General features: G+C 42.4%; 5 protein-coding genes across 6 annotated transcripts; 1 reads left to right on the forward strand and 4 right to left on the reverse strand.

Moving 5' to 3' along the window:
• Positions 1 to 5,607: 5,607 nt before the first annotated feature.
• On the reverse strand, positions 5,608 to 7,763 carry msrb1b (methionine sulfoxide reductase B1b). The gene is made up of 4 exons (XM_041858829.2): positions 7,561 to 7,763; positions 7,144 to 7,286; positions 6,855 to 6,972; positions 5,608 to 6,590 (listed from the first exon to the last, which is right to left on the reverse strand). The coding sequence occupies exons 1-4, from the start codon at positions 7,613 to 7,615 to the stop codon at positions 6,580 to 6,582; spliced, it is 327 nt and encodes a 108-aa protein (XP_041714763.1). The 5' UTR covers positions 7,616 to 7,763; the 3' UTR covers positions 5,608 to 6,579.
• A 194-nt stretch (positions 7,764 to 7,957) lies between these two features.
• neurl2 (neuralized E3 ubiquitin protein ligase 2) lies at positions 7,958 to 9,540 on the reverse strand. The gene is made up of 2 exons (XM_041858828.1): positions 8,456 to 9,540; positions 7,958 to 8,321 (listed from the first exon to the last, which is right to left on the reverse strand). Exons 1-2 carry the CDS (start codon positions 9,264 to 9,266, stop codon positions 8,206 to 8,208), a joined length of 927 nt encoding a protein of 308 aa, XP_041714762.1. The 5' UTR covers positions 9,267 to 9,540; the 3' UTR covers positions 7,958 to 8,205.
• Positions 9,541 to 11,476: 1,936 nt separating this feature from the next.
• Positions 11,477 to 34,038, forward strand: tex2l (testis expressed 2, like). The gene is made up of 12 exons (XM_041858830.1): positions 11,477 to 12,011; positions 23,049 to 24,549; positions 25,605 to 25,805; positions 26,110 to 26,437; positions 26,960 to 27,210; positions 27,310 to 27,459; positions 27,644 to 27,743; positions 29,321 to 29,462; positions 30,327 to 30,464; positions 31,677 to 31,892; positions 33,390 to 33,510; positions 33,724 to 34,038. The coding sequence occupies exons 2-12, from the start codon at positions 23,080 to 23,082 to the stop codon at positions 33,901 to 33,903; spliced, it is 3,297 nt and encodes a 1,098-aa protein (XP_041714764.1). The 5' UTR covers positions 11,477 to 12,011; positions 23,049 to 23,079; the 3' UTR covers positions 33,904 to 34,038.
• Positions 34,039 to 34,375: 337 nt separating this feature from the next.
• Positions 34,376 to 42,557, reverse strand: rnf151 (ring finger protein 151). 2 transcript variants are annotated; one of them, XM_041858831.1, is made up of 6 exons: positions 42,469 to 42,557; positions 42,184 to 42,301; positions 41,463 to 41,608; positions 41,119 to 41,215; positions 35,158 to 35,387; positions 34,376 to 34,888 (listed from the first exon to the last, which is right to left on the reverse strand). In XM_041858831.1, exons 2-6 carry the CDS (start codon positions 42,184 to 42,186, stop codon positions 34,648 to 34,650), a joined length of 717 nt encoding a protein of 238 aa, XP_041714765.1. In that variant the 5' UTR covers positions 42,187 to 42,301; positions 42,469 to 42,557; the 3' UTR covers positions 34,376 to 34,647. The 2 variants fall into 2 exon arrangements, with proteins under 2 accessions (XP_041714765.1, XP_045065627.1); XM_045209692.1 differs by lacking the exon at positions 42,469 to 42,557 and having other exon boundaries at positions 42,184 to 42,441.
• Positions 42,558 to 52,839: 10,282 nt separating this feature from the next.
• noxo1b (NADPH oxidase organizer 1b) lies at positions 52,840 to 58,797 on the reverse strand. The gene is made up of 8 exons (XM_041859407.1): positions 58,696 to 58,797; positions 58,482 to 58,562; positions 58,286 to 58,358; positions 57,849 to 58,032; positions 57,017 to 57,210; positions 56,697 to 56,798; positions 54,065 to 54,182; positions 52,840 to 53,580 (listed from the first exon to the last, which is right to left on the reverse strand). The coding sequence occupies exons 1-8, from the start codon at positions 58,768 to 58,770 to the stop codon at positions 52,842 to 52,844; spliced, it is 1,566 nt and encodes a 521-aa protein (XP_041715341.1). The 5' UTR covers positions 58,771 to 58,797; the 3' UTR covers positions 52,840 to 52,841.
• Between the last annotated feature and the right edge of the window lie 12,781 nt (positions 58,798 to 71,578).

The raw sequence follows: 71,578 nt of genomic DNA on the forward strand, positions 1-71,578 counted from the left end.
TTTCACAGCTCTATCGCCATTTCAGTTCGCTATTCAATTTCTTTAACTGTTCTCTCTGATTAGGCCCTAATTAATAAAACAAATACTTGCTATAATTTACCAGCACACATTTAATTCATATCCCTATCATTTTTTAACTACGGGGAAGGCGCGGGGACCTTGTAACATATTTTCATAGACCTTTCTAGAATACTTCTACTTAAGCTATCTAATTCAACCTTTCACATTTCTCAATCCACGTAGTAATCTAGGTATATATCCCCAATGCGAAAGCTTTACCCACTGTCCCTACCTGTGTTCGAACCAGGGACCCTCTACATACATCGCCAGTCACTCCACACATTCCGCGATGCTTTCAAAGTAAATACTTCCAGTTCATAGAGCAAGTGACGTCACCAAATGAAAACTGCACTAGCTTTCACCTCATTCAGCAACACAAAGTAATGCTCTCTCTCCCTTCACCCATTCCCTATTGAATAAGTGAGTCTTTCTATTTAACCCCAAAACACGCTACAAATCGTCCATTCAACATCACCAAACCAAACACTCCGTAGCATCCGGTCACCACCCACACCAGCCGTTGAATTCACTCATACACACAGACTTCACCTCATGCCACCGAAATGCCCAACAAAACATAATAGTTCAATGGAGCCCCCTATTGGCTCTCCACTGTTTATACATTACTTCCATACCCACATTAGTTATGGTCCGATTACCCATTAAACCTTATCACATGATCAAACAACGGCACAACCTTATACTCATATGGGGTCGGCAGGCAGCTTAGTGACCAATAGCGCCGCGCCAACAACCGAGAGGTCGCCGGTTCCAATCCCGAGCCGACCAGGCGAAAAATCTGCCGATGTGCCCCTGAGCAAGGCACCCAACCACAATTGCTCCTGCAAGTCGCTCTGGACAAGAGCATCTGCTAAATTACCAAAAATGCAAATGTAAATATTCTCTACTTTCTCACCCATGATGTACGTCTACGTTCGGGTGAGCAAGTTCATACGTATATATCGTTAGAAATGTATAGGTACCTCTCAAACAATCGCCCCGTGGTGTTCCCAGCCAACTACCAATCGACACAAATCACCCCCTTTTCTCTCCTGACTCTTCAAAAGCCACACTCTCGCTGTCTCCAGCCCCTCCCCTCGTGTGTCCAGTGGGAACAGGCTTTGTCTGCTTTTCGTTTTAGCGTTTCCAATATTCTGCCGTTATTTAAAGTACGTTAGTCTATTTATTTAAATCAAATTATTCCCACCTAATTAGTTAAAGTCGGTACATATTTATATTTCAACAATAAACCAAATTATTTCAGTCTAATTATTTAACCAATATTTTGCAGGGTCAAACATCAAACGTTAAATCAAATAATAAACCAAATTGCCTCAACATAATTATTTAAAACCAGTATTATGCTATGTTAAACATCAAACGTTAAATCAAATACTAAACCAAATTGCTTCAACATAATTATTTAAAACCAGTATTATGCTATGTCAAACATCAAACGTTACAGTTCAGTTATATCAGTTCAAACGTTTCAGTTTAGTCATACTAGTTATTCATTATTTTACCTTTATGTTCCCAATTGTTATTAACAGGTTATACGGTTTAAGCAACCACAAACTCAACAGTTATTCACAAATTATACAGTTTGGACAGCCACAGACGTCTTTAATTCCTAATTAGTTTTCTATCAAGGTATACAGGTTTATTAATTTTAATAACCCACATTCCCTCTTTTATTTCGTCTGCAAACACTCTATTACACTGGGATCATTCACACTCTCATGCATACGACACCCTATACTTTAAAGTGCTCCTCCGATCTGGGCGGTACCCCCAAGTACAGCTCCCTGCCAAAGCGCAACACTATAGTGTACTTTAAAGTGCTCCTACGATCATAGCCGTACTAGTTACGGACCTTGCCATAGCGCAACACTATCTAAAATTTCCCGAACCTAGCCGTACCCTCGAAGTTACGGACCTTGCCGGTGTAATTCTTCTAACCTAGCCGCACCCACGTAGTTACGAACCTTGCCGATAGCAATTACTTAAGTCAATTATTCCCTGTATCTTCGAACCTAGCCGTACCCTCGCAGTTACGGACCTTGCGGATAGATGTCAGTATTTTCTCCGAACCTAGCCGTACCCTCGTGGTTACGGACCTTGCCGGTAGAACAAATACTCTATGGTACCATGGTTTAACATCACATTCACCACAGGTTTGCATGTAACAATATGGTGCTTATCTACTCATAATAGTTTCATAATTTAGTTCACTTACATCAAACAGGTGTTTCACAAAATTAATTTGGATAAAGCCAATGTGCAGAACTTTAGTTACAGTGAAGGAAAAAAGTATTTAGTCAGCCACCAATTGTGCAAGTTCTCCCACTTAAAAAGATGAGAGAGGCCTGTAATTTTCATCATAGGTACACGTCAACTATGACAGACAAAATGAGAAAGAAAATTCCAGAAAATCACATTGTAGGATTTTTTATGAATTTATTTGCAAATTATGGTGGAAAATAAGTATTTGGTCACCTACAAACAAGCAAGATTTCTGGCTCTCACAGACCTGTAACTTCTTCTTTAAGAGGCTCCTCTGTCCTCCACTCGTTACCTGTATTAATGGCACCTGTTTGAACTTGTTATCAGTATAAAGGACACCTGTCCACAACCTCAAACAGTCACACTCCAAACTCCACTATGGCCAAGACCAAAGAGCTGTCAAAGGACACCAGAAACAAAATTGTAGACCTGCACCAGGCTGGGAAGACTGAATCTGCAATAGGTAAGCAGCTTGGTTTGAAGAAATCAACTGTGGGAGCAATTATTAGGAAATGGAAGACATACAAGACCACTGATAATCTCCCCTCGATCTGGGGCTCCACGCAAGATCTCACCCGTGGGGTCAAAATGATCACAAGAACGGTGAGCAAAAATCCCAGAACAACATGGGGGGACCTAGTGAATGACCTGCAGAGAGCTGGGACCAAAGTAACAAAGCCTACCATCAGTAACACACTACGCCGCCAGGGACTCAAATCCTGCTGTGCCAGACGTGTCCCCCTGCTTAAGCCAGTACATGTCCAGGCCCGTCTGAAGTTTGCTAGAGTGCATTTGGATGATCCAGAAGAGGATTGGGAGAATGTCATATGGTCAGATGAAACCAAAATAGAACTTTTTGGTAAAAACTCAACTTGTCGTGTTTGGAGGACAAAGAATGCTGAGTTGCATCCAAAGAACACCATACCTACTGTAAAGCATGGGGGGTGGAAACATCATGCTTTGGGACTGTTTTTCTGCAAAGGGACCAGGACGACTGATCCGTGTAAAGGAAAGAATGAATGGGGCCATGTATCGTGAGATTTTGAGTGAAAACCTCCTTCCATCAGCAAGGGCATTGAAGATGAAACGTGGCTGGGTCTTTCAGCATGACAATGATCCCAAACACACCGCCCGGGCAACGAAGGAGTGGCTTCGTAAGAAGCATTTTAAGGTCCTGGAGTGGCCTAGCCAGTCTCCAGATCTCAACCCCATAGAAAATCTTTGGAGGGGAGTTGAAAGTCCGTGTTGCCCAGCGACAGCCCCAAAACATCACTGCTCTAGAGGAGATCTGCATGGAGGAATGGGCCAAAATACCAGCAACAGTGTGTGAAAACCTTGTGAAGACTTACAGAAAACGTTTGACCTGTGTCATTGCCAACAAAGGGTATATAACAAAGTATTGAGAAACTTTTGTTATTGACCAAATACTTATTTTCCACCATAATTTGCAAATAAATTCATAAAAAATCCTACAATGTGATTTTCTGGAGAAAAAAAATCTCATTTTTTCTGTCATAGTTGACGTGTACCTATGATGAAAATTACAGGCCTCTCTCATCTTTTTAAGTGGGAGAACTTGCACAATTGGTGGCTGACTAAATACTTTTTTCCCCCACTGTATATAACAATAGGTGTCTGCTTACCTGTTTTTAGTAGTCCGGACTCTTTGTGAAACACACCGTTCAATGACAGAGATGTCCAATGGGCCGGACAATACCCAGCGAAGTCCCTTCTACCAGATCACAGTCGGTGGTCACCAATTGTTAAGTTGTGTCAATTCAAATCTGGTATTAGGAACAAAAGAGGTCAATACACGTCTTCTAAAATAGACTAGTATTTTAATTAATGCAAAACCTTCAATGGTAAATATGATGTTCGTATATACGGGTCCACTGAAATACCGCGCAGGGCACTCAGAGAACTGATCCATTGTTCTAAGTTCTTCTTCAAATACTCTGACAGAGATAGTTCCCGCTCCCTGCTGGCCAATCAGAGTAGAGACTGAGCGTGGTTTAGACTTACTCAGCCAATCGTTGGCGCACAGGCTGGTCCCAGCCCCTTGACGCTTTACCGTTGCACACTGTTGCCAGGCATAAGTTGTTATCATCCCAACCTGTAGAGTCAGCACCTTTTTGCAGTACACGTCCTTGAGCGTGGTTTAACAAAGAGGCAGTGTGTATGTGTCTGTGAGAAATACAAGTCTGTCTCACCCTACTCCCTAACATTCCTCACATGAATCACAGCTTGTTATGTGAAACAATTTATATCAGTACAGTACAAACCTTTTATGTTTAATCATTAATGCATTCTTTCTAAGCTAGGCATCACATCCAGTTACAAGAAAATAGATCCCCACACTGGAGGGAAACAGACTTTCCGCTGAGTTGGGCCTCTCTTCCTCTTCTTTTCTGACTGCAATGACAACTGCCAGGTCAGACAGTTTAACCCTAATGGAGTTGAGATCATATGTTGGTTTTCAAAGGGCGTAACTGAGCGATACGTAGGACAAAATGTATGCATTTATACTAATGTTTAGGTCTTCAGTGTGTTGATTATATGTTTAAAAATGTCTGAACTCTGTTATGTTTTAATGGGCTCTAGTACACTCTCTTAAACATTGAGTCATACTGTAAATGTTCACTACAAGGAGCAATCTTTTTAAAGAAAATAAGCATAACACTTGTGGTGAAATCCACAAAAACACACAGCAGCTCCCTCAAGCCACATACAGCAGAGTAGGAACTGCTTCAGACACATATGTGACGCGTGACAGGGCAGTGTGTCTATGTATGTGTGTCAGTCGTGCTGGTACAGTAAATGATACCCCTCTGAGTCTAGCTGGTCTGCAGGGCCACTCCTCTCCCCCACAGGGTCCGTTCGTGCCACTGCCAAGGCCCACAGAATGACTTCCAGCTGAGAGAGAGACCAACCCTTGCCCATTGGTACATCATCAAATAACTAAAAAAGCATAATGAAGACATTAAACACAGTACAGTGTACAATTTGCAGCTACATTTTTTCTTCAAACAATCTACACCTCAAGTTCCACCAACCTAAACCTGGCCAATTCAGGTGAGCGTTTTCCTTACTTTAAAAGACTCCTCTCCCACGACCAGTAATACAGAATCTGATTCGCCAAGCTGGGGGGTGCTTTGAGTGGCTCATTTACAGAGATAGCCCCACCTGCTGGACATAAATTGCAAACGTCTATAACCTCAATTCTGACTGATTCCTCAATTTCTGAGTAAATAACGAGAGACAATGTAATAGAGGCTATGGTTTTTAGTAAACTATAGTCATTTATTGTTGTATCAATATAATTATGACAGATAAACAGAGCATCTGCATTTTATCTGCTCAATGTTCTTAATACCGGAACAAGCATTGTTTATTTCATTTGCATTGCCAGTTAAGAACATGTATTAATTAAAGTAATGTTATAGGAATCACACAACAGAAGACTCATAGTCATAAATGACATACAAGATCATTTAAATAATAAGTAACCATGCCAGTCAATTCAAGTATGCCATCTTACATGGCTGAATGTGCAAATATACTGTAGCAATGTTAAAACACAAATGGTCCGTACAACCAAAATTCAGCTAATTGTTAAATATTTATCTAAATAATATAAGGAAGTGCTATTTCAATGAGAAGTGTACATGTACATCAAATGCATGGATGTGATAGCAAGCCTGCGTATGGCTTTGGGTAAATTGTGGTAAGATATCTTTTTCAAGAACATGACATCTTGCACCAACTGTGTCACATCCTTAAGGAATACATGGTAAGTATATTCAAATAAATAATCAAATAATTAAATAAATAAAAAACTAAAATTGCTTCACCTGCTTGAGCTGCTACAAAGCAATGGAATGCAGATTAGCATAGAAAACATATAATCTACCATAGGCCTATATCTTAACGTAACCTATATCTTAAAGGTAAACTAAATTTGCATGCTTATTATAAGAGGTTTTCAAGGAAGGCTTGTGTATCTGTAATGCACTGAAAAAACTACCACATCTCTGGAACAACTATCCTTGGGGAAAAATAATGTTTTTCTAGAATGTCCCTGTCTGAAGTCCCTGTATTCCAGGCTGGTCATAGAGTCATCAGTGTACAGGGTGTCCCTCCTGGGCCTTGTCCCTGTCCACGTCACATACTGACCAGTCCCTTCCACAGGGCTGTGATGTGAGGCTACAGCTACCTGCTTGGGGTCCTCAACTCGACCTACTGTTTGTCTGGAGCAAGGTGAGGAGAGTGAAGAGAGAGTGGAGAGAGAGAGAGAGTGAAGAGAGAGAGAGGAGCGAGAGAAGAGAGAAGAGAGAGAAGAGAGAGAAGAGTGCATTTTAGTACACACTCAAATAGAAAAGCAAATGCGAGTCAAATTATGGAAGTTATTTTATTTTTTACAAAGGCAAATCCTCATTCAACTGGGTTAATATTAACACAACTATACATAAACCGAACAGTTATGTTTTCTGCTCAGTCTTTTGGCACGTCACCTTTATTTGGGACAAACTTGAGCGAGTTGCTGAATATTCAGAAGCGCGAGATGCCTTCCTCTGGACCGTCGTTGACAAACTCATGGCCCAGTCCGTTACCACACTTCCCACAAAGCACCTGGACACCATTACCACAACATTACACCACTATTGAGGTAGGAAGAGACACTGTGATTTTGGGTTGAACTATCCCATTAAAAGGTCAACTCTGATATTTACAGCCATTTAAGATTGTGTTTAGAGGCACAATCTAGGATAGTCATGTAAGTCTCTAGGAGAGTCAGCCTACCTTGAAGGCTGTGAGTGACTCCATCATCTTGGTGACACTGTCCTCTTTGATGGTCTCAGTGAAGGCAGGCCACGGGGAGGAGTGGGGGAACTTAGACCTGCTGGAGAACAGCGGGTTGTTGCACTGAGAACACACATACATACCTGGAGGGAACCAGGTAGAGGGGTGTAGAGGGTTAAGTAATCATTAAGGAAAGATACACATTATGTATGTAACAAGATATTTAAATTGCATTATAACAAATGTAATGGCTATTTTAGATGTAGTGAGGTTTTTATACAAACATTGTATAACACAAGAGTAGTAGCCTAACCTGCAGATTAAATAACCGATTTGCCTGTAGTATTTAATCCTGAAACAAGAACAAGTTACAACACCAATCAAAGCAGAAATTTGCTTAGTCACAGAAATACTCACCTGGTTTGAAATGGTCTTTATAGACCTCGCCACCAAAAAATGAGCAAAAAGACATTCTGAATGTAAAGGGAAAACACTATTTGTGGAGATGAGCTTTGACAGCGACAGTTAAATAGACCGGCAGCACAGAATGGGTCGGGCTACAAGATAAGCTTCCGCACATGTGACCAAGTTGTATTATGCAAGCCCTGCCCATGGTTCAAATCTTGACCACTAGATGTCACTGTTGGACAAACAGTGAAACTCAACAAGTGAACCTTGGAGAAAGTACTGGCAAAGCAAGTGAGTTACAAGTAGCCTAAGTAAGTGACACATCTTGAATACTTTTTCGAGACACATGATCAGCGGACACAAATAGCTGTTCCGTAGATATAGGAGGAAAATAGATCATTAGATGTTGATGTCATCCATTTATTTACCAGTTTTCAAAAATAGCATCTCTGACTCTGACAAAAAAGAACAAGTCAATCAGTAATTGAAAACCTAACTGGTAAGAGACCAGGGATTCATTGTAAAGAAGATCACAAAAATGTAAACACATGAAGTACATTTGTCTTTTCTGAAATGCATAAACCACTTGGATCTTAAGTTCGGCTCTTGTGAGAAGCTTCTTCAGGAGGTGCTCAGTCCAAAGTGCTCCGTCTGTCACTCATACTTGCAGTAGTGTTTGAGTTTCTCTGGCAGTTCCAGCCAGTCCAGAGCCATCCTGTGGACTATGTTTTTCTGGATGCACTTTCTACACAGAGTCTGCAGGGAGGAGACTGAAGCAATGGATGAGAAAAGAAAGAGAGAAAGGCCTTGTTAAAACCAATTAATAGAAACTACAACGACCTCAGTCTGAAATAATTGTATGTTTATATTGTATATGTTTTGGTTTCATTCACTTGACACTTACATCCATATTCCACCTGGACAATGCGGACTTGCTTTGTAGCAGAGTACACATCAACCACAGCATACAAAGGCTGCAGCATTGGGATGCCCTTAGCTGATGCACCCATATCCTCCCCGTTAATGACAACATGCATGTCAGCCAGGCCCTGTCCTTTGGGCACGTACAGCACCCCTATCCGGCTACGTCTGGCAGTGGGGGGGAGGGCATTGGTCTTGTATAGGTCGTCCAGGATGTGGCTGAAACGTCCGGGTCGACTCCGACCAACCAGCTTGTCCATGGGGATTTTAACTTTCTCAATGTGCAGGTGGGAGTCTGTGAAGAACGTCTTGGGTTTGGGATTAATCGCTTCTTCTTCCACATCACCACCCCCCAGCCTAGGTAGCCTCCTACCTCCCTCTTCCCTACCGTCCCCTAACCTATGACCCCCGGCCAACCCTCCATGTCCTGCCCCCTCTCCCTCAGGTGCCACTGCCTCCTCCTCCACCACCCGGTTGTGGTTGCGTGTGATAGCAAACACCCAGCTGTCCCCCAGGTCCATGAGGTCCGGCAGGGAGTACTCAGGCACCGTTTCAAGGGCCAGAGGGTCTCTGGCGGTCAACCCGATCCGCAGGTGGCCACACCAGCCAAGCTCCTTCTCCTCGATCTCCACCAGGAAGATCTCCCCAGGACTCAGGGGCTCTCTGCTAAAGCACACCCCGTTGGCAAAGCTTTCCACTCGGGTAGCCTGGGTCCCCGTAGGGTCTAGCCGCACGTTGGTTCCATGGATATGGTGGAATTCCTGAAACTGGTCAGGAAAAGGTAAAGGTTCCATGTCTCAAAGTGACTTGGTGGACTGGATACAGTCACTTCAGTGGAAATTATATGCCTAAAGAGTAGGCCTGTCGCCTGTGGATCTGAATAAAGGTATGCTCCCCAAAACAAAACAAATACACCCCCAACCAAAACCATACAAAAGGTGTACAGTGGCCCTCTATCCAAAGATCTTACGGTGTCTTCCGTATTTTGAGTAGAGTCGGTAGTAAACGCATGGTCTTTGTGCAGACACACACTCTCATACACACAACTAGTCCTTAGCCTAGAGCCTATCTGTGGGCCACTCAGGGAAGTTTCTGGTGCCATGGAGAGGGCTATTTTTGAACAGCTGCATATGTCAACAGATGGCAAGGTATGCAAGGGGAGACACACACACACACACACACAAACACACACAAACACACACATGGATAGATGGGGAGTGGTTAGTTAGAGAACCCCCTGGGCCCAAGTGCTCATTCCATTTCACAATCTAATATTCACAGTATTATACAATAGTCTAATTATCATAATGCCTATATGCCAGATAAGACCACGGATCTACTGTATTATATTATTAGGTCTAAACAAAGTCTGAACAACATTGTCTGAATACAATTTGTAGATAAATCAGTCATTAGGCCAATATACAGCAGTATAGAGTTGTCTAATTACTATATGATAATACCCAATTATCATAGTACCATATGTTAATACATTCATATGTTGCTAGATTTACTATCTGATATCAGGTTTCTAAATATAGTCTGTGCAAATGTATTCTTATGTAAATCAGTCATTATAATGATATATTAATGTACCCCACAGAATAAATGTGTCTTTATTCATTTATATCAGGGACCTCTGAGGAAGCCATTGGACCATGGCTGCATCCCAAATGGCACCCTATTCCCTGCATAGTGCACTGCTTTTGAGCCCTGGCTGAACATAGTGCACTATGTAGGGAGAAGGGTTCCATTTAAGATGCAGACCATGTCAATATAGGACTTGAAAGAGATGAATCTGCTTGATATAGGTTATGTATTCAGTATGTTGGCTCTGCTCCCATTGTAAGAAAATAACATCAGTGACATCAGTGTCGTGTTAGAGGAGAGGGATGAATGGCGTGATGTCACAATATCCTTGAGAATAGCTACAACAAGAACTGTTCCTTTGGGCAGAGAAAGGTATCCTCTAATAGGGTGTTATCCTAGAGAGAGAGAGAGAGAGAGAGAGAGAGAGAGAGAGAGAGAGAGAGAGAGAGAGAGAGAGAGAGAGAGAGAGAGAGAGAGAGAGAGAGAGAGAGAGAGAGAGAGAGAGAGAGAGAGAGAGAGAGAGAGAGAGAGAGAGAGAGAGAGAGCAGAAGAGAAGAAGACAGAAAGCAGGAGAGTGAGAGGGGGAGAGAGAGAGAGAGAGAGAGAGAGAGAGAGAGAGAGAGAGAGAGAGAGAGAGAGAGAGAGAAGAGAGAGAGAGAGAGAGCAGAAGAGAAGAAGACAGAAAGCAGGAGAGTGAGAGGGAGAGGGAGAGAGAGAGAGAGAGAGAGAGCAGAAGAGAAGAAGACAGAAAGCAGGAGAGTGAGAGGGAGAGAGAGAGAGAGAGCAGAAGAGAAGAAGACAGAAAGCAGGAGAGTGAGAGAGAGAGAGAGAGAGAGAGAGAGAGAGAGAGAGAGAGAGAGAGCGAGAGAGAGAAAGGGTATTCCCCAGCTGCAGCAGTGAGTCTGAACACTATGCCCTGTTCCTTGTCATTTCCAGGGCTCTCTGTATAGGCCAAGATTGATGGAGTGCCCTATTCATTATTTGATCCCTTTCCCCTGCTTTTTTAAGTGTTCTCCTGCTCTTTTTATCTATAGGACAAGTTAATAAAGGTTTCTATTGAATGGGGTTGAGAGCATTCTCATAACATCCATGGCCTGTGAAAAATAGACTGACTCAAAATGTGATTGTATATTTCTTTATTGGCTTGCTGGTGTGAAGGAATATATTGGCCATTTCATATGTGGTTTCACAATTGTTTGAATTTATGTAATGACTTCAGAATAAAGCTAAACCTTGTAAAAAAAAAAAAAAAAAAGAGAGGTAGGCTATAGAAGCAACACCAACTGAGCATCTCTGTTTCATTCTAGGTGTGTGCGTGTGTGTCTGTGGGTGAGAGTGAGAGAGATGGAGAGTGAGAGAGTATGGAGAGAGTGTGGAGAGAGTGTGTTGGGGCTGGATTATTTAATCTGGATTAATGTGCACTGCGGCCATGGTTTTTATAATCAGATTGGTGAGAGGAGCTCTAGAGCTGCTGCTGATGATGCTGGGAGCGCGTGTCATATCTAGAACAGAGTCGGCAAGTGGTAGGTGTGCACGAGCGCAGCGCGTGGTGCAACTGGAGTCACACTATATTTTCTATTATAAGATCAGTGGGCAGCGCACCTTTCTCTTTTTAATAGACAGTCACTACACATCACTGAACACGAACAACCGATAATTATTCTTACTGGGGTTCGTCGAGAAGAATTAACATTTTTGATACAAGTGGGCGCAGCTAACCATGCTTGTGATGTGACAAGCACGCACTGTGCGCATCTCGCTGGACATTTCTCCAAGTCGCATCCGACAACCTTGAAAAAACGATTGAACTTGTTTGAATGATCGAATTGTAAATCGTATTGTCAAGTTAATCGTGGAGACTGGAGTTCGCTTCTCGATGTGTCTGTGAGACTTGAAGAATATACGAGAATAAGTGGTGTGGTTTGTGTCCATGCTGCAGCGATAACCAGGTAAACTGAGGTCAGTTTTGATACTTGATATTATTGCTTTTTAATTGAACATGTTTGGGAGGATCTAAATATTTCATTTCAAGTTCAAATGCTTTAAAGGGTAACTGTCAACCCCAATTTCAGCCTTTGCCCAACCCCTTCAAAATGTCAATTCCCCCCACACATAACTTCTCACCTGAATGCATTCAGTTGAGAAGTTGTGGGTGGGGGAATTGCTAAGAAATATTCATTTTGGGGGTGGGTAAACGTAGTTGTACCTGATCCCAACACCGTCTCACTAAAACATACTTACCAGAAGTCCACTGACACGCTCTGATAATAACAGTATGTGCATCGCGAGAAAAAACGCCTCTGGACAATAAGCTCACAGTGTTGAGACGCCGAGTTCCTGACATCTGTTGCCGCTTGCCGTGTAAATTCGAATCCTTGATGGGGCTTAAAATACATCTTTGAAAAGTGGACTCACATTTGTTGTGGTATTGTGTTGGGAAGAAAAGTGTAATCGTCACCTTGAAAATGAAGATTAGGCGCTCAATTCAATCCAACCGGCATTGCAGTATTTACGCAGTACCTCTTTTTCCAACGGTCAAATTAACTCACAGATTGGTCTTGGGTACTGTATAAAACCTACAACTACTACCAGTGCGACCCCTCTCACAGGTATGCTTTCACTTTTCAGAATTAGAAGTGTGTGGGCATGGGGTGAATATTGTAAGTAAAGGATAAAAAATATATACAGGTATGCATGTATCTGCCCCATGTGGGATCAGAACTCACAATCATTGAACTATGAGCCAACTAGCCAACTGTGCCACCAATCAGTCATAATGGTTGGGGAAAAAGACAAGGAGTTGACATGACCACGATTGTCCTCTATTTCTTGTTAAGATGGATGTAGCTACAAATATAAAGGTATAATCCTCATAGCCTACATGTTATTATTTTCTTCGTAAAAGCACAAAGATGGTAAGTGAAAAGGTAAGCAAAAACATTGAATTTGGTCATGTCCGGAAATGTGCCATCTAGCAACATATGAATGTGCCCTAGTCAAGAACGCATCATGCAAAATATATTGGCACACTCCATTTACCAAAACCATTGCCAAATAAAGCGTGCTTACCTGCTTTTATAGCAAGCCTTGACGTCGTACCAGCCAGCACATCTAGAAGGGAGTGTATTTCATACCGAACCATGACAGACTGACCAGGTGAATCCAGGTGAAAGCTATGATCCCTTATTGATCTCACTTGTTAAATCCACTTCAATCAGTGTAGATGAAGAGGAGGATTTTAAAGCTGTGGGACAATTGAGACATGGTTTGTGTATGTGGGCCATTCATAGGGTGAATGGGCAAGACAAAAGTTTTAAGTGCCTTTGAACGGAGTATGGTAGTAGGTGCCAGGCGCACAGGTTTGAGTGTGTCAAGAACTGCCACTCTGCTGGGTTTTTCACACTCAACCATTTCCTGTGTGTATCACGAATAGTCCACCACCCAAAGGACATCCAGCCAACTTAACAGAACTGTGGAAAGTATTGGAGTCAACATGGGCCAGCATCCAAGTAGAGGCTGTTCTGAGGGCAAAAGGTTGTGCAACTCAATATTAGGAAGGTGTTCCTAATGTTTTGTACACTAAGTGTATGAGACTTTTGCAACGAACTGTCAAAATGAAGACCAGACTTGATGTGTTTCACTATAATTAAGCCTAAAACATCTGGTTTTCAATGAAAAAAAGTTACTCTTTAAGGAAGTATAAGAACATAAACATAAACTTATGGCTTGAAATGTTCGATTTAATTTGATGTCATAACAGCATGTCAGCAACTTTATGTCTTTTGTCTCTAGACAGGGCATAATGTATAACCATAGCTGATCACCATTTATTTATGTCATACATGTATCAATGAGCTCACTATTCATTATCCTGTACCACTTCCATCTTATTTGGAAGATATCCATAGGCTTACTGCTGTCACTCATCTCTCTCAGTGATGTTTGCATAAAGCAAACAGAGGGTCGTCATGAATAAACAAGTTTCCAGATTTCCAAACATATCCGTTCTTATTTTTGTCCATAATCCTCCTAGTATGATTTGTCTGACTTTACAGTGAAAGCCTGCATTATGGTTAATCTGGTTCTCTGGCACTGTCCCCCTGTCTGATCAGACTCAGAGAGATGTATTGACACTGCATGGCCTAAGAGGAGAGCAGCAGTAGGAACAGACCTGCCTGCTTGTCTGTCTGTTTGTCTGTCTGTCTCGGTCTGTGCAAGAATTCTCTCATGGCGATGGAGAATATTGACTTGCCGTAGGAGGAGTAGAATAACAGTCATCCTCCATAACTCCTATATCAAATCAAATCAAATGTTATTTGCCACATGCGCCGAATACAACAGGTGTAGACCTTACAGTGAAATGCTTACTTACAAGCCCGTTACCAACAATGCAGTTTTATATAGACAGAATGAAATCTCATATTATCAGGGCAAATACTTGCTGCTTCTTATTAAGTTTTTCTCTATAGCCTGTATTGTATAGTGCAGTACACATGAGATTTGGAATCCATTTTATGTAGAATGGTCAACCCCACAATAGAAAATCCACGTACCACTGCACCTGGTAAACTAGTTCATAATTATCTTGTTTGTTCTATACTACCAGTGTGCACCAGCATAACGTTGCTCTTTGCATGCACCACTGACTGGATGTAGTCCTTCTTGCTCTTTACATCACATGCTGAGTTGGCACATCAAATGTCCATCATTGTGTGTCATGCAGTTGACAGGATCAGAAGCATTATATTAGCCAAGCCATGGTTGAGCCTTTGTAGGTTAATGCTGCCTGATAGATAACGCATAGGCAATTCATAACCATGGACGCTTCCCAAATGGCACCCTATTCCCTATATATATGGCAGTCCTACAGTGCTTCACAAAGTATTAACACCCCTTGACTTTTTCGATATTTTGTTGTGTTAGAGCCTGAATTTAAAATGGATTACGTAGAGATTTTTTTTGTCACTGGCCTGCACGCAATACCCCATAATGTCAAAGTGGAATTATATTTAGACATTTTTACAAATTAATTACAAATCAAAAGCTGAAATGTCTTGAGTCAATAAGTATTCAAAATCAAATCAATTTAATTTATCACATACAAATGTATCGAACACATACAACTGGTGTAGACTTTACAGTGAAATGCTTGCTTACAAACCTTTTCCAACAATGCATAGTTTATAAAATAATAATAAATACAAAAATAGTAACTAACACGAGAACTAAAATAAAATACAGAAGAATGGAGCTACAGTACATACAGGGAGTACCAGTTCCAGATCACTGTGCAGAGGTATGAGGTATTTGAGGTAGATATGTACATGAAGGCAGGGTAAAGGGACTAGGCATCAGGATATATAATAATAAGACTTAAATAAAGAACAGAGTAGCAGCAGCAAATGATGAGTGTAAAAGTGTGTATGTATGAGTGTTTGTGTTGTGTCGGTATGCGTGTGTGTGTTTTGTGTGTGTGTGCGTATGTAGTATTTGTGAACGTGTGAGTGAGTGTGTATATGGTGTGTATATATAGTCTAGTGAGTGTGCATAGGGTTAGTGCAAGATAGAGTCAGTGCAGATCGTTTGGGTACCATTAATTAGTTAAATAGTCTTATGGCTTGGGGGTAGAAGCTGTCTCAGAGCCTGGTGGTCCGAGATCCGATGCGCCGGTACCGTTTGCAGGATGGTAGCAGAGTAAACAGTCTGTGGCTTGGATGGCTGGAGTCCTTGGAAATTTTTCAGGACCTTCCTCTGACACTGGCTGATATAGAGGTCCTGGATGGTAGGGAGCTCGGCCCCAGTGATGTACTGGGCTACCCGCACCATCCTTTGTAGCGCTTTGCAGTCAAGGGCGGTGCAATTGCCATACCAAGCGGTGATGCAGCCAGTCAAGATGCTCTTGATGGTGCAGCTGTAGAACTTGAGGGACCATGCCAAATCTTTTCAGCCTCCTGAGGGGGAAGAGGCGTTGCCATGCCCTCTTTACGACTGTGCGGGTATGTATGGACCATGTTAAGCTCCTCAACAGCTCTGTCGATGTGGATGGGTGCGTGCTCTCCCCTCTTTCTCCTATAGTACACGATCAGCTCCTCGGTCTTACTGACGTTGAGGGAGAGTTTGTTGTCCTGGCACCACACTGCTAAGTCTCTGACCTCCTCCCTGTAGGCTGACCCATCGCCGTCTGTGATCAGGCATACCACCGTCATGTTGTCAGCAAAGTTGACGATGGTGTTGGAGTCGTGCGTGGCCAAGCAGTTGTGGGTGAACAGGGAGTACAGGAGAGGACTAAGTACACACCCCTGAGGGGCCCCCATGTTGAGGGTCAGCGTGGCAGAGGTGTTGTTGCCTACCCTCATCACCTGGGGGCGGCCCGTCAGGAAGTCCAGGATCCAGTTGCAGAAGGAGGGGTTCAGTCCCAGGGTCCCTAGCGTGGTGATGACCATGAAGGGGACTATGGTGTTGAACGCTGAGCTGTGGTATATAAACAGCATTCTCACATAGTTATTTCCCCTCTTGTCTAGGTGGGAGAGGGCAGTGTGAAGTGCAATTGAGATTGCGTCATCTGTAGATCTGTTGGGGCGGTATACGAATTAGTGTGGGTCTAGGGTGTCTGGGATGATGGTGTTGATGTGTGTCATGACCAGCCTTTCGAAGCACTTCATAATCCCTTTGTTATGGCAAGCCTAAATAAGTTCAGGAGTAAAAATGTGCTTAACAAGTCACATAATAAGTTGCATGGACTCACTCTGTGTGCAATAATAGTGTTTAACATGATTTTGAATGACTACCTCATCTCTGTACGCCACACATCAAATTATTTGTATGGTCCCTCAGTTGAGCAGTGAATTTCAAACACAAATTCAACCACAAAGACCAGGGAGGTTTTCCAATGCCTCACAAAGAAGGGCACCTATTGGTAGATGGGTAAACAATAAAATACATAGAATATCCCTTTGAGCATGGTGACGTTGTTAATTACACTTTGGAGGGTGTATCGATATACACCCAGTCACTACAAAGATACAGGCGTCCTTCCTAACTCAGTTGCCGGAGAGGAAGGAAACCGCTCAGGGATTTCACCATGAGGCCAATGGTGACTTTAAAACAGTTACAGATAGGAGAAAACTGAGGATGGATCAAGAACATTGTAGTTACTCCACACTACTAACCTAATTGACAGAGTGAAAAGAAGGAAGCCTGTACAGAATAAAAAATATTCCAAAACATGAATCCTGTTTGCAATAAGGCAATAAAACTGTAAAAGTAAAACTGCAAAAGATGTGGCAAAGAAATGAACTTTTTGTCCTGAATATAAAACGTTATGTTTGGGGCAAATCCAACACAACACATCACTGAGTACCACTCTTTATATTTTGAAGCATAGTGGTGGCTGCATCATGTTATGGGTATGCTTGTCATCGGCAATAGTTTTTTTGTATAAAAAGAAACGGAATAGAGCTAAGCACAAGGAAAATCCTAGAGGAAAAGCTGGTTCAGTCTGCTTTCCACCAGACACTGGGAGACAAATTCACCTTTCAGCAGGACAATAACTTAAAACATTCGGAAAGTATTCAGACCCCTCAACTTTTTCCAAATGTTGTTACTTTACAGCCTTATTCTAAAATGGATAAATAAATAAAATTATCATCAATCTACATACAGTACCCCATAATGACAAAGCGAAAACAGGTTTGTAGAAAGTTTTACATAAGTATTGAGACCCTTTGCTATGAGATTCGAAATTGAGCTCAGGTGCATCCTGTTTCCATTGATCATCCTTGAGATGTTTCTGCAACTTGATTGGAAATTATTTGGAAAGGCACACACCTGTCTATATAAGGTTCCTCAAATGACAGTGCACGTCAAAAAAAATTATAATCATAATAATAATTTTTGCACTCACTAACTGTAAGTCGCTCTGGATAAGAGCATCTGCTAAATGACTAAAATGTAAAATGTAATGTCAGAGCAAAAACCAAGCCACGAGTTTGAAGGAATCGTCCGTAGAGCTCTGAGACAGGATTGTGTCGAGGCACAGATCTGGGGAAGGGTACCAACACATTTCTGTAGCATTGAAGGTCCCCAAGAACACAGTGGCCTCCATCATTCTTAAATGGAAGAAGTTTAGAACCACCAAGACTCTTCCTAGAGCTGGCCGCCCGACCAAACTGAGAAATCGGGGGAGAAGGGCCTTGGTCAGGGAGGTGACCAAGAACCCGATGGTCATGCTGACAGAGCTCCAGAGTTCCTCTGTGGAGTTGGGAGAACCTTTCAGAATGACAACCATCTCTGCAGCACTCCACCAATCAGGCCTTTATGGTAGAGTGGGAAGCCACTTCTCAGTAGAAGGCACATGACAGCCCGCTTGGAGTTTGCCAAAAGGCACCTAAAGTCTCTCAGACCATGAGAAACAAGATTCTCTGGTCTGATGAAACCAAGATTGAACTCTTTGGCATGAATGCCAAGTATCACGTCTGGAGGAAACCTGGCACCATCCCTACGGTGAAGCATGGTGGTGGCAGAATCATGCTGTGGGCATGTTTTTCTGTGGCAGAGAGTGGGAGACTAGTCAGGATCGAGGGAAAGATGAACGGAGCAAAGTACAGAGAGATCCTTGATGATAACCTGCTCCAGAGCCCTCAGGACCTCATTCTGGGGCAAAGGTTCACCTTCCAACAGGACAACGACCCTAAGCAGGAGTGGGACAAGTCTCTGAATGTCCTTGAGTGGCCCAGCCAGAGCCCGGACTTGAACCCGATCGAACATCTCTGGAGAGACCTGAAAATACTTGTGCAGCGACGCTCCCCATCCAACCTGACAGAGCTTGAGAGGATCTGCAGAGAACAATGGGAGAAACTCCCCAAATACAGGTGTGCCAAGCATGTAGCGTCATACCCAAGAAGACTCGAAGCAGTAATCGCTGCAAAAGGTGCTTTAACAAAGTACTAAGTGTCTGAATACTTATGTAAATGTGATATTTCGCTAAACTTTATAAAAACCTGTTTTTGCTTTGTCATTATGGGGTATTGTGTGGAGATTGATGATTTCATCAATTTTAGAATAAGGCTGTAACGTAACAAAATGTGGAAAAAGTCAAGGGGTCTGAATACTTTCCAAATGCACTGTATACTCTGGAATTACTTCCCAAGACGACAATTAATGTTCCTGAGTAGCCTAGTTACAGTTTTGTCTTAAAATCGGCTTGAAAATCTATGGCAAGACTTGAAAATGGCTGTCTAGCAATGATCAACAACCAACGTGACAGAGCTTGAATTTTTTTTAAACGAATAATGTGCAAATATTGTTCAATCTAGGTGTGTGCAAATCTCTTTAGAGACTTACCCAAAAAGACTCACAGCTGTAATCGCTGCCAAAGGTGATTCTATCATGTATTGACTCATGTGGTTGAATAATTTTCTAATCAAGATATATTAGTGTTTTATTTTAATTTTATTACAAATGTTTGAATTTTTCTTCCACTTTGACATTAGAGTATTTTGTGTAGATTGTTGACAAAAAAATGACATTGATAATTTTTTATCCCACTTTGTAACACAACAAAATGTGGAAAAGGGGCGAAGGGGTGTGAATACTTTCTGAAGGCACTGTATGGGCCCTGGTCAAAACTAGTGCACTCTAAAGGAAATAGGGTTCCATGTGACAGTACAGCGCTGCCACTGGTTTAGGCCATGGATTACTACAGATTGAGGAAAGGGCTTTATTCTCAGAATATGTGGTAACACTTTATTTGGATAGTCCATCTGTAGATGCTCTACAGACTATCAGTAACATTTCAACTAACTATCTACTAACCCTAGCCCTAGCCCTAACCCTAGCCCTAGCCCTAGCCCTAGCCCTAGCCCTAGCCCTAGCCCTAGCCCTAACCCTACACTTAACCCTTATCCTAACCCTAAACTTAACCCTTAACGTAATCCTAGCCCTAACCCTAAACTTAACCCTTACCCTAACCCTTATTCTAAACCTAACCCTAACTGTAACCTTAGCAAGCAGTTGCTTATCAACAGATAGTTTGTTGATAGTATGACCGTCTGCAGAGCGTGTGTGTGTGTGTTTGTGTGTGTGCACTCATGCACCTGTGTATATTTCTACTATTCATGTAAATGCACTGGGCACCCATTTACCCTGCAGCATTTGCCTTCTATCCCCCTATCCCCAGGCTGGGAGGCATGTCTGATGCTGTCTATGACTCTGTGACTCTAATAGCTGATAGCTCTCCAGTCCATTTTGGCTGAAGGGATTACAGAGAATCTGCCGCAAGCTGCTGTAGAATTTGTGCCATAGCTACATAATGCAGTTACATAACCAACCACAGATGGTGGAGTTTAACTCACAGAGCAATTGACCCAGTCAGCATCTGAAATTGTATCCTATTCCCTATATATACACATTACATGACCAAAAGTATGTGGACACCTGCTCGTCGAACATCTCATTCCAAAATCATGGCCATTAATATGGAGTTGGTCCCCCCTTTGCTGCTATAACAGCCGCCACTCTTCTGGAAAGGCTTTCCACTAGATGTTGGAACATTGCCGCGGGGACTTGCTTCCATTCAGCCACAAGAGCATTAGTGAGGTCGGGCACTGATGTTTGGCGATTAGGCCTTGCTCCCAGTCGTCATTCCAATTCATCCCAAAAGTGTTCAATGGGGTTGAGGTTAGGTCTCTGTGCAGGCCAGTTAAGTTCTTCCACACCGATCTCGATAAACAATTTCTGTATGGACCTCGCTTTGTGCACGGGCCTTCCCCAAACTGTTGCCACAAAGTTGGAAGCACAGAATCCTCTAGAATGTCATTGTAGACTTTAGCGTTAAGATGTATCTTCACTGGAACTAAGGGGCCTAGCCCTAACCATGAAAAACAGCCCCAAACCATTATTCCTCCTCCACCAAACCTTACAGTTGAGACTATGAATTCGGGCAGGTAGCGTTCTCCTGGCATCCGCAAACCCAGATTCGTCAAACCCTGTCCGCCAGCCTAAAGCCACTTCTCAGTAAAAGGCACATGACAGCCCACTTGTATTTTGCCAAAAGGCACCTAAAGGACTCTCAGACCATGTGAAACAAGATTCTCTGGTCTGATGAAACCAAGATTGAACTATTTGGCCTGAATGCCAAGCGTCACGTCTGGAGGAAACCTGGCACCATCCCTACGGTGAAGCATGGTGGTAGCAGCATCATGCTGTGGGGATGTTTTTCAGTGGCAGGGACTAGGAGACTAGTCAGGATTGAGGGAATGGTGAACGGAGCAAAGTACAGAGAGATCCTTGATGAAAACCTGCTCCAGAGCGCTCAGGACCTCAGACTGGGGCTAAAGTTCACCTTCCATCAGGACAACGACCCTAAGCACACAGCCAAGACAATGCAGGAGTGGCTTCGAGACAAGTCTCTGAATGTCCTTGAGTGGCCCAACCAGAGCACGTACTTGAACTCGATTGAACATCTCTAGAGAGATCTGAAAATAGCTGTGCAGCGACGCTCCCCATCCAACTTGACACATCTTGAGAAGATCTGCAGAGAAGAATGGGAGAAACTCCCCAAATACAGGTGTGCCAAGCTTGTAGCGTCATACCCAAAAAGAATCAAGGCTGTAATAGCTGCCAAAGGTGCTTCAACAAAGTATTGAGTAAAGGGTCTGAATACTTACTTAAATGTGATATTTCCGGTGGGGGGGGTTATATAAATTTGCAAAGATTCTAAAATCCTGTTTTTGCTTTGTCATTATGGGGTATTGTGTGTAGATTGATGAGGGAAAAAACTTTACAAAATGTGGAAAAAGTCAAGGGGTCTGAATACTTTCCGAATGCACTTTAGTGTATCTCATAAGGTCCTTATCATCATCTTCCTCCTGTCCACTGATCTACAAATGCTATTTTCTTGGACTGACTTGGACTACTAGCTGCCTCTAATGGATATATATAATGTTATAGCCAGGCCTACTGCCAATCCTGCCATTCAGCTCTTTAGTACCATGGTGTAGAATAGATGTTAACATACAGGCTGTCAAAATGGCTGCCCGGAGGAGGTGATTGAAAGCATCGCTGACTACCGTTACCATTCATCTTAGTATTACGTAAGCTGTTCTTTAAGCTGCTGAAGCAGCCATCAGATCATGTTGGCGGGCTGCTCTGGGTTCTGACGGCAGGGCTAAGAGTAAGACCAACTGATGTCTCTTAGAAGGATAAGTATGAGAGACACATTCAGTACATATTTTTTTCTCTGAGGGTGAAATCTGAAGTGCCTTGATTGAGGTTTAGAGTGAGCTTCGGAGAATCTAAAATTCCCTTGGTTGCATGGCAACAATGCAGAAGAGTGTGTATAATATACCGCCAATCATATGCTTGGTCAGAGCTGAAGTGCATAGAAGCTTACTGTATGATGTGATAGGTCAATACCTCTACAAGCAGTGTTTACATAAAGCTTATATGAAAAACTTGTATTTTCCCTGTAAGTTCATATACATGAAATTATTATTATATTAGTATAGCCTTGTGAATGAGTGTAATCTAACATTTTAATCAGTACTTCTTCCACCCCAAATCTGCATGGTATTTGGAGCAACAGGCCCCCAAAGTACAGTATTGGATTTAAGCCCAGTGCTCTGCCCTACTTTAAAGTACATTTAGGGAGGAAACTCTCTTATCTATTTCTGTATAGGCCCTACTTTCCAAGCACACACACACACACAAATGTGAAGCGACAGCAGGGGGAGACGGAGAGGTTGTTATCGGGGGCCTAATTCAGATGCAGGCAGACGTCAACACAGACATTTTAAATTAAGTCATTTCCCCTTGCTTGTCAAGCTACATTCATACCTCTTTGCATAAATACTGAAAGGAATGCTAATGATGAAAATGAGGCATAAACATATGAAAGGAAGCTCTCTCTCTTTCTCTTCTCCCTTTCTCCTGGGACTTAATCATGAACAGTAGCTGACTGGGTTATTCTTTCTTTTGTTGACTCCTAGGTGCCTCGGGTCTACAATGTAAAGATAAGAAATGGCAGAGATAGGAGAAAATATGGCAAGAGGAAGAGAAGGAGGAGGTGGTGGAGTGGGAGGTCTAAGGCCACCCCATGACCCCCAGAGCCCGGCCCGCTTTCCCTCTCCTGCTCCCCCAGTCGGGGCCCATCATGGCGAGCTCAGGAGGGGCATCGTGATCCAGCTAACAGGCACAGAGGGTGAGTGGGACAGTCTGGATGACAACGAGCTCATCTTCCCCCTGGAACACAACTATGACGACCAGACCCCCTACATCTCCCTCTCCAACGAGAGACAGAACTCCATGGAAGAGGAGAACCAACACTGCCTGCACTCCCCAGCCTTCCACGTACCCCTCTCCCCCTCCTCCCCTGGGTCCCTGGGGGACTGCTCCAACTCAGCCCCCAGCTTCCTCTCCCCCAGCCCAGCCACCCCCACCCACCGGCCCCTGGCTAGCCTGGTCAAGTCCCTGTCCACAGAGCTGGAGCTCCCTCATGGCTCATCCCTCAGACCCAGGCCCTTCCTCAGCCTAGTCAAGTCCATCTCTACTGAGATCTCCCGCTCAGAGCCAGAGGTGTCCCAGTCCAAGTCTGACTCCCGCCTCAACCTGCACCTGCAGTGGAAGAACCTGACTCAGCCTAAGGGAAGGAGTGACGGAGACTCCCGTACCGCCCCACCCTCGCCCATCGCTCTATCCCCGTCCGAGGGCACCAAGGCGGGCTTCTTCAAGATGGAGCTGGAGGACACAAAGCGGAAGTTCTCAGAGGCCATGCAGGAGCCAATGTTCAGTAAACCTATCAGTATGTTCAGTAAGATCATGGGGGATGAGAAGGAGAATGCAGCAGCAGGCAGCCCCAAGCACCAGAGAGCTACAGGGACTCACTCAGCTGGCTCCCCCAGCTCCAGAGGGGTCTATGTGGGGAGGATGGACAGCATGGAGGTGGGCGTCACAGAGTCTCCGCTGCGGAGTGCCAAGAGAGCGGACGGTGACTCTCCGCCGGTGTTTGACTGGCCGTGCGTCAGACACCCAAAGAAGGGTCTGCCCACTAGAACATGTTCTGTCCACGATCACCACGGTAACAAACTCAACGACAATTCCGAGGAACTGGAGATCTGCACCTACGATGACGTCATGCAGGTCGTGGCCGTCGAGCGTCATCATCACAGGCATCCGCAGAGATTGCCTGGTTCTCTGATCTCCTCAGGACCCCATCGTGTGGTCAGTCAGCCCACCTCTCCACCACCTCCACCACGCATGGGTTTGTTCTGTGTGGCTGTGTTGTCCTATGTCTACTTCATCCTCCCCCTGAGCCCCTACATGTCAGGCCTGGCTCTGGGCATGGCCTTTGGCTTCCTGCTGGGGCTGCTGCTCATCAGGCTGGGCTCAACCAAACACAACGCTCAGCCACATCCACACAGAGATATTCAGGCCCTGACTGAGGTTGTTCAGCAGGCTGATGCCCTCGGCACCGAACCAGACGTCCTCAAGGTAAGTTCATGTTCAATAGTGAAAACTCTTTCCGAAAAAATGTAAGGTACAATACAGTTGCAAATGAAACACGTCACAACATAAGAACCTGAAGGTGAATTCCTTTTTGTATAGTTCATTTCTCTCAGCACAAAAGACCAGCTAGGTCTGAATGGGGACTTATAACACTGGAGTCAGAAAATGGCCTTGGTCTTTACAGATCTCGACACCCACACAACAATTGGCTGAATAGAAAACCATATTTGAAATTGCACACCTCCATACTGTGGCATGGACTTCCTAGAACTTTTCTTCCTAAAACAAGTCAGCACCTCCATTCCCCCTCTCGCCCTCTCTGAGCCTGAATACTTTCTAATGTGGTGCCTGTGCGATAGCTAAAAGTGCCTGGAATGCAATTAACGTTGCCCAATAAAAGGTTCCTACAAACTAAAAAAGATACAGAGCCTCATTAGTGTTGTCTCCCTTGGCTGAGAACAGCATAGCAGAGCACAGCAGAGCAGAACCTTGCCAGGTGCAGGGTATAGCTCCCGAGGCAATTAGCTGAGCAAGTGAGGCTGGGGCTGTGTAATTGGTCAGGTTCAGTGGCAGGCAAAACAGTCTTATCAGTGGTAAAGTGTAGTGCCACAGGGGGAAACAGAGGTTATGTTAGTGAGGAGGGATAATTCCCTTGTTGGTTAATTGTTGGGTTTGTTTTTAAGGTGGATGTCAGACTGAGCCTTGGGGTGAAGAGTTAGTCGTGGGCATCAGTGTGAGAGAGCTTTGAGACTTTCACTCTCTAACACTAATACCATTTAAATGACCTATGCTCCCCAAAGTGTCAAGTCTAACATTTATATTTTGCTTTGTAGCTTTCTCTATGTGTCATGGTGAATGTTCATTATTTGACTAACTGCATTGACGTGTTTTGAAGGACAAGCTATTATCAACAGATGAAGTAGCTCGTTACACAACAGCTTGTCTTAGTCATTGAAGCATGCTCAGTGTATTCCCATGTGTCATTCAAGTATTCTCTTACGGTCTCACTATATAACTCAGTGTATTCCCATTTGTTTCAGGGCTGGCTGAACGAGATGTTTGAGTACGACCCAGAGACCTACCACCCGTCCCTGACCCACTCTGTGTTCGCCACCCTGGAGGGACACTGCCTCCGCCTGGACTACCCCAGGAACAACATCAGCCGCAGGACCACCTACGATGAAAGGCCTCCCGAGGCTGTGGTTGTCAGCTCACGCTGCTTCCAGCTACAACACAGCAAGGTCTGCTTGGTCTGTCAACTTACACTCGCTGTTCAAAGCTTAAAGGTCATTTGGGGAAATATGATGCAAGGTTTTATATTGTATTCATTGACTTCATAAAACCTTGAGATGTTTTTTACATTTATTTTATATGTGTGCTGCATACAATAATCGCATCAGTAGTGGTCATCTGTAGCTCAGTTGGTATAGCATGGCGCTTGCAACGGTTTTTGAGATGGTCTGAAAGCATGAATAATGATAATAACCGGATGTATTAATGTTGTGTTATATAACGGGTTTCTAATAAGTCTTGTTGTAATACCAGGTGTTCCTGCTGCCCTCTGCGCTAGCCCGTAAGAGGCTGTGGAACCTGAAGTACCCTATCTGCATTGAACTGACAGAGGGAGAGGGAGTCATGGATGAGGAGAGGGGTACAGAGGAGACCCCAAGAGAGGAGCAGGGGGGAGACCCCCAACTCCAAACACGACCCACCTCCACCTCCAAACCAGCAGCCAACCTCACTACAACCCTATACCTCTTCGGACGGACAGGAAGAGAGAAGGAGGAGTGGTTTCATCACTTCCTGTCCACGTCCATGGTAATGGAGAAGGAGAAGGAGAGGCAAAGGCCTGGCAGATGTGTGTCCAGATCAGGTAGGACAAGCTGTTTTTGTTTGTTTTTGTTGTTTTGTATGGTTGTCTTTTTTTCATCATTTAATTGACTTCGCGCTAGTCTTTTGTGTTTTTTGCATAATGACAAATCTTAACACAGTACATATATTGGCCATGAAATATAATGCATTAGCAATACATGTGGAAAGGGAAGGATAAATCAAGTAAATGTTACTCTGGTGGATTATATGCTCCAGTTCCATGTATTCCAGGATGGTTCATTTCAAGATTACAGATGCGTGAACATGCAGGAGAATATAGTACTGTCGTGATGCTCTGAAAGCACTTAACCACACATGTTTCTGCCCCTGCTCTGGTCTGTCCTGGTAGTAAACTGAACAGTGTTGCCCTCCATCATAGACAGTCCACTAAGGCCCCTGAAGCAAAATCTATCGCTGAGAATATTACACATTTCCTTACAGATGCACTCTCATGTAACTCTTAAAAGAAATGATCACCACAACGTAAAATCTGTGAACCAACAACTGTCATCTCTGTATCTAGATGTGCCGGTGGTGCGAGGGGTGAGCCCCTCAAGACGGTCCCAGGACAGCAGAGGTTCCAGCAGGATGGGGAGCACTGAAGAGGACCTCCCATTACCCCCTTCTGCCCCCTCCATCCAACCATCCAGGGTGGGCTCTCCGCTGCTGGACTACCCCACCTACATGGCTCGTTTCCTGCCCTCAGAGCAGCCCAGCCCCCTGCCCAGCCCACCCCTCAACAGCACAGAGACAAGCCCCACCAACAAAGTGAGGGTGAGTTCCCCTGACCACCTTAATGAAACATCTAGAAACAGATAGATGATATAATTAAATAGTGTGTTAATCTGTAGTGGTGTATCTATTTCCCTATAGTGCACCTGTGATTTCCCAGAGTTCCCGGTGGAGGGCCAGACTGACTGGGTCAATGCACTGATTGGTCGAATCTTCTGGGACTTCCTGCGTGAGAAATACTGGGCGGACATTGTCTCCAGAAAGATCCAGAAAAAGCTGAGCAAAATCAGAGTGAGTATGTGAGCTCTCACAGTGTAAATTCCCCTCTTCAGGAGTAAGGGGAGCTTGTACAATGTTTCTATTTGGTCATTTGCTAGTAGTATATAGCCAACATAACCACAAAACCCACTGGAAACAAGCAAAACAGAGGAGCGAAATGCCATTTCTTTGTTTGTTTGTGTGTGTGTCTGTGCAGCTGCCTTACTTCATGAATGAGCTGACTCTGACTGAACTGGACATGGGCTCCTGTCTGCCCAAAATCACCAGTGCATCCAGACCTGTGGTCAACAGCAGAGGCGAGTGTCAACTACAAAGCTCACTCTTCCTTTTTACTCTCCCTGATGTTTATGCGATGATGACTAGGGCCTGGTGTTTAGGAATAACTCCTGACCCTAATGATGACACAGTGAATCGGCCCACTCTGCATACAGTACATTAACCTCTACTCAGAGCATCAATTAGTGAAAGACAATGACAGCGTGTCATCCTCGGTCTAATCTAGATTCTGGAAGGGTACTTAGGAGCAAATTAAATGAAGGTCCGCAAATTACAGCAAATTACAACAGATTATAATTCCCAAAAAGAATGATGGTGACAAATGTGGACTGTGCGGGGGGAGCTCTGTATAAATCTGTAAATGGGATGATGTGTGATTAGAGAGGCATGGATGTGACGCGGGTCGTGGTGCCTGGCGCAAATTGTGGTGTGGGCAGAGAGACAGGAGGAAAGGGCACACAGACTAACCCTCTCTGGAGGTACTAAGCTAACACATGGAATTGTTTTAAGATTATCATTTAGCTATTTGATTTGGAATAAAAAATTAATATATGATAAAATATTTTATTTGGCCTTTACTACTATAGCCAATAGAAACACATTGAATTAATAAATGGCAAAAAAGATAGTCAAAAACAATTAGCATAAGGAGTAAGGTTTTGAAGTATCTGTCCTATATCTAGCAGATATAAGAAAGCTCAGGAAATAATGTATTTTTTTGGGAAACATATTTAACACCTTATTTTTAGGGGCACAAAACTACCTCCATACTTCCATATGTTTGTATGGGTTACCTTCAGACGAGTCCCGTGACACTTGTGGGGTTCGTAGAGCAAAACAGAGAAAGCCATCGTATTCGTGAGAGTCTGCCCTTTCCATAGAGTGGTCATAACGTTCGGACGCGACAGACATTTCCGTGAGAAGACCGATTTTCGGGATGTCTCATGGTCTGACAAACACCGCTGTAGCTCGGCCACCTTCCACCGCAGATGGGGCAGGCCGACATAGGCGGATGCGGTGGATTGAGACGTGATATCTCTAGCTTAATCTGACGGATTTTGATGGGGATTTTTTTATTATGTTACTTAGATTGACGCACGGGTGTGTCAATAGACTCTTAAGGACAAGCCAGCAAATCCTGCCCAAGCACTATAAGTGCACCCGTGTGTATGGGTTCACAGATACACACACAGACACACATAGACACACATAGACACACACAGACCACCACCAAACCAATATGCTGTATTGCGTGTCCCCAGCAGGAGGGAACAGCTCCCTGGCTCCCTGAGATTACAACAGATTACTGTAATAATATCGACTCATCTGATGCTCAGTACTCTTATCATAATCAGATGACATGAGCAATGGACCGTCTCCTCCCTCTCAATCACCTGATCATTCTCTTCATCTCTGTTCTGGTGTGTGTGTGTGTGTGTGTGTGTGCATGCGTGAGTGTGTGTGCATGCGTGAGCGTGTGTGTATGTGTGAGTGTGTGTGTGTGCGTGCATGAGTGTGTGTGTGTGTGTGTGTGTGCATGAGTGTGTGTGTGTGCGTGCATGTGTACATGTGTATGTGGTGTGTTTGTGTTCTCCAGGCTTGTGGCTGGAGCTGGAGGTGGTGTACACCGGAGCCCTGCAGATGACCCTGGAGACTAAGATCAACCTGTCCAAACTGGGCAAGGAGGGCAAGGAGGGAAGCCTGGACACAGACAGCCTCACTGATACTGGCAGCCTAGGGTCAGTCACATTACAGTTACTACTGCACTATCATCTAAAATAAAATATATTATTTACTGTACAACATGCATTTTACGTTGTACAACTAACATTATTATTTGTAAATTGAACTGCAAAATTACTAGCCTGGGTACCAGTCTGTTTGTGCTATCATTCCACTCCTTGTCATGTTTGGAATATGACACAGAGTACAAGAAGTTGAATGTTAGCACAAAACGGGTCTGGATTTCAGGCTACAATATAACCACTGCCTTGCAGCATCTATGCTGACATCCTGGTAATGATGATCTGCTATGCTCTGTCTGCCCCCACTGTGAGCTAAATAATGAACTGATAATGAAGACACCAACCTACAATATCCCTCCTGATCTGTCAAACTCCTCTAATAGTGAACCTCTGAACAAAGCCTGCACACGACAGAGCTCTCTGTACATGATGTTGATTAGTTGGTCTGTTTCCAGATTAAAATGGATTCTTACAGTAGATCCTTGTTCCATCATAAAAAGATAATCATATTTGAGCTTGTCTTTACAGTATGGTTGACTCTGCTGAATATGGTTTGATTTAGGTGTCACATAAACTGTCTATTAGGGTTGTGGACCAAGCTAGGGTTGTGGCTGAGAATAGGATTGAACTAAAATGTGGATTAAGGTTAGTCTCAGTGAGAGCTGAAATCATTTTTCACATTTCTGTAATTTAGCAGACACGCTTATCCAGAGCGACTTACAGTAGTGAGTGCATACATTTTCACACTAGTCCCACATGGGAATTGAACCCACAACCCTGACATTACAAATACCATGCTATACCAACTGAGCTACACGAGACACTCAGGAAACCTGTGTTGTTGTGTTTTGTGTCCAGGTCCAGACCCATCCTCAGTGTTTTGGCTGACAGTGATGAAGAGTCCTCCAGCGCCGGCTCTTCGGACGAGGAGGAAGTACTGCTCTCAGAGCACCAAGGCATTGTGGGAGAAAAGGGGACTCCACCCGGTGCTGAAGGGTAATTGATGTCCCTTTCTCTTACACAACAAATATAATCGGCCATGTAGAATGATACGGCCAGGAGTTTTTCCTGACTGTGACCTGACAGTGACCTTGTGCTGTATTTGACTCTAAGGGCTTGATTCAATCCGTAGCGCTCACTTTCCGTGTTGTAGCTCGATTTAGATTTAAAGGCAATGTTCCCACGTTAGTGGAGACTGCATTCACGGTAAACGCTGCATATGTCGGCTCAATCGGAAATTATCTTTACATTTCAAGCGTGCTATAACGGTGAACTTCGAGCCCTAATACCATTTTCTATAGTCACAACCAGAGTTGTGGACTCGAGTCACATGACTTGGACTCAAATCTGACTCCAGTCACAAATTTGATGACTTGAGTCTCGACTTGATAGAAAATAAAATAATTTGACTTGACCTCAATTTCCTGGGTTATGTCGGAGTTCCGCGTGTCTGCGTTCCACGCTTTGGAGTCAGAACGTTGAATAAGAGAAATTGATTGTTCCATGTATGCATGGTGTTGAAATATAATTAACAATCATTAATCTTGATTAAGAGGAATGTAATATTGTAACAATGTATGTGGAAATCGTCTTTTACATTGTAGAACCAGTTTATCGGTTGTATTGCCAATTGGGTAATTGTATGGTCCTGGGGGCCAAGTGCTTATATTATGTAGGCCTACCTGTTTGAGCTCCTGTTAGACAGATTTGGTTTCTCAAGGGGAGGCTGTGCAGTCTTACCCTCTACCTGTGCCCGTTCAGAAATGGACAGGTTAAGCCTGATACAAAGGCTATTTCTTTTGGGCTACTGCCCGTGTATATTTGGTAAATGTACTTGTATATTTTGTATGTTATGGCGCTATCACCATTGGATCACCAAGACCTGTAAATAAATCTACACTCTGAGCACATAAACTTGCCTTGCCTTCTGCTGATTTCATGCCCTTATGACTGCTACAAATAATGAAAAGGCTGTCTGGTAGCCTCAATATTTTTTTGGGGAGCTGCTAAGGCTGGATTCAATCCGGATCGTCGAAGTATCGCAGAAGTATGTTAAGTGTTAATCACACTATAAAGTGGATCTTCAATGCTATGGATTGAACAGAGCCCTTAGTTTTAGATCATAGCAGTGCTGTTTTCATTTGTGACCAGTGTGACATTTACCTCTGAAAGCATAAGGCCTCTCTCCTCCTCTTCTCCCCTCTGCAGGATTGCTGCTGGTGGCGGTAGGACAGGCAGGCGGATTTTGAGATTTGTCGACAAAATTGCTAAGTCTAAGTACTTCCAGAAGGCAACAGAGAATGAGTACATCAAAAAGAAGATTGAGGAGATGTCCAACACGCCCTTGCTCCTGGCAGTGGAGGTTCAGGAGCTTTCTGGAACACTGGCTGTCAACATCCCTCCTCCTCCTACTGATAGAATATGGTACGGCCCACACTTATGATCCCTCCTCCCCTTACTGATAGAATATGGTACGGCCCACACTTATGATCCCTCCTCCCCTTACTGATAGAATATGGTACGGCCCACACTTATGATCCCTCCTCCCCTTACTGATATAATATGGTACGGCCAACACTCAATATCCCTCCTCCCCCTACTGATAGAATATGGTACGGCCCACACTCAATATCCCTCCTCCCCCTACTGATAGAATATGGTATGGCCCACACTCAATATCCCTCCTCCCCCTACTGATAGAATATGGTACGGCCCACACTCAATATGCCTCCTCCCCCTACTGATAGAATATGGTATTGCCCACACTTATGATCCCTCCTCCACCTACTGATAGAATATGGTATGGACCACACTCAACATCCTCTCCTCCCCGTACTGATAGAATATGGTACGGACCACACTCAATATCCCTCCCCCCTACTGATAGAATATGGTATGGCCCACTCTCACTTAGAGTTACTCAATGACAGAGATCATGAACTCAATTTCTTTCTTGAGCAGAAGGTTGGGGGGCCGGAACATAATTACAGATAATTTATAGACTGCAAATTGACCGGAAGAAGCCCAAACAGATATAATATTTGACTATAACATAATAATTTCAAACCTTGCTTACCTTTGTATACGATCACGTGTCTCTTTATTATGCGTGTGAATACTTGGGAACAGATTTCCAAAATTGTAATCACTTGGAGCTGACTTGCTGCTGTTTTTACAGCTCCCCGCATGTGCCATCAAACTCCTGCAGCCCGTCTAGTTTTCAACCTTCCCATGTTCTCTCATGTCACTCCACTCCTCCGCACACTCCACTGGCTTCCATTCGAAGCTCTCATCCACTACAAGACCATGGTGCTTACCTAAAAAAATTAAATAATTGCTAGCTCTGACTCACAGCTCTGACTCTACTGATAGCTACGTTATTGAGGAAAAGTGTACTTTCTATGCCTGTGATATGTGGTTGTCCCATCTAGCTATCTTAAGATTAATGCACTGTAAGTCACTCTGGATAAGAGCGTCTGCTAAATTACTAAAATGTTTTTTTTAAATGTTTTATGTCCAACAATGATATATATATTATTTATTATTATTTTTAATAATAATAATTTTGCTCAGAAAACTTAGGGGGGTTGGAGGGGGGGGCAAATAAAACCAACCGTGGGGCCAAATTCGGCCCCCGACCCGCCAGTTGGGTTACCCTGCTCTATGGCCTTGTCATGAAACAACCCCTAGCCCCTAGTCCAAATTCACTCCGATTTACTTTATCTCTTCATTTATGTACTTGCGTCTTAAGCATGAAAGAGCATTACTTTTCTTTTTGTGCCAAGTTGAGCAAAGGGCCAGCCAAATGATAGCAACCGATGATAAGACCACAGGTTAGGTCAACATGGTAGTTGCCTTCAGTTACTGTCTCTCTGTATTTATTGATGATCCTGTATTTGTGCATGTTTGGGTGTATTCCAGGTACAGTTTCTGTGTGCCTCCCAAGCTGGACCTGCGTGTCAGACCCAAGCTGGGGGAGAGGGAGGTCACCTTCTGTCACGTGACCGAGTGGATCGAGAAGAAGCTGCAGGATGAGTTTGAGGTTAGACTTCTCTTTCCTCTCCTCCTCCTCCTCTTTTCCTCTCTCTCCCTCTCTTTCCTTGTCTACCCTTGTATCTCTCACCTCTCTCCTTCCCTTGTCTTTTCTCATCCATCTCTTCCTATTTTACTCTCCCTTGCCTCCCCTTCCCTCAAAATCCCAAGTAAGACAACCTATCCCCAATAAAACAATTAACCTAACTTCTCTCCATTCCAGAAAGTATTTGTGCTGCCCAACATGGACGATATCTACCTGCCTCTGATGCATTCTGGGATGGACAGTCCTCCAGCTGGGCTACTGGAGGAGGGTCCGGCCCAGTCATCACACTCACAACACTCCTCCATGGAGTCCATCGGGAGGATTTCCCAGGACAATACTGCTGCAGACTTGGACTAGTGCCTCCCTGTGGCCCAATGACACTAAGACACCCCTGAAATTCTCAAAGCACTACAAGTACATCGAACAAAAATATAAACGCAACATGTAAAGTGTTGGTCCCATGTTTCATGAGCCAATGGCTGTGCCCCTGCCCAGTCATGTGAAATCCATAGATTAGGGCCTAATGAATTTATTTAAATTTACTGATTTCCTTATATGAACTGTAACTCAGCAAAATCTTAGAAATTGTTGCATGTTGTGTTTATATTTTTGTTCAGTATAGATGTGCCACCAAATGTAGTGGGATACTGTATATTACAGAACTTCAACCGACTTTAAGTGATACCTTTGGTCAATGTTTACATGTGAGAAACAGTAACGAGCTTGTTGCTTTGATTTTTTACAGTTCAATGTCCTTTTGAGCAGACAGTCCATATTTAATACTTGAAAGATGAAAACGATCATTGAATAAAACCAAGACATGAAGAAGTGTTTTTATGTCATGTTTTTAATCATTCAAGATTTGGATTTGCCAAAATACAATAATCAACCTAATAGAAACATTATGAAAATAAAACAATCCATAAGAATACATCTGCAGTCTGTACAAAATACACCAAAATGAAATTAAAAGTTTCATTAAAATCCAAACCTCTTTACTTTTCACATTTCCGCATAAACAGTCTTTCATATAAAAACCATTATGTAATATAAAACGTAATTAATCATTTGTCAAATAAAAAATAAAACCCTGTTTCCATTTTAGGAGCTGCTGCTACTGATGCTTGTGTTACTCTCCCCTGTAGTCTCCCCCTCCCCCTCTCCTTCCCCCTCTCCCTGTCCCTCCTCCCCCTCTCCCATGACCTCTAGGCTTTCACAGATGAGTGCCACCTGCCTCCTGACTTGTGTCATTGTGGTCTGCATTCTCCTCATCTTCCTTCTGAGGGCGCTAGCGATGGCTCTGTGGTTCTGCCTCTGGGACTCCACCTGCTGCTTCAGCTGCCTGGGGTAACCATAATCATCATCAAACAGGATTCATCCATTTACACCAAGATAATTTGTATATTGTAAAGGGGACATTCTAGCCTGGAAACCAAACGGAATATCATTCCTTTCCTTTTCAGTGATATTCAGTTTGAATTGACAGGAAAACTCACCTCATCTACTACAAAAGAAGGAAAGTGAGGAAAGCTTCTAAATGTAAGATACAAACGCCATGTTCATTCTGTCTCACCTCATCCACCCACTCCCAGTGTTTTAACACCCACCCACCTGAAGCAGTTGTGTTGGGGCTGGGTGGCCTGTGTGAGCAGAGTACCACAGCCCATAGTGCAGAGCTGGCTCCAATGCTGGCAGTGCTGTGAGTGGACCTCCAGGGCTGACCGGTGCACCAAGGAACCACAGCCCTGGTGGGGGCATGGGACCCTCTGGAACTGACAGGAGGAACTATGGAGGAACTCCTCAGACAGAGGGAAGGTGGCCGAGCAGCCATCGTTGTTACACTACATGGGAGAGTGAGAAGGGGAAAGCAGAGAGGAGAGAGGAGAGGAAGTGGAAGACTGGGAAAGTGGAAGTCAAAGATTGTGGTCAGTTGTTTAAATTATTTAGGGAGAGTTCGAAATGTACTGGGGGGGCTGGTCTAGCTCAAGGTGTCATAAAAAAAAAAATCCCCAACGTAAAACATATTTTCACATGACCCTCCCCTTGTACTATAAAAAAATGTGCACATGTTTACGACTGTAGTCACCCTGTGTTTATAAACGTAGATATCGACTTTACCATTTCAGCATGCTTTTGTGGCACAGTCGATGCCACGCAGGGCTACGGGCCAGAAGGTTGAGGGTTCGCTGACCAGAGCGGTCGAGCTCAGTCTCTCTGCCTGTTTCATTTTCTGTGCCAATGCACCATACAGACAAGAAACAAAGCATACCGACTTCGGGCGCTTCAATAACAATAACGCAATATTTGCGTTTTCAACACCACAGCAAATAGACTATGTCAATCTGGACAAACAGAAAAGACATCCCTCCCTACCTTGTAGGCCTACCCAATATCAGAGGCTTGGTTTAACAATCTCTGAATGTCATTAAACGTTTTGGTGTTTTGTATCAGATGTCTCTTTCCATTCATCAAATGGCATCGCAGTGCTAGCTGTGCCACTAGAGATCCTGGTTTGAGTCCAGGCTCTGTCGCAGCCGGCCGCAACCGGGAGACCCATGGGCGGCGCACAATTGGTCCAGCGTCATCCAAGGTAGGGGAGGGTTTGGCCGGCAGGGATGTTGGTTCGTTTCCCACGGGGGGCCAGTATGAAAAAAAAAAAAAAAAAAAGTATGCTAGATAAGAGCGTCTGCTAAATGACTAAAATGTAAATGTAAAATGATTGATTGATTTTATTTGTCAGTAAAAAAAAAACACATACAGTGCCCTCCGTAAATATTGGGACAGTAAAGTATATTTTGATCTTTTGGCTCTATACTTAATAAGTTTGGATTTGAAATCAAACAATGCCTGTGAGGTTAACGTGCAGACTGTCATCTTTAATTTGAGGGTATTTACATCCATATTGGGTGAACCATTTAGAAATTACAGCACTTTTTGTACACAGCCCCTCATTTTAGGGGACCAAAAGTATTGGGACAAATTCACTTCTATTTTTATTAAAGTAGTAAAAAGTTAAGTATTTGGCCCCATATTCATAGCACGCAATGACTACATCGAGCTTGTGACTACAAATGTATTGGATGTTTGTTTTTGTTGTGTTTCAGATTATTTTTAGAATGATTGGTAGATAATGTATTGTGTCATGTTGGAGTCACTTTTATTGTAAATAAGAATAGAATATGTTTCTGAACTCTTCTACATGAATGTGGATGCTACCACGATTACGGATAATCCTGAATGAATCATGAATAATGATGAGTGAGAAAGTTACAGATGCTAACCTCCCATGTTATTGTAATGGTGAGAGGGGTGTGGTATTTGTGCATTGGTAACTTTCTCACTCATGAGTATTCACGATTTGCTCCCCTAAAATGGGGGGAACATGTAAAAAAAAATATAGCCTCAAATTAAAGCTGACAGTCTGCACTTTAACCTCATAGTCATTGTTTGATTTCAAATCCAAACTTTTGGAGTATAATAAAAAATGCTTCACTGTCTCAATAATTAAAGAGGGCACTGTATGTACACACAGTACAAAGATTTTTGCACAATAAAGTCGGGGTCTTATTTCCATTCTGGTCCCTATTTATTACATACAGTACCAGTCAAAAGTTTGGACACACCTACTCATTCCAGGGTTCTTCTTTATTTTTACTATTTTCTACATTGTAGAATAATAGTGAAGACATCAAAACTATTAAATAAAACATATGGAATCATATAGTAACCAAAAAAGTGTTAAACAAATCAAAATATATTTTATATTTGAGATTCTTCAAATAGCCACCCTTTGCCTTGATGACAGCTTTGCACACTCTTGGCATTCTCTCAACCAGCTTCATGAGGTAGTCACCAGGAATGCATTTCAATTAACAGGTGTGCCTTCTTAAAAGTTAATTTGTGGAATTTCTTTCCTTCTTAATGCGTTTGAGCCAATCAGTTGTGTTGTGACAAGGTAGGGGGGGGTATACAGAAGATAGCCCTATTTGGTAAAAGACCAAGTCCATATTATGGCAAGAACAGCTCAAATAAGCAAAGAGAAACGACAGTCCATCATTACTTTAAGACATGAAGGTCAGTCAATATGGAACATTTCAAGAACTTTCAAAGTTTCTTCAAGTGCAGTCGCAAAAACCATCAAGTGCTATGATGAAACTGGCTCTCATGAGGACCGCCACAGGAATGGAAGACCCAGAGTTACCTCTGCTGCAGAGGATAAGTTCATTAGAGTTACCAGCCTCAGAAATTGCAGCCCAAATAAATGCTTCATATAGTTCAAGTCACAGACACATCTCAACATCAACTGTTCAGAGGGGACTATGTGAATCAGGCCTTCCACTACTAAAGGACACCAATAAGAAGAAGAGACCTGCTTGGGCCAAGAAACACGAGCAATGGACATTAGACCGGTGGATATCCAAATTGGAGATTTTTGGTTCCAACCGCTGTGTCTTTGTGAGACGCGGTGTGGGTGAACGGATGATCTCCGCATGTGTATTTCCCACTGTAAAGCATGGAGAAGAAGGTGTTATGATGTGGGGGTGCTTTGCTGGTGACATTGTCTGTGATTTATGTAGAATTCAAGGCACACTAAACCGGCATGGCTACCACAGCATTCTGCAGCGATACGCCATCCCATCTGGTTTGGGTTTAGTGGGACTATCATTTGTTTTTCAACAGGACAATGACCCGACACACCTCCAGGCTGTGTAATGGCTATTTGACCAAGAAGAAGAGTGATGGTGTGCTGCATCAGATGACCTGGCCTCCACAATCCCCCGACCTCAACCCAATTGAGATGGTTTGGGATGAGTCGGACCGCAGAGTGAAGGAAAAGCAGCCAACAAGTGCTCAGCATACGTGGGAACTACTTCAAGACCGTTGGAAAAGCATTCCAGGTGAAGCTGGTTGAGAGAATGCCAAGAGTGTGCAAAGCTGTCATCAAGGCAAAGGGTGGCTATTTGAAATATATTCTGATATGTTTAACACTTTTTTGGTTACTACATGATTCCATATGTGTTATTTCATAGTTTTGATGTCTTCACTATTATTCTACAATGTAGAAAATAGTACAAATAAAGAACAACCCTTGAATGAGTAGATGTGTCCAAACTTTGACTGGTACTGTAAATACATATACAATTACATAGATACAGACTAAAAAGGTTCTACTGTTTTTGACATTCTTTTTAAATGTGATTATGGTTGGTATGGCTTTGAGTTGCTGTGGTAGTTTGTTCCACTCAACAGTGCCGGTATATAAAAATGTGTTATTACCAGATAGATTTAAAACAGTGAGTATTAGAGTCTCTGGCTCTGGTATTATGCTGGTGGATAGGTACCTGGGAGCTGAGTCCGTAATCATTCTGTGGACCAGACCAAGTTGAATTAAAACGACTCTTTTTTTCCACAGATAGCCAGCCTAGCTGCTTTAAATGCTTCACCAAGTACAATTCTTACAAGCTTGTTTTGGCTGATCTGTAGCTTATTTTTTAGATGTTTGGGGCTGCTGGTGAACCATGATGTGCAGGCATAATCAAAGTGACACTGGACTAGCGCACTTGCCAGAGTCTTTAGGGTGTCAATGTCAAGCCATTTTCAGGATGCTGGAATTATATTTTGAACGAATGTGCACATGCCTACAGGAGACTTTTGAAGTTGCCTAATCAGATTAAAACATTGTACCTGTGTTTATGCCACATATAAAAGGTAATACATCTTGAAAGTTAAATGACACACATTTAGGCTATATTGAAGCGTTAGGTTCTATGTGCGCAAGGAATAGCTGCTCGGATTGGAGAGGAGGCAGAGCTTTCCTGGATGACTGGGCCTGCCGGGAGCATATGTGGCCACATTATTATAGGGAGACTTGGGAGAATGATGATCCTCAACAGACAGCACATCTCAGTATCAGAAGTAAAAATACAGCCAGACTGGCCTGCTAGTGCCTTTCTAGAACTTAGAAACTGTCGAGAGTAGACCCACAACTGATCCAAATAGAATGAAATATTCAAATCACAAGGCTTTTGCACCGTTATTCAAATTACATTTTCACTGCATCCTTTAGTAGAAACTCACTTGAAAACAATAATGCAAGTATACATTGCATTGTGGTGTTGTAGGCTAGTCTAGGTAGGATCATTGTATTGTCCCTAAACAAGATCAATAGGGGAGCTTTCTGAGCTGCATGTCTCATGTCTCCCCTGCCTATCAGCTATTCCTGATTGTTCGTGATTGTTCGTGTGGATTACTATGGAAAATGTATGCAGCTTTGAATGCATTTATGTCACGACTTCCGCCGAGGCTGCCTCCCCTCCTTGTTCGGGCAGGTTTCGGCGTTCGTCGTCACCGGCTTACTAGCATTCCCCTAATTAGTATGTGTATAAGTGTTCCCTCTGTTCCCCTTGTCTTTGTGAGTGATTGTTTCATTGTGAGAACGAGTAGCTCGGTTGTTATTGCCAAGGTGGAATATTTCCCTTGTGATAGTTTCGTTTTGACGCTGGGTGCGTTTTCCTCCTGCGCCTGACTCCTTCATTCACACCTCATCACAATGTATATGTGGTATGATTGCTAGTTAGCCTATTGCAGATCTGGACAAACGATCCACCTACCACTATTGTCACTATGAATGGTGGATAGAGGGCAGGATAGACAGTTAGACTGGTAGATTATATTGACCTGTGGTATAGTTAAGCAATAAGGCATGAGGGGTGTGGTATATGGCCAATATACCAGGGCTAAGGGCTGTTCTTATGCACGATGTAAACCGGAGTGCCTGGATACAGCCCTTAGCCGTGATATATTGGCCATATACCACAAACCCCTGAGGTGCCTTATTGCTATTATAAACTGGTTACCAAAATAATTAGAACAGTAAAAAAATGTTTTGGGGAATACCTGTGGTATATGGTCTTTCAGCCAATCAGCATTCAGGGCTCGAACCAACGGTTTATAATAAAAGTTAGTGTGCGGAAAAGTGTAATGCATAAGGGAAGTACCAACACACCTTGATATAGAGGAGGCGCATGCAAGTAGATGAGGAAATTTGGCTACACTCTTAGAAAAAAGGGTTGCAAAAGGGTTCTTTGGCTGTCCTCATAGGAGAACCCTTTTTGGTTCCACGTAGAACCCTTTTTGGTTCCAGGTAGAACCCTTTTGGGATCCATGTAGAACCCTGTGTAGAAAGGGTTCTACATGGAACCCAAAATGGTTCTACCTGCAACCAAAAAGGGTTCTCCTATGGGGACAGCCGAAGAACCCTTTAAGGATCTAGTTAGCACCTTTTTTTCTAAGAGTGTAAGGAAGGAAGAAATGATATAGTAAACCCTGGCCAAAAAATGAATATAAACAAGGGAAAAAATGCACTACCTTCCCCTGTACCCAATAAAAAATAACACAACCCCCCCTCCCCCAAAGCAAAATAAAAAGTTTGACAACCCTTCCCTGAGTTCCTCTATGCTTGAAAAATCAAATGTACTTCCTACTATGTGACCCTCACACATTGCTTCTTGAGAAACATTAACCCCATTACATTAAAGAAACATTTAGCAACATCAGGCTGGGATGTCTCACCTTAATCCTGAGGCGGCTGATAGTTTTACGCAATTTGTACATGACAAACATAAAGCTGGGACTGATAGGTCTCCTACAGCAGGGACACGTCTCCTGTCTAGAGAAGAAAGCTGAATTGAATCAATAAAATAAATGTTACACTTTAAAATGTTCCTTTCTACAGTAGAAACCTGAAGAAATTAGATGGTAATCATCTTTAAGCACTGTGAAAATGTGCCCAAAATCTGAATTTTGTGTCCTAGAAACACATGTTGCTTCAAACCTTTCATAATAATACAGCTACTGCCTTTTCTTATGAATAACCAGTTAAGGTTACACTGAGGACATGATCCAGTGTACTGTACCTCCTGAGCCACTGTAGGATGCAGGTTTTGCAGAAGATATGGTTACAGGCCGCTCTGACAGGACACCTCAGGACAGATCTACAGATGGTGCAGAGCAGATCATAGTCTGGACCGTCCACAAACAGGTCCACGTCGTAACCCCCACTCTTAAGCACACACACACAAGATAAGTTAGTTAGGAAATATGATAGTTGTACTTTAGGTAACTCTAAATCAAAGGAATGTCAATAGCAGTAAGTTAGTCAAAACAAAGCCACTTTGTTATAATAAATCATAATCTATGAAAAGGAACACAGGAAGAATCAAATCCCCACCCCAACAATGTTACATGGTCGACGAATTACAAGGTCCAGGCACTCTAGTGCATTAAATATTCAACCATATACCTTCTTTTTGTATTTGATTTTCCATGTGTTCCTTTCTACGACCCCATTCAATATCAACCAGCAGATGTTTTTTTGATACCTGTAGCTCTCTCGACACAAAGTTGTTGTCCAAAATCATAATCCATACTGATTTTGGACAACAACTTTGTGTCGAGAGAGCTACAGGTATCAAAAAACATCTGCTGGTTGATATTGAATGGGGTCGTAGAAAGGAACACATGGAAAATCAAATACAAAAAGAAGGTATATGGTTGAATATTTAATGCACTAGAGTGCCTGGACCTTGTAATTTGTCAACCATGTAACATCATTATTATTTATATTTTCTAACTCACCATATTTCACTGCTCTGTTTTCAATTGTCATGAGGTCACTGTTGCTACTTTTTTCATTCCTATAGCTCAGCTTTCATTCCCACAGCTCAGCCCCTCACACCCTTTAGTTAGGACTAGCCTACATGTCAACAGCACAAACACATACACAAACAAATAGCCATGCGTGCTGAGCCACAACAATACACTGCTAAAACACTGGAAATAAGACATCAATTGACCAATAATCATTCAGCTCCATGTCATTCCTCTTCTCTGAAGTTCTAGGGCCCACACAATAGTACTTACTGTTTGGCTCAAAACTCATGATAATGTCCAGAGCTACTGACTATACCACCTGGGTCCTTTTTGCTCTCCCTCTCTTTACTGCTATGACTGGTTGTTGCCATGGAAACAGAAACAGGGCTTTGAATGGCTGCTGGCTCTAGAGCTTCCAAACCAAACACATTCTCTAGCTATTGCTCTGACTGACTGCTATAGTGAATGGGTTACTATGAATAGGCTTCTTTCAGAACTCAGCTGAGGTTTCTATTCAATAAAAAGTACACTTTCAGGTTTAATGGCCTTTTAAAGGCAATAACAGCCAACTTTATTCTGTAGTTTACTTTATATAACATGAATTTCAGTACTTTTGTCTATGACATTGGCTGAAGGTTTTTATGAGAGCCAAGGTTTTTTAAATTGTGCTATTATTTTGCAGCTTTGAGAACCTGTGGTGTTTACAGATATAGGAATTTAATTTGAGCCAGTTTGCAACTGCAGGAAAATAATCCTGCAGCAATAAGAAATGTGAATTATTATGTGGATTATAATTAATGCACAGCAAATTCTCCAGTGTTAAATTATAGAAACTGAACAGTGTTTAATTAACACACTGCTTAGTGTAATGATTTATTTGCATATTTCCCCATTTTGAGTGAATTGTAGAGTTACCACCCATGACAGAATTTGTTAGTGACAGAGACATACTTGTTGCATCCATTCATTTTCAGTCCTATGGACTTCACCAAGTGTGATCCTAAGTGAATATGTTATCATTAAATGTAATTATTTAACACAATACAATATGTATTTCATAAGGCCTTATTTTGAGGGCTTGCACTCAAAAGAATACTGGGTTGTTCAGATGACCCAACTGCTAGGTTGCAGGCACATAGTTGGGTTGTTTTTTAAAAAGAGCAAGGTTGGTTTGTTGATGCTGGGTTATTGAGATATGACCTAGCGGGTCAGATTAGAAGACTGAACGCTTGGTTTAGTAAGGGCATGGCTTTCAGGAAGTTATTTTTGGCCACCTGTGAGAGTAAATGTCATTACGGTTAATCTGTTCTGTTGAATTGTTATCGCGTTACGGTCGCACACTTACACTTTTGTAGCTTTAATTAAGCTTACAGGAGTGTATGAGTTCCTTAAAAGCCTTTGCAAATCCCAATGTGATATCCCCAATGGGATAGTAACCACTTTGTTATAATATGTAAATAATATTTTTGTATTAGAATATGTAATGTGCAATAATATTCAAGGAAAATTTAACATTGCAGTGTACAAACTTAACATGATCAACAGGATCTCATGGGTGGCCAAAAATAACTATATAAAAGCCACACCCCTAATAAGCCACTCCTCCTGAAAATAACCTATCAATTTAACACTTTCAGTGTTAATTTAACACTCTCAGTGTTGATTTAACACCGGAGAATTTGCTGTGTGTGAATCTTGAAAACATACCAACTTGCTATGTATGCTTGGGAAGACAATGCACAGATCTCACTTACTGGCTAAATGTTTACAAACATCTGGTAAGGATGGAGACAGGGCGAAGTTATTACTCAGCAATGTTGGTAGTGTGAGAGTTATTGATACTGATTATTATTGATGCCTGTGTGACGAGTATCTACAGATACCTGGCCTGTCGAGTGAGATGATTGAGATTATGCTTTGACTTGTCTTATAAAGACATGTTTCTGAAGCTCAATATGTATGCTGATCCCTCCTTTAGTCTTAATTGAATGGGTGCCAACTTGTGGCATGCTTTGAGTACATTGCACTGATCTCACTTACTGGCAAAATGTTACAGGCATCCAGTAAATTGGAGACATGGGAATGTTTTTTTTAAAATATCAGCAATGAGTTGAGTTAAAGATCAATTGAATAATCTCCTGATGCATACAAATCTTTCTTATCTTTCTTACAGTATTAACCTTCCCTTAAAAACCTTCCCACCAGTAAATCATTGATCCCTAAACAATTCCCGTCAGGAACGTTCCCTTGTCTTTGCCATCACCTCCCATTAAATACAGTGGGGAGAACAAGTATTTGATACACTGCCGATTTTGCAGGTTTTCCTACTTACAAAGCATGTAGAGGTCTGTAATTTTTATCCAAGGGTACACTTCAACTGTGAGAGACAGAATCTAAAACAAAAATCCAGAAAATCACATTGTATGGTTTTTAAGTAATTAATTTGCATTTTATTGCATGACATAAGTATTTGATCACCTACCAACCAGTAAGAATTCCGGCTCTCACAGACCTGTTAGTTTTTCTTTAAGAAGCCCTCCTGTTCTCCACTCATTACCTGTATTAACTGCACCTGTTTGAACTCGTTACCTGTATAAAAGACACCTGTCCACACACTCAATCAAACAGACTCCAACCTCTCCACAATGGCCAAGACCAGAGAACTGTGTAAGGACATCAGGGATAAAATTGTAGACCTGCACAGGGCTGGGATGGGCTACAGGACAATAGGCAAGCAGCTTGGTGAGAAGGCAACAACTGTTGGCGCAATTATTAGAAAATTGAAGAAGTTCAAGATGACGGTCAATCACCCTCGGTCTGGGGCTCCATGCAAGATCTCACCTTGTGGGGCATCAATGATCATGAGGAAGGTGAGGGATCAGCCCAGAACTACACAGCAGGGCCTGGTCAATGACCTGAAGAGAGCTGGGACCACAGTCTCAAAGAAAACCATTAGTAACACACTATGCCGTCATGGATTAAAATCCTGCAGCGCACGCAAGGTCCCCCTGCTCAAGCCAGCGCATGTCCAGGCCCGTCTGAAGTTTGCCAATGACCATCTGGATGATCCAGAGGAGGAATGGGAGAAGGTCATGTGATCTGATGAGACAAAAATATAGCTTTTTGGTCTAAACTCCACTCGCCGTGTTTGGAGGAAGAATAAGGATAAGTACAACCCCAAGAACACCATCCCAACCGTGAAGCATGTAGGTGGAAACATCATTATTTGGGGATGCTTTTCTGCAAAGGGGACAGGACATCTGCACCGTATTGAGGGGAGGATGGATGGGGCCATGTATCGCGAGATCCTTTTCTCAGTAAGAGCATTGAAGATGGGTCGTGGCTGGGTCTTCCAGCATGACAACGACCCGAAACACACAGCCAGGGCAACTAAGGAGTGGCTCCGTAAGAAGCATCTCAAGGTCCTGGAGTGGCCTAGCCAGTCTCCAGACCTGAACCCAATAGAAAATCTTTGGAGGGAGCTGAAAGTCCGTATTGCCCAGCGACAGCCCCGAAACCTGAAGCATCTGGAGAAGGTCTGTATGGAGGAGTGGGCCAAAATCCCTGCTAAAAAAAACCTGGTCAAGATCTACAGGAAACGTATGATCTCTGTAATTGCAAACAAAGGTTTCTGTACCAAATATTAAGTTCTGCTTTTCTGATGTATCATATACTTATGTCATGCAATAAAATGCAAATTAATTACTTTAAAATCATACAATGTGTATGATAAAAAAATTACAGACCTGCAAAATTGGCAGTGTATCAAATACTTGTTCTCACCACTGTATGTTCACATTTGCCCAATAAGCTGTCACTCTTTTAACAACACCTGTGTGTAATAAGCAAGCGTGGCACTGTGCCATGTGACAAAATGTAGCTACTCTTCCCAGCATCTACGTGTTTTATCAGAGTTCTTCCTTGTGTTTGAACAAAAAAGTCATAATGTCAACACAATTAACCCTTTGTTACTGACCGTAAATGCCACTCCTAAAGTACACAGTTGATTTGCTTTAGTAGCAATAGTGGGAATTATTGCTGCAATCAGAGATAACCTCAATTCATGTAATGAATTGGAAATTCCACATTTTTCTCTTTTATATACAGTGGGGGGGAAAAGTATTTAGTCAGCCACCAATTGTGCAAGTTCTCCCACTTAAAAAGATGAGAGAGGCCTGTAATTTTCATCATAGGTACACGTCAACTATGACAGACAATTTGAGGAAAAAAATCCAGAAAATCACATTTTAGGAATTTTTTCTGAATTTATTTGCAAATTATGGTGGAAAATAAGTATTTGGTCACCTACAAACAAGCAAGATTTCTGGCTCTCACAGACATGTAACTTCTTCTTTAAGAGGCTCCTCTGTCCTCCACTCGTTACCTGTATTAATGGCACCTGTTTGAACTTGTTATCAGTATAAAAGACACCTGTCCACAACCTCAAACAGTCACACTCCAAACTCCACTATGGCCAAGACCAAAGAGCTGTCAAAGGACACCAGAAACAACATTGTAGACCTGCACCAGGCTGGGAAGACTGAATCTGCAATAGGTAAGCAGCTTGGTTTGAAGAAATCAACTGTGGGAGCAATTATTAGGAAATGGAAGACATACAAGACCACTGATAATCTCCCTCGATCTGGGGCTCCACGCAAGATCTCACCCCGTGGGGTCAAAATGATCACAAGAACGGTGAGCAAAAATCCCAGAACCACACGGGGGACCTAGTGAATGACCTGCAGAGAGCTGGGACCAAAGTAACAAAGCCTACCATCAGTAACACACTACGCCGCCAGGGACTCAAATCCTGCAGTGCCAGACGTGTCCCCCTGCTTAAGCCAGTACATGTCCAGGCCCGTCTGAAGTTTGCTAGAGTGCATTTGGATGATCCAGAAGAGGATTAGGAGAATGTCATATGGTCAGATGAAACCAAAATAGAACTTTTTGGTAAAAACTCAACTCGTCGTGTTTGGAGGACACCAAAGAACACCATACCTACTGTGAAGCATGGGGGTGGAAACATCATGCTTTGGGGCTGTTTTTCTACAAAGGGACCAGGACGACTGATCTGTGTAAAGGAAAGAATGAATGGGGCCATGTATCGTGAGATTTTGAGTGAAAACCTCCTTCCATCAGCAAGGGCATTGAAGATGAAATGTGGCTGGGTCTTTCAGCATGACAATGATCCCAAACACACCGCCCGGGCAACGAAGGAGTGGCTTCGTAAGAAGCATTTCAAGGTCCTGGAGTGGCCTAGCCAGTCTCCAGATCTCAACCCCATAGATAATCTTTGGAGGGAGTTGAAAGTCTGTGTTGCCCAGCGACAGCCCCAAAACATCACTGCTCTAGAGATCTGCATGGAGGAATGGGCCAAAATACCAGCAACAGTGTGTGAAAACCTTGTGAAGACTTACAGAAAACGTTTGACCTGTGTCATTGCCAACAAAGGGTATATAACAAAGTATTGAGAAACTTTTGTTATTGACCAAATACTTATTTTCCACCATAATTTGCAAATAAATTCATTAAAATTCCTACAATGTGATTTTCTGGATATTTTTTTTCTCATTTTGTCTGTCATAGTTGACGTGTACCTATGATGAAAATTACAGGCCTCTCTCATCTTTTTAAGTGGGAGAACTTGCACAATTGGTGGCTGACTAAATACTTTTTTTCCCCACTGTATTTCCTTTATTGTTTTATTGACAGATTTACCAGATCTGGATACAGTAGGCTACCTTGATCTGCTTGTGATAAGGCATGGATTGCTACTGTGAGTCCACACCTTTTCTCGACATGCAGAGAGAGGTTATTGCCAACGACAACAACTTGAGAGAGAAACTAGTTTATCATCCAGCAGTATCCAGGCCAAGGAGACTTGATCATTATGACAGTGACTGACAAGAGCTTTATTTTGCTATGTCTTTCTAGCCAAACAAAAGCAACCAAGTTACTTAACATACTGTTATTCTCACCTCAATCAGAAGCAAATCTACAGTCTCACATTAAAATGCCTATAGTTCATGGCAATCCCTATGACTGCTTTTACGGAATACATTTTCTTCCTTTAATTAATTATTCAGTTTAAGTAAGCTAGCAGGTAGCTTAGCGGTTAAGAGCATTGGGCCAGTAACTGAAATGTCGATGGTTTGAACCCCCGAGCTGACTAGGTGAAAAATCTGTTGATGTGCCCTTGAGCAAGGCTCTTAACATTAATTTCTCCTGTAAGTCGCACTGGATAAGAGGGTCCATGAAAATCTAAGTAATATTCCCTTTGAAATGAATAGAATTTAACTCATTTGGAAAGATAAAAGAGTACAAGCAAGACTGTGTAATGAACCATTTGAATCATAATCTCAGCTCCTCAATCACTTTTAGTGTTTCATCTTCTCCTATTCATTTGTGTGTTTGTCATCTGCCTCCCCCTGTGTTACAGTTTTTTTTCCAAACTGGTAACACTTGTAATGCAGCATGTCTTACATTCAAAACCTTTCATTGTGCATTAATTTTGTTTGTAGACATTTCACCACATAACCATTGATCCAAAATATCAGTTTTAAATGACCAAAACACAACATAATGATATTTTCTCAATTTAATTATTTTAACAACCAGTTAATCCAATAGCAAAAAAACATAAGATACATGGTTCAAAATTGCCCTTTGAATGTAGTATGCTACAGTACTGTAAATGACAGTACATTGCACTGTTTTCACAGACAACACACTTGCATTACCCATTAAAATGGACTGAACATAACATTTCCATAATTTGTATCCCATGTGTAATAGATCCCATCTCTAAGGTGTGATCATTTTACCAGTTTCCATGTAAAATCTAAAGGTTTACCGAACGTTTACAGTTTTTTTTATCGCTTTGGTGCAATTTTCACAAGTATGTGTTACATTTTCACAACTATAGTACAAACTCAAAACAGATCATCAAAAAGGCAGTTGTTTCAAAACTCTTAGTGCATTTCCAATTGACTAAGTACAACACACATAATCATAGTCACTTTTTCACCAAACTTAATCAGTGTTTTGTCTAGAAATACATATAAAGTAATTGCCTTTCACAATGCAATGCTCACATTACTTTTGATATGATTCTCTTCTCTTTTGTTAAAATACATTTTACTATTACTTAATCTGACTGCTCTCAATTGATGATAAATAAATATGCCATTTAGCAGACGCTTTTATCCAAAGCGACTTACAGTCATGCGTGCATACATTTTTGTGTATGGGTGGTCCCGGGGATCGAACCCACTATCTTGGCGTTACAAGCGCCGTGCTCTACCAGCTGAGCTACAGAGGACCACAACTGATCACTTGAATGTTTGGTAAACCTATAGATTTGACATGTAAACTGGTTTGTCTACTACAGATTTTGAGAACTACATAATGAAAATTATGTCTGTAAAGTAGAAACATAAAAGGTATGATATATACTTGAATGTACTACTATGATAATGACTATTATGATTTTACTTTACAGTAAGTTGAAAAAAAGTACTGTAATACCGTAATATATGCCATTACGTAGCAGACACTTTTATCCAAAGTGACAACAGTCCACACATTTTGGTATGTGACCGCAGCGGGAATCAAACCCACAACTCTGGTGTTGCTAGTGCCATGTGCTTATGAACTGAGCCATGTACAGGACCACTACAATACATAAGCACAATACAATACAATACACAATAACAATACAGGTGGAACATGTATGAAACATGACCACAGTAGAAAATAAGACTTGGAAAGAGAGAAGACAAATACGTTGAATTCAGCGTATAGGATAATGTTGATTGCATATAAGGCATACAGACAGTAATGGTAAACACTTACAGTAAAATTCCAGTATGGAATGACAGTGATTTCAGACACCAATAGAAGAATGATATGTAGGCTACAACAAACAAACCAGTCATTGGTCAACTCTAAAGGGGTAGAACTAGAGCATATGGGCCTATACGCATTTAAAAAATACATTGAAACTGAACCCCTCGAAAATGTCCCTCAGGGAACAAATGCACAATTTCAACGTCATAATGAAAATCATTCTACAATATTAAAGCAAAATAGATACAAATTATATCATACTATATTTAATTTAATGTCATCCCATATCTTTCAGAGACAACCGTGTCTCATTCCTTGATATTAAAATCATACAGACAGGAAAGGTGCATTGAAAATAACATCAGAATATAATATTTCATCTCAAACTAGAAAAGGTACATTTTTGTGAACATTTGTGTGCTTGTTTCAGCTGACTAAAAGGCTTTTTTTGTTTGGGGCCTACTCTTTAAGGGTATGCACAAATTAAGGAGTGTGGTGTAAAAGGTTTAAGACCAGTAGCCAATCCATTTCTACCTTTATAACCTATGAGCATTTCATGCTAATTTAAATAAGTATAATGAAATAGCAATAGTTTATCAATTATATAAATAGCATCAGAAAGTTGTCAGCACATTTTAAAGTTCAACATTAGCTAGATTTCCATCAATTTGTCGAAAGATTTTCAAGCAAATATTCTAATATGCGCACCAAATAAATAAACACATTTTACCTTTTGTCTGTTTACATCAAACTGGCTTCATGCAAATTAAAAGCTGTGCGTAATGATGTAGTGCACATAAAAAGCATTTTGTCGTTTAACTAATAAAATAAAAAAAGTACAATGTGTTTCCATCCCATCTTTAACTCTGATTATGGATAAGATCATATTTATTTGTCAATTGACAGCCAAGCCCCGATCATCATGTCACCAGCATAAAATTAGGACCTTCGATATTTATTTTAAGGAGCATCAAGCTCATCATCACCATGCACTTTCACCACCCTGTGAGGTTCATCATAACTAATTTAATCTGTAGACGAATAAACTGTGTGCATGCTTTTCCAAGTCATAGTGGGAGGGCTACACAACATAGCATCACATGACTGCAAGTTTACTGCCACAGGAGGATTATTCTATCAACAAATGTGCATAAAAAAATTTCCACTGCATTTGTTGCATGATCTACACTATATATACAAAAGTATGTGGACACCCCTTGAAATGAGTAGATTTGGCTATTTCAGCCACAACGGTTGCTGACAGGTGTATAAAATTGAGCACACAGCCATGCAATCTCCACAGACAATCATTGGCAGTAGAAAGGCCTTACTGCAGAGCTCAGTGACTTTCAACGTGGCAGTCATAGAATGCCACCTTTCCAACAAGTCAGTTAGTCAAATTTCTGCCCTGCTAGAGCTGCACCGGTCAACTGTAAGTGCTGTTATTGTGAAGTGGAAACGTCTAGGAGCAACAATGGCTCAGCCGCGAAGTGGTAGGCCACACAAGCTCACAGAACGGGACCGCCAAGTGCTGAAGCGCGTAAAAATCGTCTGTCCTCGGTTGCAACACCGAGTTACAAACTGCCTCTGGAAGCAACGTCAGCACAAGAACTGTTAGTCGGGAGCTTCATGAAATGTGTTTCCATGGCCGAGCAGCCGCACACAAGCCTAAGATCACCATGCTCAATGCCAAGTGTCTGCTGGAGTGGTTTAAAGCTCGCCGCCATTGGACTCTGGAGCAGTGGAAACGCGTTCTCTGGAGTAATGAGTCACGCTTCACCCTCTGGCAGTCGAATGGACAAATCTGGGTTTGGCGGATGCCAGGAGAACACTACCTGCCCCAATGCATGGTGCCAACTGTAAAGTTTGGTGGAGGAGGAATAATGGTCTGGGGCTCTTTTTCATGGTTCGGGCTAGGCCCTTTAGTTCCAGTGAAGGGAAAACGTAATGCTACAGCATACAATAACATTCTAGGCGATTCTGTGCTTCCAATTTTGTGTCAATAGTTTAGGGAAGGCCCTTTACTGTTTCAGCATGACAATACCCCCATGCACAAAGCGAGGTCCATACAGAAATGGTTTGTCGAGATCGGTGTGGAAGAACATGACTGGCCTGCACAAGCCCTGACCTCAAACCCATCGAACACCTTTGGGATGAATTGGAACGCAGACTGGTCCTCTGTAGCTCAATTGGTAGAGCATGGTGCTTGTAACGCCAGGGTAGTGGGTTCGATCCCCGGGACCACCCATACGTAAAAATGTATGCGCACATGACTGTAAGTCGCTTTGGATAAAAGCGTCTGCTAAATGGCATATTTTATTATATTATAATCGCCCAACATCAGTGCCCAACCTCACTAATGCTCTTGTGGCTGAATGGAAGTACTGTTACAAAATCTAGTGGAAAGCCTTCCCAGAAGAGTGGAGGTTGTAAGCAGCAAAGGAGGGACCAACGCCATATTAATGACCATGATTTTGGAAAGAGATGTTCGACGAGCAGGTGTCCACATGCTTTTGGTTTCCATCAGGCCTGTAGTGAGTTTTTTTATTCAACAGGTACTTTACTCGCATAAAAATGGTTGGATGGAATCATGGTTAATGTAATATACAGAATAGGCATTTTTATGCAAATGTACCCTAGTATCGCAAGCCATACTAAAAGTATTGCGCTTCATGTAAAGTCGGCCGGGAGAGAATAGTGTAACCCTAACCCAAAAAACCCCACTCCCCACCACCCACGGCTCCCCAGAACCCTAACCCCATCTCCCAGTTCCCCCACCACCGCTGCCAGCCTTTCTAGTGGGTCTGGACAGTGTCCTGCAGGGAGAACAGCCTCCCCCTGGAGGCCAGGGCAGCCTTGCGTGTCATGGTGGTACACCGGGTCAGGATCTCCTGGGCTCTGGGTCGCGGGGGCACCCTGGGGGCAGCGGTGGGCATCTTACAGGATCCAGTCTCAGACCTGGAGCTGGGGCTGGAGGAGAGGCTCTTATCTGGGATGCTGCTGCCACTTTCGCTCTCCCCTGGCTGGGGTGAGGACCTGGGGCTGTTTGGGGGGCTCTGGGGCTCCTCCTCACTGCAGCTGGAAGAAGACGCCCTAACATTCCGGCCTGACGAACTGAAGTCAGAGTCAGAGGACTCGGCACAGCTGATGCTGCTCTTACGGTTTGCTGGATCCGGATTTGACTCCAGGTCTTCTCTCTCTCTTTGGGATGGAGGGACGGCCATGTCGGGACGAGTCTCAGACAGGAGCTCCAGAGAGCAGGTCTTCTGGAGACGGGAGGTCCGGTACCGTTCATCCCTGGGCTGGGTTGACATGTGCTGCTGCAGCCCTGTCTCCTCATACAGGGTGGGTGGGTAACAGTTGCGAGATTGGCTGTCTCTGCTGAATGCCAGATTGAGAGTAGAGCTGTTCATGTGGGTTGCCAGATTGAGAGAGGAGCTGTGCAGCTTCCTCTGCAGGGTGTGGAGGCCAGCACGTGGGTTGTTGTAAGGCTGCAGGTACATGGAGGGAGCGTAGCCCACTCTGCCATTATACCTGGAGGGGAAAAGAGTTGCGTCACTCAGGGTTCAAAGAGTTTGTTTTTTATTATAGGACATCTTCTGGTCATGACCCTCATGTCTTTGCTTAACAGAACGCTGAAGTGGCGCTGTTTGTCACAATCAATCATCATTTGTCAAAGGGAACCACCAACAGGTGTTATGTCATCCCTCCGCTCCTTACTGTTATTAGTTACCAAATACCTCTGCAAGAAAACCACAGGATTCCACTACTTATGTCGTTTAATTTCAGGAATTCACTTTTGGTGGCCATAATCACGTTTGGAGCGACAATGCATTCAACAGTTCCTCCCAGATACCTGCTGTCACACTATCTCAACTAAGACAATGAGAGGTTGTACATTGGTTGCATTGTCTTGTATTACAGACAAGACAATGAAACACAGTGTTGGTTGCTTTGTCTGTGTAACATTCTGAGAGGCAGACAGGCAGACAGATAGTCAGGTTACATGTTGACATACCTGATGAGCCACCATCCGTCGTCTGATTTCCTCAGCACCTCAACCACAGAGCCAATAGGAACAGGCACCTCGTCATGCATCTTAGTGGAGTAACTCCTCACAGCGCAGTAGAGAGTTCCTGATGGACAAACCAGGAAGCAGGTTAAAACAACAGAGCTTCCTTTCTACAACATCATCTACAGCAAGCCTTCAGGGCATTTATTGATAGTGGATCTTGAGAAATCTCAAAACCATGACAGAAAATCTTATAATGCAATCTTGTAATCTGGAATGCAATCTCAGTCTGTCATTGTTGATGATTTATATACACTCCATGACTGATTGGGGGCGCTGTGTTGAAGCCACCGTGCCTGCATCATTGTAGAGAATATTTTGGAAGCTATAGAAATGCATTTATTAATGTCTACATTTATTATATTACAGTCACCTTAATGCATGCTTTTACATTATATTATGTGAGCTAAACATAAATATGTAAAATAAAAAAGATATAAATATAATTTTTTTAAAGTATAATGTTTTTTAGATTACTAATATTACTGTCCCCACTACAACAAAAAAGATATACTTAAATACATGCAATTTTAATTGAAATACTGTAGAATTCCATTCATTCGTATAGAGCCTCATAGTGGAGGAGTCATAATACCCATAAAACCTAGTGGTCAAACAGGTAAATGGTTCCAATCGTTTTCCCACCATTCATTTTTCCCATAGGGGCTGTGTTCCGTGTAGGCTTACCCTGGCATGACATTTTGATAACCGTGTCAATCTCTCTCGGACAAGGTGACTTTAATCAATATATTCTACTATATTTACGCTCAGATTTGAAAATGCTAATTAGCATCAAAGTAGACATCATGCAAAACAACAAATCCCTGCAAGCTCCTGCACGTCATCTCTAGCTGACACCTTTGCTAACAGGTACGTTTTCCATACTGACTAAAATATTATTTCACTAAAATGTTGTGCACAAATGTGTTTATAATATAATATATAATATGCCATTTATCAGACGCTTTTATCCAAAGCGACTTACAGTCATGCGTGCATACATTTTTACGTATGGGTGGTCCCGGGGATCGAACCCACTACCCTGGCGTTACAAGCGCCATGCTCTACCAATTGAGCTACAGAGGACCACAGTGTTTACATCCCTGTTAGTGAGTATTTATCCTTTGCCAAGATAATTCATCCACCTGACAGGTGTTGCATATCAAGAAGCTGACTAAACAGCATGATCATTACACAGGTGCACCTTGTGATGGGGACAATAACAAGCCAATCTAATATGTGCTGTTTTGTTACACAAAACAATGCCACAGATGTCTCAAGTTGAGGGAGCATGCAATTGGCATGCTGATCCACCAGAGCTGTTTGAAAATGTATGCACTCATTACTGTAAGTCGCTCTGGATGAGGGCGTCTGCTAAATGACTAAAATGTAAATGTCAAATGTTGCCAGAGAATGTAATGGTAATTTCTCTACCATAGTCATTTTAGAGAATTTGGCAGTACGTCCAACCAGCCTCACAACCGCAGACCATTTGTGATGCATTGTGTGGGCGAGCGGTTTGCTGATGTCGATGTTGTGAACAGAGTGCCCCATGGTGGCGGTGGGGTTATGGTATAGGCAGGCATAAACTACGGACAACAAACACAATTGCATTTTAGCGATTGGCAATTTGAATGCACAAAAATACCATTGATGAGATCCTGAGGCCCATTGTGCGGCCAATTTTTTTCTTAAGGTCCTGTATCTGTGACCAATAGATGCATATCTGTATTCCCAGTCATGTGAAATCTATAGATTTGTGCCTAATGAATTTATTTCAATTGACTGATTTCCTCATATGAACTGTAACTTAGTAAAAACATATTTGAAATTATTGCATGTTGCGTTTACATTTTTGTTCAGTATACAGTACATTTAGTTAACTTTCGATAGTTAATCCAGAGATTCTTACCTTTGCCTCGATTCGGCAGTCTCATCCAGATCATAATGGCATTTGTAGTTCTGTATGATAGCCACATTAGCAGCTAATTAGCATTTCATTTTTGGGGGGTAAATACAGGCGAATATATTGATAAAAGGCACCTCGTCCTAGAGATATTTACACGGTTATCAAAATGTCATGCCGGGGTAAGCCTACACGAAACACAGCCCTTATTTTAAGTGTTTCTAAAATCCCCTATGGGAAGAATTAATGGTGGAAAAACGATTGGAACCATTTCCCTATTTGAACACTAGGTTTTATGGGTATTATGACTCATACTGTTGTATTCTGTGGAGGACTGCTCTTACTGGGGAGTGCCAATATGGCCGTCCGGTGGCTTCAAAACCTCTCAATGGCCAATACATAGCATCTGCAATCCAGGGTTTATATACATTATTGGTCATTCTCTACTATGTTGGGATGAGGGTTATTTATCTAGTTTAGGACTTCCCCCTAGTGTTTGGCTGGCTGTGGAATTTTCTAACCACAAAACTGAATGTTTGGAATGGTTTATCCATGCACTAACTGCAATCCATAGTAGGCTTAGTATATTAAACAAACTTTCACAACATTTACTATGATTAAGTTTGTACTGTGGACAGGATATGCATAAATATACAGTAAAAAGTATCTTACCACCATCCAATCCATCTTCATCCTCCTCTGCCTCACACATCTCCAGGTAGGGAGCAGGGAACCAGGCCAACTGTTTATCCTCGTTCTCCACCAGCCACCAGCCTGAATGAACACACACAGACCGAGACAGAGGAAGTGTAAGACGAGGATGCATGTATCTATTATCCTATAAATGTATCTTAATTAGACTAGTCTTGATTTCCATGCTTCTCCACACAACGCTTGAAAGTGGAGCCTATCCCAGGTTAACAGTGGAGGGAGAAATTAAATGTGGGCTAACCTATGTTAAAATTGTAATCTAGATCAAAGAGGACTATAACCTGCTGGGTCTTTGATGAGCACATCCAGCCTCTCATCCAAGGCCACTTTAAAGGGCCTGTTCTTAGTATCCTTGGTGTTGTAGGGCCCCACACAACGGTAAGACTGGCTCACAAAGGGGTGTGTCACATTGCCCAGGCTCAGACGCTGCCCGCTCATGTCCCCCACCCCATCCTCCGATGGCAGGATCATGATGCTGTGGAGAGGAGAGGAGACAAACAGACATCGTTAACGTTTTACCTGCTGGCAGAGATGGGCAGTATTTCTGTTACATGTATTTGAAATATGTATTTCAATTACTTCTGAGTATTTTCTAATTTGTATTACACTGGGCTGAACTACACTCCAATGTATTTTGTAACAAGATACTTTAGAGAGCTGTAATTTGTATTTTCAAAATGTAACCATTACTGAGAATGTTGTTGCTGTTCAGCAGGCAACTTGCAAATGTATTTCTGTATTTTAAAATACATGTATTTTGATTAAATACATTTCAAAATAAAATTTATTTTTATACATTGATCTTTATGGTATTTTGTAGTTGTATTTTGTAATTTTTGCCCATCCCTGTCTGCTGGGCGTTTCTTTAGGCAGAGGAACAGAGGCAACCTTGCAAGTTCCAAGTTGCAAGTTTGAAAGTATTTTCATGAGAAGGCCTGAGTGCTAGGCGCATAAAATATTGTTGTCATTTAGTAAATAGAGTAGACGCTCTCATTCAGTACGATTTAATAATAAGTGTAGTGAAATAAGAAGGCTGAAACAATCAAAAATGACTTTAAAAAAAAAAAAGGCTGAAATGCCCACATAAAAGGAGGGATGTTTGTAAGTGTTTACCTGTTTTTGGTGAAGTCTGCCTGCAGGTCGTGGTCTTTGGGCATGAAGAACTGGGTGACCTCTGAACTGCGGCTCACCGCGGGTTCACACCTGAGGAGCTCGCTGCAGTAGTTTTCCAGTAAATTCATCCGACGCATCGACCAACTAGGACCCTTCTCCTGGATCTTTCTCCTCATAGTTATGGCTGAGGTAGACAGAAGAGGAAAATGAAAAAGGTCCGCTCCGCACTCAGTATTTGCAGTGAAAGAAAGGAAAATGTATTCCATATTTAGTGAAGAGAAAGAATGGAAAATGTTTTCACTTTTTCATTAAGGTAGGAAGAAGAACAACATGAACCTGATGAGGAGGTGAGATAGGACAGTGATGAAGGAAAGTTGAAATAGCTTGGGGGTTGATTGTGAGGCAAATATCAGACTTTTCTGAGGTTGTTGACTTACCTCTGAATTTGGGAATCACTCTGTCTCTCTTGCGGAAAGGATTCTCTAGGGGAAACCTCTTCTTCAATTGCCTCTGTTGAAATAAGAGGAGGGATAGTAGTTTTGAATTACAAATTGTCAACACATCCTCTGATAAAGATGTATGAATAACTTTTTTTTTTTCATTATTGATGTACAGCTTAAGTTTTAAACTTACGTGAAACTCCTTAAAATCCAGGAATGATCTGTAGACAATGACTTCACTCTCATCAGACCACACTATGGAGGTCATAAACATCTGTAGAATTTTTTTAAATTACATTAATTTATAAGAATGTAAAAAGGAAACATTTATAACTTTATATTCACAAAAATGGAATAACACACACAAACACACACACATTACACAATTCATTTCTATAGTGGTTTACCTTGATTTTTGATGCCTCTTTATGCATCACCCCAATAATCCGGGCACTGATGGCAAAGCGCATCTGGTCTCCCATTTCTGAGATTATTCACCTAATTTTTTGCGTTGGTAATGTCCTCCTCTCCAGCCTCTTGTTTTGCGCTCTATCGGCTCGGTGGGTACAATTATAGTTTGGGAGAAGAGGCGGAGTCGGTAAGCACGCCAACTGCCCGCCCGAGCGATATGGGTTGCGCTTAGTTCTTTGATTGTGCACGTGAATAAATATTTCAAACACGTGGCATATGCATCAACATCATCGTCACGGTGGCGCTTTGTACCGGGCTGTGGGCTGTGGGCTGTGGGCTGTGGGCTGTGGGCTGTGGGCTGTGGGCTGTGGGCTGTGGGCTGTGTGGGCTGTGGGCTGTGGGCTGTGGGCTGTGGGCTGTGGGCTGTGGGCTGTGTGTGGGCTGTGGGCTGTGTGTGGGCTGTGGGCTGTGGGCTGTGGGCTAAAGGAATACATTTTTACATGTCCCGTCTAGAAGTGAAGTGGACGCTTTCGATTGATATTTTTTTTATATTGGTCAATTTTATCCACCCAGTCCACCACCCACAGCAATCAATTACACAAGAAACGGTGTATAGTACAGTATTCAGCATGAACCAAAAAATCAATTGTGGCATTAAATAACTTTTGCTGTGACTAGGATGGGATGATGAAACCCCAGATTTTTGCTGCTATTACTTGATGGGGCTCCCACACACATATACACACATGAATGTGAATGTACACATACACAAACACACACACACACACACAGTTGTTATTGTCCAATGCAAATTTGTTTTAAATGACTAAACTGGCTTATCAGAGGTAAATTATTTACTAGTACCAACATTCTCCATTTGCACCTTTCTAACTGGGTCAAAATGTTTTGTTTCCCCTGGCCCTGGCTCTGTTTCTCTGATGAAAATCCCCCTGCTGCATGTGCAATCACTCCACACTTGTCATCCGGTTCTAATTTCCCCTGTCATGACTAGATGGGGGAGACAGTCCCAGGTGTCTCTTCAAAGTGAGGGTGGTGATAGGGGGTTGGATCTGAGGGGTGCAGGCTTTGGGAGCGCGTCTGAAGGGGTGCCAGGACCCCCCTCCCAGACTCTGTCAGTAAAGGTCAGCTCTGTCAGGACCTGAGTGGACGTCAACAAACACCTGGAGAAGAACCACATGTGCCTCGCTGGGCTGGACACGGGACACAGGACACGAGGGGGATGACTGGCTGTTTCTGGGAGGATTTGCTCACTGTCTTATAGGACAACGTAACGTGTGTGCACATGCATGCACATACACTGTAAAACCAAGTGTTTAGGATCTGAACACATAACAAAAAAAAAAATTGGGGGCGACCCGACCAAATTCACATAGAAATGTGAGTTATAGATCTATCATTCTACTTGAACGCAAGTCTAAGAAGCGGTATATCTGTTCTATGTGCGTTATTTCTATACTTCCCGTTCTTAAATGTTGTTTTTGCATGTTTTACTTTCAGTTTTTTACACCAGCTTCAAGCAGCTGAAACAACAATATTTTTGGTTATGGAAAATAGATTTCGCAGAGGTTTAAATGGTACAATGATTATCTACACTCTACTAGCTTATTTTGTTGCGTAAACTGAAATTAGGCAAATTATTAGAGTTTCAGCAACTAGGAAAAGGGCGGAGCAATTTCTGCATAGTGCAACTTTAAATGTGTCAAGGCATTTAGAATTTCAATGGAAACATGTGTTTTAATTAAAAGTAAACCGCCTATGACCACATATTATACATATAGTTATCCTCGACATTGTGGTCTGAAAATCCTGGCTCATGGGCCAAATCAGACCTGCAAATCGCAATACACTGGTTTGTGAAATGATTAGTAATTCCTATTGGAATCCAGGCAGAGGGAGAATATCCAAGAATTTGAAAATTGTATCACTCACAACTAAGGCTGTGGCAGTCATGAAATTTTGTCAGCCGGTGATTGTCAAGCAAATAACTGGTGATTGTCAAGCAAATAACTGCCTGTCTCACGGTAATTGACCGTTAATTAACATAAACACATTTGGCATCCCCTGGCTTCCACACATAGCCTACAAGCCACTGATGCAGACCTTTGGAACATCTACATTAAAAAAGTATAGTAAATCAATGTAATATAGCCTACACCATCACAATTACATTTACATTTACATTTACGTCATTTAGCAGACGCTCTTATCCAGAGCGACTTACAAATAGGTGCATTCACCTTATAGCCAGTGGGATCACCACTTTACAATGTTTTTTTTTTTTTTTTTTTGGGGGTTGGGGTTTGGGTTGGGGTAAGGGGGGGGTAGAAGGATTACTTTATCCTATCCCAGGTATTCCTTAACGAGGTGGGGTTTCAAATGTCTCCGGAAGGTGGTGAGTGACTCCGCTGTCCTGGCGTCGTGAGGGAGCTTGTTCCACCATTGGGGTGCCAGAGCAGCGAACAGTTTTGACTGGGCTGAGCGGGAACTATGCTTCCGCAGAGGTAGGGGAGCCAGCAGGCCAGAGATGGATGAACGCAATGCCCTCGTTTGGGTGTAGGGACTGATCAGAGCCTGAAGGTACGGAGGTGCCGTTCCCCTCACTGCTCCGTAGGCAAGCACCATGGTCTTGTAGCAGATGCGAGCTTCAACTGGAAGCCAGTGGAGTGTGCGGAGGAGCGGGGTGACGTGAGAGAACTTGGGAAGGTTGAACACCAGACGGGCTGCGGCATTCTGGATGAGTTGTAGGGGTTTAATGGCACAGGCAGGGAGCCCAGCCAACAGCGAGTTGCAGTAATCCAGACGGGGAGATGACAAGTGCCTGGATTAGGACCTGTGCCGCTTCCTGTGTAAGGCAGGGTCGTACTCTCCGAATGTTGTAGAGCATGAACCTACAGGATCGGGTCACCGCCTTGATGTTAGCGGAGAACGACAGGGTGTTGTCCAGGGTCACGCCAAGGCTCTTCGCACTCTGGGAGGAGGACACAACGGAGTTGTCAACCGTGATGGCGAGATCATGGAACAGGCAGTCCTTCCCCGGGAGGAAGAGCAGCTCCGTCTTGCCAAGGTTCAGCTTGAGGTGGTGATCCGTCATCCATACTGATATGTCTGCCAGACATGCAGAGATGCGATTCGCCACCTGGTTATCAGAAGGGGTAAAGGAGAAGATTAGTTGTGTGTCGTCAGCGTAGCAATGATAGGAGAGGCCATGTGAGGATATGACAGAGCCAAGTGACTTGGTGTATAGCGAGAATAGGAGAGGGCCTAGAACTGAGCCCTGGGGGACACCAGTGGTGAGAGCACGTGGTGCGGAGACAGCTTCTCGCCACGCCACTTGGTAGGAGCGACCGGTCAGGTAGGACGCAATCCAAGAGTGAGCCGCGCCGGAGATGCCCAGCTCGGAGAGGGTGGAGAGGAGGATCTGATGGTTCACAGTATCAAAGGCAGCAGACAGGTCTAGAAGGACAAGAGCAGAGGAGAGAGAGTTAGCTTTAGCAGTGCGGAGAGCCTCCGTGACACAGAGAAGAGCAGTCTCAGTTGAATGACCAGTCTTGAAACCTGACTGGTTTGGATCAAGAAGGTCATTCTGAGAGAGATAGCAAGAGAGTTGGATAAAGACGGCACGCTCAATAGTTTTGGAGAGAAAATAAAGAAGGGATACTGGTCTGTAGTTGTTGACATCAGAGGGATCGAGTGTTGGTTTTTTGAGAAGGGGTGCAACTCTCGCTCTCTTGAAGACGGAAGGGACATAGCCAGCGGTCAAGGATGAGTTGATCAGCGAGGTGAGGTAAGGGAGAAGGTCACCGGAGATGGTCTGGAGAAGGGAGGAGGGGATAGGGTCAAGCGGGCAGGTTGTTGGGCGGCCTGCCGTCACAAGTCGCAAGATTTTATCTGGAGAGAGAGGGGAGAAAGAAGTCAAAGCATAGGGTAGGGCAGTGTGAGCAGGACCAGCAGTGTCATTTGACTTAACAAACGAGGATCGGATGTCGTCAACCTTCTTTTCAAAATGGTTGACGAAGTCATCCACAGAGAGGGGGGGGGGGGGGATTCAGCAGGGAGGAGAATGTGGCAAAGAGCTTCCTAGGGTTAGAGGCAGATGCTTGGAATTTAGAGTGGTAGAAAGTGGCCTTAGTATCAGAAACAGATGAAGAAAATGTAGAGAGGAGGGAGTGAAAAGATGCCAGGTCCGCAGGGAGTCTAGTTTTCTTCCATTTCCGCTCACAATAAATCGATTATTTATTTTAAACAGGTTTAAAGAAACATGATATGAAGAAAATGTAGTCTATTTCAGAAGAACAGAATAGCATACTTTGAGTTGTCCATATGTTAGGCCCTGATCAGGCTATGCCATATGGCTGTGCGCTACACTAGTTAATTTAGCAGACAAGATTTGCTTAGAATTCCGTGGCATTATTTTATAGTATTTTATAGTATGAAGAATACAATTGAACATAGCTGAATAAAATAGAAAGGATATTTTCTCCAAAAGATTTGAAGGAGTGCGCACATGTGTGTTGAGCGGTTAACAAAATCAAATCAAATCAAATGTTATTTGTCACATGCGCCAAATACCACAGATGTAGACCTTACTGTGAAATGCTTACTTACAAGCCCTTAACCAACAATGCAGTTTTAAGAAAAATATTTACTAAATAAACTAAAGTAAAAAAATAAAAGAGCAACAGTAAAATAACAATAACGAGGCTATATACAGGGGGTACCGGTACCGAGTCAATGTGCGTGGGTACAGGTTAGTCGAGGTAATTGAGGTGATTTGTACATGTAGAGGTAAAGTGACTATGCATAGATAATAAACAGCGAGTAGCAGCAGCGTAAGAAAAAAGGGGGGGCAATGCAAATAGAAGCATTGCAATACTGGACTATTTTGTATCAAGTCTGCCCAAATGTGCCGAATTGGTCAATTGATACATTTTCAAGTACATAACTATAGAGAACATACAAAAATGATATGGTAATACAAAATGCAAGTTTACACACTCCCAGGAATGTCATACATGATGGATCATTAGCTTTTACACTAACTTTCACAAATCTAGATGCCAGGGCGGGGTGGGTGTGGAGCCAGAGACAGCAGGGGTTCAAACTCAGTTCCTACATTTGAATATAAAAATTGATTTTATCAAACAAAACTATGCTACATTTTATCTTTGCAAAAAAAATTCTAAAAACCTGTTTTTGCTTTGTCATTATGGGGTATTGTGTGTATATTGATGAGGGGAAAAAACAATTGAATCCATTTTAGAATAAGGTTGTAACGTAATAAAATGTGGAAAAAGTCAAGGGGTCTGAATAGTTTCCGAATGCACTGTAAATGTGTGTTTGGCAATTATAGCTACTGTATGTGCCCTGTTCCAACCAGAGCAGGGCATGGCACTGGGACTGACATGTCTTTACCAGTGGCTTGTCATTCTACTTTCAAATACCAGGAACACTTTGGTGAAACACCTTGAGCAGAGCCACATGTGCCTTGCTGGGCTGGACACGGGACACAAGGGGGATGACTGGCTGTTTCTGGGAGGATTTTCTCACTGTCTTGTAGGACAAACACGTGCATGAGCACATCATATGCATGCACATACTTACAAGCATGCATGCACATACACACCAGGAACGAACGCACATCATATGCATGCACATACTTACAAGCACGCACGCATGCACACACACACAACAGTACCAGTGACCAAAAGCTCACTCATCCGACTGCGACAATATGGCCATACAGAATATTATAGTATTCTGAGGGCATTTACTTGACTATAAAAAAGTGTTGGAAATCTTCAGAAGTAGAACAAATAGGCTATACCAGCTTTGTTGCCATCTTAGTTTTTTGGTACTGGTAGAGATCATGATAATGAGGCCGGTAGAATAGTATTGAGGAGGTAGGTAATGGGGGATCTTTTAAATATAGAAACAGTGTGTGCAGGCCTTTGGTTTTGTCTGTATCAAGCATGTGGCTGGCTCTTGCAATGCTACGATGGTGGGTTCGATTCCCGGGACCACCCATTACGTAAAATGTATGCACACATGACTGGAAGTTGCTTAAAAGTATCAGCTAAATAGCATTTATTGTATTATTTATTATTCTATATGATATTATGTGCATTTTGACTCTTGATTTAAAAAATTGGCATTGGATACTTCGTCACCCACTTTTGCTGTAAACTGTATAGTGTATTAACATAAATATTTTACTGTAAGTGAATCTACTTAATCTTATTGTATTTGGAACCTGATATGAAATACCAGTACATGTTTATAGCCCCTTTGTGACTCCTTAGTCTCCAGTAAATGTGTCTATATGCAATATGTTAACTAAGACATAATAACAATAGAAGGGTATTGCCCATGAAATGTGTGTGTGTGTGCATATGTGGCAAACACTAATATAGGTGTAGTCAAACCAGGAAACAAACAGGGTAAATAATGCCTTTTACCGTAATGCTTTTAATCTCTCAATGATCCTCATAAATGCTTCTTGTTGAGGCTGAGGAAACAGGAATCTTTTTATTTTCATTCACATCCTGCAGAATGGTCACATGCAGAATGATCTTTGCCTCATGCAGGCAGCCACACCTGAGAGAGGGTAACAGTAACAGACAGCCCTGTGCAAAGTTAGCAGATTTCTAATCCTCAAATGTCACTGAACCAAAATAAATACAGATCCCAGTAAGATTAATGACCAGGACATGTCAGAATGTTTGTTGATTAGAATAAGAATCAGCAAGACAAATGTGCTGGGAAAATGGAAAATACAATGTGCATTCATAAAGTTACCCAAAGGATTGACATATTGTACCAAGCGGTGGAACATCCTGTGCACATTGAATAAGATTAGAGTGCTTATGAGTCAACTGATTCACCACTTCACTTAAGCGTTGTAACCTTTGATAATCTTTTTTCTGTTATTTTTGTGTATCTGTGAAGGCTATATAATATTTTCCTCTGTATCGGACCATGACCAAACCAATGAAGCTGAGGAGAAGGGAGTGGCGTGGATGATGGTTTCTGAGAAGAGTGTAAAGCTGTATGTACTGTAACAGCGAGGTCAAGTAGGAAGTTTATCTATACTGTATTAGTCAGTCATTGAAGATATGGAGTCCCTGTGCAGGGAAAGTTTTACTTTTGGCAATACGTGGTGTAAACTACACACACTACGTTCCTTGTCAATTACAAATTATGCAGCCTTAAAAGGCAAGATCATTTTGTTACTTGCAAGACCAGGTAAAATGCATGAGCACCAGGGTTGGGATCAATTCCATTGAAATTCCAGTCAATTCAGGAAGTAGACTGAAATTCCAATTCCTATTCTCTATAATGCTTTTCAATTAGGAACATTTGGAATTAGAATTTTGTTTACTTTCTAAAGGTATTTTTTAAGGAGTGGTGCAGACCCACTCCTTTCGTAATGTATTTCTTTATTAAAGAGATAGTAAAGTGTTGGAAAGACGGGGAGAGGGTGATTCAAAGGGTAGTGGGATGGATTCAAACTCATGCCAAGTCTGGCATACATGTGTGCGGCGTGCCAGGGTCAGTCGCTGTAACCACTGGAGCACACAGGCCATGGATTTGATTAACTTGACTGGAATTTTAATGGAATTGACCCCAACCCTGATGAACACTTGCTAGAATAACCTCTTCACATAAGGCTGCTCCCTATTATTTTCTGTTGTATTAAAATGTAGATCTCATGCCCTGCCTTCTCTGCCTCATCCCTATCTCTGTAGAACATTCATACACTCATCATCTATCTCTGAGCCTTACATAACTAGAATTAGAAACTGGGGGGTTTGAGCCCTGAGTGCTGATTGGCTGGCAGCCGTGGTATATCAGACTGTATACCACGGGTATGACAAAACATTTATTTTTACTGCTCTAATTATGTTGGTAACCAGTTTATAATAGCAACAAGGCACCTCGGGAGTTTGTGGTATATGGCCAATATACCACAGCTAAGGGCTGTATCCAGGCACTCCACGTTGCGTCGTGCGTAAGAACAGCCCTTAGCCGTGGTATATTGGTCATATACCACACCTCCTCTGGCCTTATTTCTTAATTAACTCACAAGTCATATTATTGAATTAAAACACTACGCTGGGACCAGTGGAGGCTTCTGAGGCGAGGACGGCTCATAGTAATGGCTGGAATTGAGTCAATGGAATGGTATCAACCACATGGAAACCACATGTTTGACACCATTCCATTGACATTCCAGCCATTATTATGAGCCATCCTTCCCTTAGCAGCCTCCACTGGCTGGAACACAGGAACATAAAACTTTATATCCTTCCAGTGATAAAACATTTTATTGTCAGGAAATACAAGCCAGGCCCTTGTGTCACCACAGAGCAACACTGACCTGCCTACTGTCTCTGGAAAATAAATAACACACAGATCCATTGTGTTGGTGTGAACATGACTAGACAATGGGTTTTTCCACCACTGCATACCAGGGGAAAGAGAGGGATGGGTTTTTCAGACCTGCCACTGTTTACGTTACCAAACCAAATGTGCCAACTAACCTACATTACCACATTAGCTCTACAGGACAGTAGATTTACCTGGAACAGTACCAGTAAAAAGTTTGGACACACCTACTCATTCAACAGTTGTAGAATAATAGTGAAGACATCAAAACTATGAAATAACACATATGGAATCATTTAGTAACCAAAAAAAGTGTTAAACAAATGAAAATATATTTTATATTTGAGATTCTTCAAAGTAGCCACCCTTTGCCTTGATGACAGCTTTTCACGCGCTTGGCATTCTCTCAACCAGCTTCATGAGGTACTCACCTGGACTGCATTTCAATTAACAGGTGTGCCTTCTTAAAAGTTAATTTGTGGAATTTCTTTCCTTCTTAATGTGTTTGAGCCAATCAATTGTGTTGTGACAAGGTAGGGGTGGTATACAGAAGATAGCCATATTTGATAAAAGACCAAGTCCATATTATGGCAAGAACAGCTCAAATAAGCAAAGAGAAACATCAGTCCATCATTACTTTAAGACATGAAGGTCAGTGAATCCGGAACATTTCAATAACTTTTAAAGTTTCTTCAAGTGCAGTCGCATAAACCATCAAGCACTATGATGAAACTGGCTCTCATGAGGACCGCCACAGGAATGGAAGACCCAGTTACCTCTGTTGCAGTGGATAAGTTCATTAGAGTTAACTGCACCTCAGATTGCAGCCCAAATCAATGCTTCACAGAGTTCAAGTAACAGACACATCTCAACATCAATTGTTCAGAGGAGACTGCGTGAATCAAGCCTTCATGGTCGAATTGCTGAAAATAAACCACTACTAAAGGACACCAATAAGAAGAAGAGACTTGCTTGGGCCAAGAAAGACGAGCAATGGACATTACACCGGTGGAAATCTGTCCTTTGGTCTGATGAGTCCAAATTTGAGATTTTTGGTTCCAACCGCCGTGTCTTTGTGAGACGCAGAGTAGGTGAACGGATGATCTCCGCATGTGTGGTTCTCACCGTGAAGCATGGAGGAGGAAGTGTGATGGTGTGGCCGTGCTTTGCTGGTGACACGGTCTGTGATTTATTTAGAATTCAAGGCAACCTTAACCAGCATGGCTACCACAGCATTCTGCAGCGATACGCCATCCCATTTGGTTGGCGCTTAGTGGGACTATCATTTGTTTTTCAACAGGACAATGACCCAAAACACACCTCCAGGCTGTGTAAGGACTTTTTGACCAAGGAGAGTGATGGAGTGCTGCATCAGATGACCTGGCCTCCACAATCACCCAACCTCAACCCAATTGAGATGGTTTGGGATGAGTCAGACCGCAGAGTGAAGGAAAAGCAGCCAACAAGTGCTCAGCATATGTGGGAACTCCTTCAAGACTGTTGGAAAAGCATTCCTCATGAAGCTGGTTGAGAGAATGCCAAGAGTGTGCAAAGCTGTCATCAAGACAAAGGGTGGCTACTTTGAAGAATCTCAAATAGAAAATGTATTCTGATTTGTTTAACACTTTTGGTTACTACATGATAACATGTGTTGTTTTGATGTCTTCACTATTATTCTACAATGTACAAAATAGTAAAAATAAAGACAAACCCTTGAATGAGTAGGTGTGTCCAAACCTTTGACTGGTACTGTATACTGCAACATAAATATTATGTCTGTGACAAGGACACAGGACAAAGGATGTGGTATGAGGATTCATGGACTGATTGACAGGGGTTTGTTACCTGGACAGGGAAGTTATTTCTTTATAGGTCATAACAAAACTCTGGGGGATATACATAAAATGTGGTTATGTGAGTTCCATAAATATGACATTAAAAACATTTCTATGCAGTGATTTTGAATGGCCTTGTGGAAAGTACATGTTACCTACACAAATAAGCAGTTAATTCATCAATCCTGTAAACTCTTTTCGTTTAATGTTTCATGTTATATTATCAAAGAATAGATAGCAGGTTTGTATCAACGGGGTTTGCCCTACAAGTGTTCTGCTGTTCTCTTGTGGTCATTTGAAAAATAGCAACAGCTTTGCTCCTGACTTGGAGCACTGACCTGGGGTTAATCCAGTGGAGTGCACCATACTGTATATAGAACACATCACTGAATATAGAAATATACTGAATAGAGCTGACATTATTCTTTATTTTACATGACAGACAAGTACCTGTTATAAAGTGCCTTCAGAAAGTATTCACACCTTCACCTTTTCCAAATGTTGTTGTGTTACAGCCTGAATAAGAAATTGATTAAATTGATTTTTTTTGTCACTGGCCTACACACAATACCCCATAATGTCAAAGTTACAAATTAATACCAAATTAAAAAGCTGAAATGTGTTGAGTCAATAGTTATTCAACCTCTATGTTATGGCAAGCCTAAATACATTCAGGAGTAAAAATGTGCTTAACAGGTCACATAATAAGTGTCATGGACTCACTCTGTGTGCAATATTAGTGTTTAACATGATTTTTGAATGACTACCTCAGCTCTGTACTCCACACATTCAATTATCTGTAAGGTCCCTCAGTCGAGCAGTGAATTTCAAACACAGATTCAACCACAAAGACCAGGGAGGTTACCAATGCCTCGCAAAGAAAGGCACCTATTGGTAGATGGGTAAAAATAAAAAAGCAAACATTGAATATCCCTTTGAGCATGGTGAAGTTATTAATTACACTTTGGATGGTGTATTCATACACCCAGTCACTACAAAGGTACAGGCGTTCTTCCTAACTCAGCTGCCGTAGAGGAAGGAAACCGCTCAGGGATTTCACCATGAGGCCAATGGTGACTTTAAAACAGTTACAGAGTTTAATGGCTGTGATAGGAGAAAACTAAAACAACATTTTAGTTACTCCACAATACTAACCTAATTGACAGAGTGAAAAGAAGGAAGCCTGTACAGAATAAAAATATTCCAAAACATGAATCCTGTTTGCAACAAGGTAAGCAATTAACTTTTTGTCCTGAATACAAACTGTTATGTTTGGGGCAAATCCAATACAACACATTACTGAGTACCACTCTACACTGGAGTTGCTTACCAGGAAGACAGTGAACGTTCTTGAGTGACAGAGATACAGTTATGACTTAAATCTGCATAAAAATCTATGGAATTACCTGAAAATGGTTGTCTAGCAATGATCAACAACCATTTTGACAAAGCTTAAAGAATGTTGAAAAGAATAATGGGCAAATATTGCACAATCCAGGTGTGGAAAGGTCTTAGAAACTTACCCAGAATGACTCACAGCTGTAATCGCTGCCAAAGGTGCTTCTACAAAGTATTGACTCAGTGGTGTGAATCCTTATGTAAATGTATACTTATGTATTTAATTTTCAATACATTTGCAAAATTTCTAAAAACATGTTTTCACTGTCATTATGGGGTATTGTGTGTTGATGGGTGAGATTATTTTAAAAATCCATTTTGAATTCAGTCTGTAACACAACAAAATGTGGAATACGTCAAGTGGTATGAATACTTTCTGAAGGCTACACATATCTATATGAGTTGTCTGTAATATTCTGCTATGGTATTATAGAAGGATAAGTACTGAATAATTGTATTGAAGGGGACATTGGCAAACTGCTCAACACAGCAAAGATGACACATCATCCTTGGTGATTTCTTGGCTGGCATAAAAATAAATAAGCCATTTGTAAATTTATTTTATTTAACTAGGCAAGTCAGTTAAGAAATTCTTATTTACAATGATGGACTACCCCAGGCGAACCCGGACGACTCTTGGCCAATTGTGCACCGCCCTATGGGACTCCCAATCATGGCCGGATTGTGATACAGCCTGGAAGCAAACCAGGGTCTGTGGTGAGATGCAGTGCCTTAGACCACTGCGCCACTCGGGAGAAGTCAGTATGTCGCCCCACTCATAGGTAAACATGCTTCTTGACATAAAAACGAATTAAGACGGCTTATATACGGCACCAGACGGTGTCAATGCTCCAATGTGAACTGTAACATTAACAGCGAAAGGGGGGTCAACAAGAGACAAACACCTTAGAAATATAAAGTGAAGAAAGCTTATTTCATGCAATTCTATACATTTTGCGATGTCTAATGTGTATTTATGTGATATTTGAGTGACTCAAACATTACAACAAAATCTATGGGCTAAAAAACCTAGCTAAAAAACATTAGCTTAAATGGGCTGGTTGATCTGGATATGTCTGACAAATATTTCTATAAATACAGTATTTCTATAAATAGCTATCTAAGGTACTGACATGACAAGAGGAAAGTTGATGATGCACTAGCCAATTAAAAAATTGCACCTTGTGCATTCTACTATTACAACTTTCAAGAGTAAGTTGAAAGCCAGACTGAGTTCCTT

This window comes from Coregonus clupeaformis, chromosome 31 (assembly GCF_020615455.1).
Source record: "Coregonus clupeaformis isolate EN_2021a chromosome 31, ASM2061545v1, whole genome shotgun sequence".
Classification (NCBI taxonomy): Eukaryota; Metazoa; Chordata; class Actinopteri; order Salmoniformes; family Salmonidae; genus Coregonus; species Coregonus clupeaformis.

Bases quoted from the DNA above. Each gene is read 5' to 3' on its own strand.
- neurl2 (XM_041858828.1), bottom strand. From the start codon at position 9,266: ATGGAACCTTTACCTTTTCCTGACCAGTTTCAGGAATTCCACCATATC. The intron at 8,322-8,455 runs GTAAGTGTCAAG...CCATTGCTTCAG, and splicing joins TGTCCAGGTGGAATATGGAT to TCTCCTCCCTGCAGACTCTG.
- noxo1b (XM_041859407.1), bottom strand. From the start codon at position 58,770: ATGGGAGACCAGATGCGCTTTGCCATCAGTGCCCGGATTATTGGGGTG. The intron at 58,359-58,481 runs GTAAGTTTAAAA...TTATTTCAACAG, and splicing joins TGGATTTTAAGGAGTTTCAC to AGGCAATTGAAGAAGAGGTT. The intron at 54,183-56,696 runs GTAAGATACTTT...TTTGTCCATCAG, and splicing joins TGAAGATGGATTGGATGGTG to GAACTCTCTACTGCGCTGTG.
- rnf151 (XM_041858831.1), bottom strand. The intron at 35,388-41,118 runs GTGAGACATCCC...TCTCCCATGTAG, and splicing joins TCAGCCGCCTCAGGATTAAG to TGTAACAACGATGGCTGCTC. The intron at 34,889-35,157 runs GTGGGTGGGTGT...TGGTTACCCCAG, and splicing joins CCCCAACACAACTGCTTCAG to GCAGCTGAAGCAGCAGGTGG.
- tex2l (XM_041858830.1), top strand. From the start codon at position 23,080: ATGGCAGAGATAGGAGAAAATATGGCAAGAGGAAGAGAAGGAGGAGGT. The intron at 24,550-25,604 runs GTAAGTTCATGT...CATTTGTTTCAG, and splicing joins CCGAACCAGACGTCCTCAAG to GGCTGGCTGAACGAGATGTT. The intron at 27,211-27,309 runs GTGAGTTCCCCT...ATTTCCCTATAG, and splicing joins GCCCCACCAACAAAGTGAGG to TGCACCTGTGATTTCCCAGA.